General features: G+C 53.8%; 3 protein-coding genes across 7 annotated transcripts; 1 reads left to right on the forward strand and 2 right to left on the reverse strand.

Moving 5' to 3' along the window:
• Positions 1 to 608: 608 nt before the first annotated feature.
• TNFRSF14 (TNF receptor superfamily member 14) lies at positions 609 to 22,505 on the reverse strand. Of its 3 annotated transcripts, XM_053576986.1 has the most exons (10): positions 22,358 to 22,505; positions 18,459 to 18,561; positions 7,444 to 7,594; positions 6,116 to 6,224; positions 5,476 to 5,601; positions 3,888 to 4,037; positions 3,256 to 3,346; positions 2,445 to 2,596; positions 1,355 to 1,368; positions 609 to 1,131 (listed from the first exon to the last, which is right to left on the reverse strand). In XM_053576986.1, exons 3-10 carry the CDS (start codon positions 7,516 to 7,518, stop codon positions 1,006 to 1,008), a joined length of 843 nt encoding a protein of 280 aa, XP_053432961.1. In that variant the 5' UTR covers positions 7,519 to 7,594; positions 18,459 to 18,561; positions 22,358 to 22,505; the 3' UTR covers positions 609 to 1,005. The 3 variants fall into 3 exon arrangements, with proteins under 3 accessions (XP_053432961.1, XP_053432962.1, XP_053432960.1); XM_053576987.1 differs by lacking the exon at positions 22,358 to 22,505 and having other exon boundaries at positions 609 to 1,128; XM_053576985.1 differs by lacking the exons at positions 18,459 to 18,561; positions 22,358 to 22,505 and adding an exon at positions 8,085 to 8,234.
• A 465-nt stretch (positions 22,506 to 22,970) lies between these two features.
• On the forward strand, positions 22,971 to 25,836 carry PRXL2B (peroxiredoxin like 2B). 3 transcript variants are annotated; one of them, XM_053576918.1, is made up of 7 exons: positions 23,007 to 23,202; positions 23,430 to 23,634; positions 24,038 to 24,089; positions 24,627 to 24,690; positions 24,791 to 24,866; positions 25,137 to 25,231; positions 25,681 to 25,836. In XM_053576918.1, the coding sequence occupies exons 1-7, from the start codon at positions 23,140 to 23,142 to the stop codon at positions 25,705 to 25,707; spliced, it is 582 nt and encodes a 193-aa protein (XP_053432893.1). In that variant the 5' UTR covers positions 23,007 to 23,139; the 3' UTR covers positions 25,708 to 25,836. The 3 variants fall into 3 exon arrangements, with proteins under 3 accessions (XP_053432891.1, XP_053432893.1, XP_053432892.1); XM_053576917.1 differs by having other exon boundaries at positions 23,012 to 23,202; positions 25,137 to 25,258; XM_053576916.1 differs by lacking the exons at positions 24,038 to 24,089; positions 24,627 to 24,690; positions 24,791 to 24,866; positions 25,137 to 25,231; positions 25,681 to 25,836 and having other exon boundaries at positions 22,971 to 23,202; positions 23,430 to 24,028.
• Positions 25,837 to 25,926: 90 nt separating this feature from the next.
• Positions 25,927 to 58,295, reverse strand: MMEL1 (membrane metalloendopeptidase like 1). Its single transcript, XM_053576919.1, has 23 exons — positions 58,154 to 58,295; positions 43,868 to 43,945; positions 43,051 to 43,110; positions 41,911 to 42,072; positions 41,548 to 41,628; positions 39,280 to 39,375; positions 38,686 to 38,804; positions 38,031 to 38,096; positions 36,706 to 36,840; positions 36,483 to 36,572; positions 32,159 to 32,295; positions 31,903 to 31,996; positions 31,404 to 31,532; positions 30,879 to 30,977; positions 30,321 to 30,404; positions 29,806 to 29,909; positions 29,395 to 29,453; positions 28,826 to 28,945; positions 27,902 to 28,035; positions 27,748 to 27,813; positions 27,223 to 27,318; positions 26,916 to 26,992; positions 25,927 to 26,845 (listed from the first exon to the last, which is right to left on the reverse strand). Exons 1-23 carry the CDS (start codon positions 58,272 to 58,274, stop codon positions 26,746 to 26,748), a joined length of 2,307 nt encoding a protein of 768 aa, XP_053432894.1. The 5' UTR covers positions 58,275 to 58,295; the 3' UTR covers positions 25,927 to 26,745.
• Between the last annotated feature and the right edge of the window lie 7,436 nt (positions 58,296 to 65,731).

The following is a 65,731-nucleotide window of genomic DNA, read 5'->3' on the forward strand; positions in this document are numbered from 1 at the left end:
AGCCTGCAAAACAGAATTCACACTCAAAAAACAAATAAAATCATGCTTAAAATAAATAAAACACACAGAAAAAGAGAGGAAATAAAAACTAACCCATGTAACTTCCCACAGCATCTGGACTGTGAGGCCTGAAGCCGAGGGGGCCAGTGACCGCACAGCAGGCCCTGGCTAGTTGGTGGGATTCTGACAAGGGCAGTGGTGCTGAGGCGACCTTCTGTGCCTGCTAGGATGGAGGGAGGAGCTGGTGCTGCTTGGGAAGGGGCTTGGTGGCAGAGAGGGGCAGACAGAGGGTGCGGGGGCATATGCTGGGTGAAGGTGCCTCACTCTCCAGCAGTGCCGCTGCGCATGCACAGCTGTGTCTCCCTGTCCCTGCACCTGTGACACAGATGTGCAAGTGTGTGTTCCTACCCATCTGTGGTGAAGTCCATGGTGAAATCCTAGAAGCAGCGGCACCCGTAAGGATGGCGCCCCTGGCTGTGATCACTGCTCAGATAAGAACGATCAGGAGACAAAGTGTGGTGAGGGGCAGACATTTACCCATCTCCAAGGGCCTCCCAAGTCACCCTCTTTCATGATAAGCAGCAGAAAGGAGCTGAGCACAAATGCCATTTAGAAAAGCCCTTGAAACAGGGTATTCATTTATTATCACGCCAACCCAGTCAAGTCCCCGTGAGGGGTGAGGTAGTGCCCACAGCCGCCTCCAGAGGGGCCAGTGTAGCCTCTGCAGGATCCAGAAGGGCAGCCCCTTGGGTGGGCAGCGTGCTGGGCTGGCTGGCATGTGTCTCTGCAAGAGGGTCCCCGTCTGACTAGGTGGGGACCCTCTTGCAGAGGTGGGGTGTGTCACACACACACATACACACCCCGCCCTAGGCATTGGCTCCATCTCTCCTGCTGCAGGCTGGAAGATGAAGCCAAGCCAGGGCAGGAGCCACGAGGTGGGGGCCACCAGGCTCCCCAGCTCCTGCAGTCTCGTAAGCTGGATGCTCTAGTCCCGGAGCCCGTGGGTCACAGCTTTGGGTCCCTTTCTGTGAACATGGATGTTGTCTCCTCCACGGCCACTGTGGTGACATCCGGAATGGCAAGAGGGGCATCCATGACCATGTTCTCACCTCCCACATCTGGTGCCCTCTGCTGTGGGCGAATGCAGCGTGAAGACCCAACCTTCTGGCGCTCCTGCCACAGCCTCAGGTTTCTGCTCTTGGTGTGAGAAGCCGGGCTGCCTCCTGAGTGAGCTCGCCATGTGCTAAGCACTCAGGCTCCTCTGAGAACTGGAACCCCCACCCCCACCCCAGCAGCACCGACTCCAGTGGGAAGTGGAGGGAGTGGATGAGGATCAAGACCTGCACAGACTCACCTTGACGATCTTACCTGCAAAGTGGAGACACACGTGTCAGGGCAAGGGCCACAGCAAGGGGGTGCCACCCACACATGCCTGGCTTCTCCCCTGGGACCCTCCCTGAGAGACTGACCTTCCTGAGACAAAGTGGAACCAGGTCAGGTGAGGAGACTTAGGGACACCCCATCCTCTTCCCCAGCTGCCATGCCCCGAGTGCATAACTAACTTTAACCTTCCTCCAGGGAGAGGGGTAAATGCTTCACAGAGGAGGGATGCCCAGGGAGCAGGTGCCCAGACTGAGGTTGAGGCAGAAGACTGGGCCAGCCCCTGGCCTATGTCACTGCCTGAGACCAAAAGCTTCCAGCACTCAGAGGGCCTAGTGGGAGGACACAGGTGGAGAGTGTGGTGACCTTCCCCTTGAGGGCTTCTGTGCTTAGAGCCTGCTCCCTTGGGGGGCTGTGCTTGGGGCTCCCAGAGCCAGAGCTGGGTCTACACCTGGGACCCAGATACCAGGGGGTATGGCACAGCCATGGTGCCCAGAGCAGGGTGGTTAAGTGGACACAGGAGTGAAGGAATGAGTGACCTGAGGCTTCTTGGTGGGGACACGGCCTTGTCCACTGCAGGTAGCTGTCGACCCTGATCTTGGTAGCACAGATGCCCTGGACTGCCCTGCCCCCAGAGGGTGGCCCCCAGGTTCCTCAGTAGGGGCCCTACCTTCTCTTTACCCCCCAGGAAGGCCACCTGACATCTGGCTCTGAGCACAGCAGGAAGGCCAACCCCTAGGTGGGCAGCAGAGCTAAGAGAGGGCCCCCTCTCCAGGTTTGGAGGGACAGGACTGTGGAAAGGCTTGGACAGGCATCTTACAAGGGTATATGTGAAACTTAGTAAATGTAGAATATAAATGTCTTAACACAATAACTAAGAAAATGTCAGGAAATATGTTAACCAGTGTGATGAAAATGTGTCAAATGGTCTATAAAACCAGTGTATGGTGTCTCATGATCGCATTAATGTACACAGCTATGATTTAATAATAATAAAAAAAGAAAGGCTTGGACAGGAGACTGCTCGAGACATCAGCCTGGAAGGAGAAGATAGAATTGCTTACCGCAGAGCTTTCTTCTCTTGCAGATCCAGAAGACAAAAAATACACCAAGGAGAATAGAAATGATAGTCACAATAGGTTTGATCGCGGAGGAGCAGGTGGCATCTGAGCTGCTGGTCCCAGGTTCTTTTTCCGTCATAAACCAGCCACTGCACCTGCCAGAGAGCAGCCAAGGAGTGTGGGTGCTGCAGGTGCCATGACAGACCCAGTGCTCAGGTGGAACTCGGAGGGTTCCTAGCTGGCAGGGGGCCCAGGGAGACTGGGCTGATTGGCAGATGGAGACAGGATAGCAGCAGGGAGATAGGACAGAGGGGAAGGCCACCAGGGGCCCAGAGATCCCAGGCGGGAAGGGCCTGCCTAGAGCAGAGGACAGAGGGAGAGCCAGGTCAGGGCCAGAGCTGGGGACAGAGGACCAGGAAGGCAGAGCGGGACGGAGGGCCCTGTGCACCCTCGCCGGGGCAGCCACCTGTGGCCCACCCTAGGGGCTGTAAGGTCTAAGGTCAGGGGTCCTTACTTTGGGAACTGCACCCGACAGCCACGCCTAGTCCCCAAAGCTCAGGGAGCCCTCCATATCCCTGACACCCAGGGATGCCTCACACCCCAGGGACAGGGCTTTGGCAGCAGCAGCCTTCTGGGGCTAATGTGCATTATCTGTGGGACACAGGCTTCCTCCCACCCCAGCTCTTCTGGGTGCTGGCACCTGCCTGTGGTGCCACCCTGGGGGGTGGAGGGGCAGCAGGAACTTGCGCTGAGGGAGGGCGGTCATCTCTCATGGGAACAACACAGAGGCCCTGCCCACCCTGTGGTCACCTACTCAGTCCAGGGCTGACATTCCTCTAGGTTCCCGCTGGGCGAGAAGGTCCCTGCAGGGCAGTCCTGGCACACTGTGTCCTGCCTCTCGGTGCCTGAGAAATGGAGAGGGATGGGCAGAGGGGACCCTGGGGACCAGGCCCAGAGGGAGCTGGGCTTCCCCTGGGCAGGGGCTGGGATCTGTCTCTTTGTGACCTCCAGACCTGCCTGCTGTGCTGGTTGGTAGTAGGGCCTGGGGGAGGGGCTGAGGGAGGCTCTGGGAGGTGGGGTCTGAGCCATCCTGGACATCAAGAGGCTGGGACTTTGAGTCCACCAGTCTCATTGTGCACCATTGCACAGATGCCATAGAGGAAGGCAGCCTGGCCAGACACCGAGCATTCACTCATTTCAAACTCTGGGTGAGCAGTGGCATTGACATAAGCCATTCCACAAGCCTGAGGACTTGGAGGCCCAGCCCACTGGTGGAGCGAGCTGGGGTCCCTCCCTGCCCCAGCCTCCCTCCATGGCCTGTGTGTTTTGCTGCCAGAGGGCAGGGCTGGGGTGGTTGGGCTGACCCTGGAGGAGGGGACCTGAGATCAGGCAGGAAGGGCACTGGGTCTGGGGACTCGGGGTGGACTGTCACCCCTGCTGGCTTACCTCTCTCTTGCACCCTCTGGCCAGGGTGGCACAGGGTGTGGGGCCGGCAGGCAGCACAGTGGTCACCATCCTCGCAGAAGTGGCCTTGGCTGCAGCCACAGAGGGTGTTTCCTTTCCTGGTGCAGTTGAGCCTGGTGACCAGGCCCATGGCTGGGCCCCAAGAGAAGGGGCTGAGCACAGGTGCCAGAGCTGCTGTGGGCAGTGGTGAGGCCCTGCCTGGGAAAGGCCCAGCACCCATAGCTCTGGGGCTCCCGCCTGGGACCCAGCCCAGCCAAGGTCTGGTTTGCCTCAGTTTCCAGGCCCCAGACTCTGCTCCCAAGGACCCTACACCCCCACTCAGACAAACAAGGTACCCAGAGTTACCAGACCCAGGGGCCTGAGTCCTAGAGGGCTCCAAGGACAGTAGCAGCAGATAGGATAAGGGCTGCAGTGGTCCCAGGAGGGGCTCTGCTCAACTGGCCCAGAAGCACACTGAGAAACCAGTGGCAGCTCTGGGGGTGTGGGGGCAGGTCCTAGCCCTAGGCCTGCCGGCCCCTGGACGCCCACCCCTCAGACAGGCTTCCCATCTGTGTGAGCCGGACTGCTCAGAGGGCAGTGACCACTGCAGCAAGAGCCTGCACCCAGCTCTGGGCCCCTCCCAGGGCTGCCTCACTTGCCATCAGTGCCCTGCGCCCTGAGCCCAATTAGATAGATGCTTTCTCAGGGGGGACAGGTTGAGGAATGAGCCCCAGTCCTATCCTACATGAACCCCCAAAGGTCTCAGCCTCCTTCTTGTCTCTGGCCTTCCTCCTCAGCCCACCTCCCTTCAGGTGCTGGCCTAGGTGTGTCCCCCAGCCCTGTCCTGCCTGCCCTTCCATGGTCACGTTCTATGACTAGCCCCAGCCTGGGATATCTGAGGATGGGCACAGGTGGGGCTGCAGGCCTGGGCCTGATTCTGTCTGAGATGGACCCACTTCCTCGCAGTCCCCATAACTCCCCATCAGGAATCTGCAGAATGGGAGGAGGAGAGGCTTGGATGAGGGAGGTGCCTGACCCTGCTGCTGGGCCACTTTCTGGGTCTCAGCCTCTCCATCAGCAAAACGGGTGGGTGGTCCTCTGCCCTGCCTTCTCGTGGGGACCTGACCATGCCTGAGACCATGTCTGGAGAGACAGCTCTTCTGGCAGCAGAGCCCGGCTAGGCTGGGCACTCTCAAGGCCACTGCCCCTTTCTGTCTGCCCAGACCCAGGTGGACACCAGCCTTCAGATGACCCCTTCTCCTGGGGTCACATGGGGAGCCCATGTGGAGGAGAAAGGGGTGAGGAGTACAATGGGGGAGCAGCTAGTCCCTGTGCTTGCTGAAGGACACCCAGCACCGTCCAAGAACCCACTTTACAGGTGGGGAAAATGAGGCAGGGAGAAGTCAGGTCATCCATCCATGTCACCTGGCTGGAAGAGCCCAAGGATGAAGGTCAATGGCCAGGTGCTGAGCTCAAGAAGGCCCAGGTGACAAATGACAGGCGGAGACAGAGGCCTGGGCTCCCTGAGGACCCCTGCACAGAGCCCCATGGAGATGAGCACCAGACACTCAGCTAGGGTCAGCACTCATACCTGGGTCACACACGCGGCATGGAAGACACTCGCTCAGGCCGTTGTAGTGGGCAGTGTAGGTCCTCGGGGGACAGGGTACACACACAGTGCCCGTCAGCTCTCCGCAGGCCTCTCTTACGTGATAACCTACAACCCAGGGTGTCACACTTCTCAGGAATGCAGAGGCCCATACTGGAGGCCACCCACCCCTCCCCTGCCTCTGCCCCACCAGCCACGGGCACTTAGGGGGCTCGTGGGCTGTTCCTCTGGGGTGAGTTGCCCCTGGCTCTTCCACAGTGGCCTGCTTTGGATGCGGCGGACAGGTCTGGAGGAGTGTGGGGCTCCTGAGGCACCCAGGTCTGGCTGAGGTGCATGGCTGGCCCTCCTTGAGTAGCACAACTGTGAGGGTCCTCTGGAGCTGCCCTGAGGGTCCCCCGGAGCTTCCCTGGGCAATTGTACTTTCACTGCTTGTGCCCCTGGTTCAGGGTTTCATACCACCCATGGTGGTGGGGACAGAGAACAGAGGGGTCTCCAGGGCAGGGAGGGGACAAGAGCGTCTGCCCAGTGATAGAGGCTGGCAAGCTCCACTGGCAAGCTCAGTGTCTGTGCTGTGTGGACCAGCTCCTTCTGTGGAGCTGGCCCCTCAGAAGGCTGCACCTACCTGGGCTGCACTTGGGGCAACATTCGTTGCCCACTGGGTATTCCTCCTCTTTGCAAGAGGGCAGGGCCAGGGCACAGTGGAGGGCTTCCAGGAAGAGGAGATTCAGCATCTGAGGGGTCAGGACAGGTGTTGGCAGGAGGAGCTGCCCTGGATGACCTCTGTTGGCTCTGCCCAGACATGGCCCCCAGGTGTCAGCCTCCCCTCTGTGCAATGGGGAAGCCCCAGCCCTGTGGCCGGCAGTGGCCTGGGAGGGATGACACAGGTGTACCCCAGACCAGGCTCAAGGAATGACCTTGGACAACGCTTGGAGTCTGGGTGGGGTGAGGACCACCCCTCCTCCAGCCTTGATGCTCCTGTCAGGAACAGTGAGACCCTAAGAATGGGCCCTCAGCTCTTGCCAGGGACCCCACCTCCCACTCCCAGGGAGTCCTGAGTTCCCCTGAACTAACAACCTGCCAGCTCCCTGCTGGTCTGGCTGGCAGCCCTGGCCCCTGAGGCCCAGGCAGGGGAGACAGGCTAGCCAAGAGCCCCACAGGTGAGTGTGGTCTTGCTGGGACCTGGTTCCAGGGTGGACTACCCAGCAGTGGTCCCCAGTCCATGCAGTATGGACACTGAGCTTGATAGCAGGTGAGATTGGCTGCCTGCTCCAGGGCCACCCAGAGACATGTCCTAGCCCAGGGCCCTCCAAGTGCCACCTGGCCCCAGAATCCTGCCATATGTGGGGCTGCCAGCTACCCTGAAATGGGGTGAGGAGGGATGTGGCACAGGAAAGTGAGCCCCAATGCTGCAGCCATATGAGGTCCAAGTGTGTCCTTGGCTATTTGCAAGAAAGAATTCATGAGCAAGCCACAGAAGGAAATGAGAACAAGATTTATTGAGAAAGAGAAAGTGGAGCTCAGACGGCAGAGCCAAGCTCTCCCCCAGAAGAGAGGCACCCTCCTTGGTCCTGTCACCCTCCTACTTAAGCAACAGGATAGAAAGTGGCGGAATGTCTGTCCCCTTGGAGCCCTGCTCCCTCCACTGTTTGGGATCTGACGGCTGGACTGTGCCCCGCCTCCCTCCTGTCTTGATCATGGCGACTTAGAAACTTTGTTCTGAGAGACTTCCTGATTCAGGCTGTGCCTAAGTCACAACTGCCAGCTGCCATCTCAGGTGGGGCTGTGGCTCTCCTTCTGCCCATCCCCAACCTTGATGAGGACAGTGGTGGGGCGGGGAGGGACCCGGTCAGCTGAGAGGCTGGGCTGGCAGGAGCTCAGGGAGGGAGGCTGGTGTACGGGGCGGGGGGTGGGGGGGAAGGGTGGCACAGAAAGCCAGAGGCAGGGGCTCACCAGCCACAAGACGGCAGCTTTGGGTGCTGGTCTCCAGGAGGACGTCGCCCAGCCGCGAGGTTTTGTGTCTCTCATGAGGATGCCTTAGTCCCTGGCTGTCTGTTCAGGACCCCGGCCAGTTACACTTGATGCCATGGCCATCCACCTTCAGCTGAAGAGAAAGTGAAAGAGAACCGGGCAGGGAGTGAGGCGTCTGAGAGGAAAAGCGCCGCTGCTGGCTGAGCGCCTGTAGCTCAGTGAGTAGGACGCCAGCGGGTTCAAGCCTGGACCCGGGGCTGCTAAACAACAACAACTCACTCCAACCAAAAAATAGCTGGGCATTGTGGGTGGGTTGTGTGTGGGCGTCTGTAGTCCCAGCTACTTGGGAGGCTGAGGCAAGAGAATCACTTAAGCCCAAGAGTTTGAGGTTGCTGTGAGCTGTGACGCCACAGCACTCTACAAAGAGTGACGAAGTGAAACTCTGTCTCAAAAAAAAAAAAAAAAGAAGCTCTTCTTTTCTTCTGCCTCTGTCCCACTCTCCACACACACAGGGAGGGGCTGACATGTTTGCTGAAGAAAAGTGTCCCTGGTGGGTGTCCCAGCTTCCCCAGAATTGGGTAAAGAAAGGGTCCCTGTCCTTCCTGTTTGCTGTCCCAGCTTACCAGGAATTGAGTGAAGTTCCTTCCCTTCCAAAGGAAAGTCGCCTCCTCACCCGGATGGGGACTCAGAAAGTAGCACCCTGGCTCAGGCCCACAGCCCAGCCTTCCGGGGCCTCTTCCTCGCTGGGCTTTCCCATACCACAGCCCTCCCCTGAGAACAGTGGCTAGCTCTCCTGGGGTGGGGGACAACCACATGCCTGGTGTCCTCAGATAGGCATGGGGTGTTCATGGGAGGAGCCCCAAGCCCCTGCAGTCCTGGGAGGGCCTCCGGTGAGCCACCCCGTGGCACTTCTCTCCCAACACTTCCTATCCCATTTGTGGCTTGAGTACCAGCTGACCTCCCTTCTCCCTGGTCCAGATCAGGCTGCCTTGCCAGATCAGACATGGCCCCCATGTACTTGTCCTGTACTGGGCAGGTCTGGATCAGGCCCCAGGATAGCACTCTGGCCATGTCCAGGAGCCTCCCCTCCAGTGGGCCTGCCTGCTGGACTCTCAGCCCAGGCCTGACCCAGAGACCCTCCTAGTCCTGACTTTGAACCACAGTCCTTCTCCAGAGTCTGGCCCCTGCCCCTACCAGCCCCAACAGGACTCAGTAGCCTCTGCTGGACATGGTGGTGGGCATCCTGCCAACTCTGGTCTGTAGGAGAAGAGCAACCACTCACAGGAAGCTGCAGCAGGGCCTAGAAGACAGTGACCCCCCAATAGGAAGTCCCAGCCCCTTGGACTCAACCAGAGCTGGCCCATATATCCAGCAGGATTGTCCCCTGGCAGGGGTCACTGTGGGTAGCAATGGTGACAGCCACTAATGTGGCCATGGTCCCTGCCTCATTGCATTCCAGGGGATGCCCTAGGGAAGGGACAAGGCAGGGGTGAAGTTACATAGGTTGGGGTGAATGGTGCTATCCTGTCAGGCCAAAGTGTCCCCAATTCCAGAGGGAGGTCCACTGCTGGCCACCATCCCTGGGAAGATGAGCTCAGTGCCCCAGACCACAGTGTTTTGAGGTGGGAGGTTCCAGGTGGCACCCAAGGGCATGGGAGTCCTGTGAGATGCCGGCCAGCACAGCCTCTGCCCCAGGGCCGCAGGCATGCTGCCTGCCCTATGCCCCCATCATGAACGTCCCCCGTCCACAGATAGGCATGGGGATTTCCAAGGAAGAGAAAGGGGTCTCTCCTACACACTCACCCTGCTTGCTGTGCCCTGGGGAGTGCTGCAGAAACCCCACAGTTCACAGTTGCCTGAGAAGGCAGGAGTTCCAGGATGCAGGGACACCACCTCCCACCCACACCCCACTGCGTCCAGCCCAAGGACACCCTCAGGTGGAGGCAGAGGATTCTGATAAGGAGTGGCTCTTGGACCTGGTGCAGCCCCTTGCTACCCCATGCCTGGCTCCCAGCCCACCACACCCCACAGACAACTCCTTAGGGTCAGCTCATCTACCCCACCCTGGCAAGTGTGGAAACTGACGCATGGCCAGTCCCACACTTACCCATTGGGGTCAGTGAGCCTCAGCCCCGCTGGGGAGATCCCCCCTCACTACACCCACTCATCAAACCCCGAGGTTTGGGGGACCTGGGCCCCATGCAGGGCTCTCGGCTCTTGGGTGCCAGGCCTCAGGGCCTGAAGGGAGCCCGTCTACCCTGCCGAGGATGCTGGTTGTGTTCCGTCCACATCTTCACAAGGCCTTCTCTGAGGGGAACTTAATCCTTGTTTAATCTTAATCTTACTTAATCCTCCTGCCCACCCTGTTCCCACGACTGGTGCCCTCTGACCTCTCCCTCTTATCTTTCCCGCTGTGGTCTGGCCCCAGCTTTTGTCTCCACTGCCACAGGAATGTTCATGGGCTCCTGCCCAGCACCCAGATGCTCCCTCTCAAAGTCGTCCACACGTCCAGTTAAAGTTTCTGCATCCATCACTTCCAGGCCATGCTCAGGGCACCAGGGCACCAGCACCATTCACCCCCTGGCTGTCACCTACTGGGGGTCACTCTCCTTTCAATGGGGCACCTGGGATCAGCAGGGGGAGGGCAGGAGTTGGGACCCCCCCCAGACCCACTCTAGTCTGAGGCTCCTTGAGAGCCCACTGTTCCCTGATGAGTGGAGCTTCTCCTTCCTATGCCCCATGATCTGCCCTGACAGGGTTCTGCTGTCCCAGCCAGGCCCTGAACCCAGAGACACAGGAGCAACCCTGGCTGGTGCCCAGCTCACCACTTCCAGGGCCAGGGGAAGACCAGGCAGGGCCTTTGGAGGGCATTCTCACGCACCTTCCCCAGTGCAGATGGAGACCGAGGCTGACACTGTGTCACAACACAAAACTCAGACCCTCATGCTGAGGCTGCCCCCAGCCGGCCCTATAGTGGCAGAAGAGCTCCAGGACGCAGGCTCCCCCAGAGTTCAGCCACCATCACCCAGCTGTTCTCAAAAGGCCCTCCATGCATTGCTGCCTGGGTCCACACTGTGGCAGGGCTGTAGCTGCCTCCCTGGCAGGACAGTCTCCAGGAAACTCCCTGATAATGGCATTTCCCCCTTCTCTTCCCAGGGAGTGTCTGGCATTGAGGGTGGGACAGGCCACGAGAACCCAAGTGCTGGAGCCTGGATCTGGAGGGAGAGGGTGGGGTTCTGAGGCCCCCCAGGGGCTCCCCATTGATGCTCCCTCCTCCAAGGTGAGCCTCAGCTCCCTGCTTTGTACTAGCGTGGCTGGGCCGTGGGCTCAGAGGAGAAGGATCTTGCCTTCCTGGCTCATGGTCCACCGAGGAAACCATGCCTAAAAGCCAGATTTGTGCTGAGGTCTTTCAGAGTGGGGAGGATGTGCCACACGAGGCTCTGGAAGATGAATAGAAGTCTGTGGGGGACAAGGTGGGAGGAGCATTCTCTGAGAAAGCACATGGGCTGAGCCTTACGGCACAGCAAGAGGCACTTGCAGCCCCCTCCAGAGAGGGCGAGGGCAGCAGGGAACATGTCTGCACGTGTCCTCCGCCACTAGGGAGGTGGAGACACCAGTGTGTCCTGTGCAGAGCAGACTGTGCAGCCCACAGGCAGGAGGGTCAGCGAGTACACAGAAGCTTGCTGAGGAGGCTCCTGGAGTCACCAGGTGAAGGCAGTGCAGAGACGGATGGAGGGGCCCGAGAACCAGTTCAGGAAGCAAAGGGGTTCTGCAAGACTCGGTCTCCACTCCGTGGTGGGGGTGAGGGCAGCTCCAGCCTGGGACAGGGAAGGCTGGATGGTCAAGGAGGGCCAGGGCCAGCTCAGAGCAACGTGGGACTTCCCAGAGGGTAGGTGTCTGCTGCAAAGCCCAGCCTGCCCCTTAGAGCAGCACATGGGTGAGGCACTTGCCCAGGCCCAACCATCCCTCCCAGCTCCAGGCCAGGTCATTGGCTGCCATCCTAGACATCTCCGAGGTGTTGTACCCTCTGAGTACCCTGTGGCCCAGTTTTCCCTCCCTCCTCGTCCTCTGGCCATCTCCTTGCCCTACCCCCCACACGGGTGCCCTCCTGGCTTCCCTGTCTCCATCTAATCCCCCTCTGTCTGTCCCAGCCACACCCCCAACCTTCAAGGTGCTTCCTCCACACTCATGGACATCCCAGTCCATGAGTGTCCCACTCACCCTCCTCTGGGCCTGCAGTGACTAAAATGCTCCACCACTCGGGGCTCAGCCCCGACACCCCCACCCTCCTGCACCCTCTAGAGAAACCTCAGGTCAGTGCCCTCCCAGCCCGTGGGACCATCAATAAACCTCCTTCTAGATGAGGAAACCAAGGCAGACGACACGACCCTAGGAGGAGAAAATGGGGTTGGCCCTAATAACTGGGTGCAGGCTCTGGGCAGCCACTCCACATGGCTCCAGGTGCAGCTCTGGGAGAGGTGGTCTTGCAAGCCAGGAGAGAGCCACACACCTCTGCACCCTGGAAGCCTCTAGAGCATTGGAGGCCTCTGGGCTCCAAGTGAGGTTGGCACAGCCGGGGGACCACCTGCCCAGAGGGGAGAAGAGTGTCCGTGTGGACATGGTAGAACAGGGAAGCAGAGAAAACAGCTGAGTGGGTGAAAGACAGGCCAAGGGGGGGAAGGGAGATGAGGGCAGGAGAAGAAGGTTCCGAGGAGGAGCAGTTGGGAGGATCAGGGGACCAAGGGAAGAGGACAGCAGGGACGCTTTGTCTGAGGGAACACGCAGGTCTGTGTCACAATGAGCCTTGTGGATCCTCACCCTTGGGTCCAGGCACACGCCCTTCTCTGGGTGCGGGACACACGTGTACAGTGTCCACAGTGGCCTTTACAGGAAGACAGTGTAGGAAACAACCTAGGTGTCCCTCAAAAGGGAACTGGTCGCTTCTGCCTCTGGCCATGATGGAGCTGCACAGCCTGGACTTACCCTCCTGCCAGAAATGGGAGAAACTGGAACACTTTCAGAGCTTGAGCAATGGGGAAGCGTGATCCCCAGGAGAGGGGACACACGGTCACTGACCATCACCCCAGCTGTCCATCAGACCTGCTCCCCTGGGGAACAGGAAAGCCTGCAGCTGGAAAAGACCCTGCCAGGGCCCCCAGCAGGGACCCCTGGGCAGAGGCCCCCAGATAGGCCTGGTAGGGGGAGGGGCAGACTCTAGGGTCTCTGCCCCCCAGTAGGTAGGGGGAGCCCTTGGGACAGTTGGGTTTCACCCCGAGTCCAGGGCCCCTTGGGCCCTGGATTCTGCCACATGTATGAAACACCTATGTGTGCTAGGTGGGAGGGCAGTGGGATGGCTGTTGGGGTGTGGGGCCCAGGAAGGAGGATGGTGCTAATAGGTGGGGAAACCTGAGTGAAGGACGTTCTGGGTCGCAGGTGCTGCTCGTACCTCCCGGGGGCACAAAGGAACAGTGGCACACCCGGTGGCCACAGCTATTCTGGTCACCACAGGAGAGTCCCTCTGTCTATGGAAAGAGAAAGGCTCTGGCTCCATGCCCTGTGAACCCTGTGGTTAGGTGGCAAATGTCACTCTGAGGACCTGGGCCAGACTGGGTGCTGCCCCAGATAGATGACTTCCTGTCTGGGCTCAGCCTCCAGGGACCTGAGGAAAGACCCGCCATGTCTGGGTGGTCTGAGGTCTGTCCCCACTGGGGGAGCCCAGTGCTCTATGTGGCCTCTGGTGGCAGCTGGGAAGGTGCTAGAACAACTAGGCAGGGCTGGGCCCTACATGTAGGACCTAAAACTCTAAAACCCTCAGAGAAAAGCATCTGAGAAAACCTCCCTAACATGTATTCATCAGCAATTTCTTGAATATGACAAGAAATTATACACAAAATAAACCACATGCATAAAAACCTAAAATTCAATAAATGGGACTTCATAAAAATGAAAACTTATATGCAATAAGGAAGGCAATGAACAGAAAGAGGAACTTCTCACAGAATGGGAGAAAGTATATCGGAAAAAGGGTAATATCGAGACTGTATAAAAAATTCTGGGGTGGCGCCTGTGGCTCAGTGAGTAGGGCGCCGGCCCTATATACCAAGGGTGGCGGGTTCAAACCCAGCCTGGGCTGAACTGCAACCAAAAAAATAGTCGGGTTTTGTGGCGGGCGCCTGTAGTCCCAGCTGCTCTGGAGGCTGAGGCAAGAGAATCGCGGAAGCCTAAGAGCTAGAGGTTGCTGTGAGTCCTGTGACATCATGGCACTCTTACCGAGGCAGTAAGGTGAGACTCTGTCTCTACCAAAAAAAAAAAACAACATTCTGGACGAGGCATGGTAGTTCACACCTGTGATCCCAGCACTCATGGAGGCCAAGGTAGGAGGATTGCTTCAGCTTGGAAGTTGGAGACCAGCCTGAGCAAGAGGGAGACCCCATCTCTACTAAAAAATATAGAAAAATTATCCAGGTATTATTTCATGGACCTGTAGTCCCAGCTACTCGGGAGACGGAAACATGACAATCACTTGAACCCAGGACTTTGAGGCTGCTGTGAGCTGTGATGATGTCACAGGACTCTGTCTCCTCCCTCCCCCCGAAATCATTACAAGTCAACAGCAGAAGCAGCAAACATCTCAATTAAAAAGTGGAAAAGGACTGCAGTGGATATTTCTGCAGAACAGATGCAGGGACTGCAGTAGACATTTCTGCAGAACTGATATGAAAGGGCAGTGATGCTCAGCTGTACTGATTATTACTAAGGAAACACAAACAAACAATGGTTCACTACCTCACACCCAGTGTGCTGGCTATTATAAAACCTCCCCACAAAATAGAGGGTAGTGTTGATGGGAAAGAAGCCACACTCTGTAAAATAATCTAAAGAGGCTTATTCTGAGCCAAATTTGAAAAATAGGACCCAGAGCTATACCCAAGAAGCCTTGAGCATGAGGACTCACTGTGGTGGGGTTATAGTTTGTTTTCATACATTTCAGGGACATAGGAATTACAGGTGAGTTCATAAATCTATACATGGAAGGCATACATTGGTTTGGTCCGAAAAGGTGGGACATCTCAATGCAGAGGCCCATAGGTTATAGTGGGTTTAAAGCTTCTTTGGCTGACAATTGGCCAAAAGAGTTAGCCTCTGTCTAATAGACCAGGAGTCAGAAAATAAGAATACTGAGTTAGGGCGGAGCCCGTGGCTCAGTCGGTAAGGCGCCGGCCCCATATACCGAGGGTGGCGGGTTCAAACCCGGCCCCGGCTGAACTGCAAACAAAAAATAGCTGGGCGTTGTGGCGGTGCCAGTAGTCCCAGCTACTCGGGAGGCTGAGGCAAGAGAATCCCCTAAGCCGAGGAGTTGGAGGTTGCTGTGAGCTGTGTGATGCCATGGCGCTCTACCGAGGGCCATAAAGTGAGACTCTGTCTCTACAAAAAAAAGAATACTGAGTTAAGGGATTGTTTTTTTTTTTTTTTGAGACAAGAGTCTCATTATGTTGCCCTTGGTAGAGTCCTGTGGTGTCACAGCTCACAGCAACCCCAACCTTTTGGGTTTAAGTGATTCTCCTGCTTCAGCCTCCTAAGTAGCTGGGATTACAGGAGCCCTCCGCAATGCCAGGCTATTTTTTGTTGCAGTTGTCATTGTTGTTTAGCTGGCCTGGGCTGGGTTCGAACCTGCCAGGCTCGGTGCATGTGGCCAGCGCCGTAACCACTGTGCTATGGTGCCGAGCCTGAGTTAAGGAATTGCGAATCAGAGACAAACTAAGGACATATACCCAGACCCAAGTGTTTGTCATGTATACTGAGAACCTGCAGGTGTGTCTTAGGCCTGTTAAAGAGTCACAGAGGACATCTCTAAGGAGAGAAGGGGACCTGATGAGGCAGGTCTGATCTCCTTTCTCATGGCCAGCAACTCAGTTTCAGGGAATCCCCTTGGCCAAGGCAGGTGTAGTCAGTCAGCTGCTGGAGGGTGGAGTAGGGGGAGAGCCTTAAGATTTTATTTCGGTTCACATTAGTAAGCCTCAATGAGGATTTGGAGAAATCGGAGCTCTTATGCATTGTTGTGGGAATATAAGATGGTGCAGCTGTTATGGACAGCAATGTGCCAATTCCTTGAAAAACTAAAGATAGAATTATCCTAGGACCCAGCAACTGCATGCCTGGATTTATATCTCAATTAGCTGAAAGCAGAGGGTGGCTCAGGCCTGTAGTCCCCACACTGCTGGAGGTGCAAGTGGGAAGCTCACTTGAGGCTGGGAGTTCAACAACTGAAAATGGATCGTTGAACACCTTTGCACACCCCTGGTCACCACAGTGTTATTCACAATTGTCCAGAAATGGGGCAACCCCGTCTATGGACAGCTGAATGGATGAGCACGCTGGGGACAGAAAGACAATGGAATATTACTCAGCTGTAAGAGGAAAGTGATGTCGACACATGTACAGCATAAGTGGACTCTGAGGGCTTTGTGCTACGTGAAATAAACCCATTGTAAAAAGAGAAAAATTGCCACTATCCCACTTACACCAGGTCCCTGGAGCAGGCAAGTTCATAGAGACAGAAATTAGAATGGGGGATGCCAAGGGAGGTGGGGAGTTAGTGTTTAAAGGAGACAGAATTTGTGTCTGGGGTGATGAAACAGTTGCTACAGTGATGGGTGCAGCAACGTGAGTGTCTTTTTATTTTATTTTTTTTAAGTAGTGTATTTTCTTTTTATTTATTTTTTATTTTTTGCAGTTTTTGGCCAGGGTCGGGTTTGAACCTGCCACCTCTGGCAAATGGGACCAGCGCCCTACTCCTTGAGCCACAGGTGCCGCCCCAACATGAGTGTCTTAATGTCACTGGACCCTGCACTTAAAAATGCTTAAAATAGTAAATTGTATGTTATGTATATTCTACAATTTAGAAAATTTAAAAAGCACAAAAGAAAACAATTAACGACATCCAAACTCTGTATGTGATGAGTCCTGTTGAATTTGGAGAACCCCCCCTGCACCCTGCAGAGCTGGGGGCACCTCCGCTGTCTTTCTGCTCCCCTTGGTGGAGACACTGTGGCACAGGGATGTCTCCAGCACGAACCAGTCACACTGCTCTGAAGTTCGCATGGTAATAGGTCTGCAGGTCAGCAAGCAGGTGAGGGCGCTGTTGGGTAGTTAGTTAGGAATGGCTCTCCAAGGGAGGGAGACAAGGCAGGGTCCGCAGGCCCCAACTCCTGCTTACCTTAATTCTGTCCCAAATGATTGCTCACACCTGGGGAGGAGGGCGCACCCTACCCATCTACCAATCAGAACGCAGCTGACAGCTGCAGAAGGCTGCAGAGGACTCTCTAGCACCGGGTACAGTACAGCCTTAAAGGTGACCTAGGACAGCCTTAAGACCCATGATCATGGGGTGGGTCTCCACAGCGGGCTCTCAGAGAGGCTCATGGTCAACACAAGTGGTGAGACTGTGGTTCCAAGGTGACTGTGAACCAGGAGGCAGGCCTGACCCAGGCGGAATGGAAGAGAACCTCGGCCATGCCCTGAGCCTCTTGGCTGGCTTGCCCTGGCGATGGGACCGTTCACTGTCTCTGGCGAACGTGTCTTGCTCCGTAAACCTGTATCTTTCCCTCACTCCGTTACCTTCCTTTCTCTTCCTCAGTAAACATTCCATGCTTGCCTTCTTTTGGGGTATCTAGTTATTTTTTGACCAAGAGCACCCTGACATTTTAGGAGACAGCTGCCTCGAAACCCAACAACATGAGTTTGATTTTTTTGATATTCTTTACAATCATCTTGAGCCCCTGACTCCATCCTGCTTAGAGGAAACCTGACCTGAGACAGCTGGGGGTGGTGCCAGGCAGCCACCCCCAGGCATGACACAAGCACCACTGATGGCTCACAAGGCAATGAGGCAGGTCCAGGATGGCAGATTCCAACCAGAAGCAAAACAGCACCAGCTAACTCATCTCCTGAGCTAGATGGCAGACTCAGGGGCACAGGTGTGCTCAGGTGGGACCTGCACAGGCCCTGAATGTCTCCTCCCCGGGGTCTGTAGCAGCCTCTAGTCCTGGGGCACTGCAGATGGCAGGGGGAGGGGGAGCAGGGAGTGAAGCCAGCGTGAGTCCAATGGCTGATGGTCTCAGGGACCCTGTCCTCTAGTGAGTGTAGGGACAGGGGTGCATTGTATTATTTATTTTTTTTTTATTTTTGAGACAGAGCCTTAAGCTGTCACCCTGGGTAGAACGTCGTGGCATCACAGCTCACAGCAATCTCCAACTCCTGGGCTCAAGCTATTCTCCTGCCTCCGCCTCCCAAGTCGCTGGGACTATAGGCACCTGCCACAATGCCAGGCTATTTTTTGGTTGCAGCCATCATTGTTGTTTGGCGGGCCCAGTCTGGATTCAAACCCACCAGCTCAGGTGTATGTGGCTGGCGCCTTAGCCACTTGAGCCACAGGTGCCGAGCCAGGGGGTGCATTCTAAATATCTGGTGAGATACAGGGGGTATCCTAAACTCACTTCAATAGACACTGAGCAGGGATTGGGAAACTAAGGCAACAGTTCCACTCAGTAAAAGTGTCATCCAGTAGGATGACAGGAAATTGGTCACGTTACTCTTCTTGGTGTGTGTAGGGTGGAACTTGGGGAAAGACAGCTGCCCTTTGGAGTCAGCCCACTTTATTGGAGTCCCTGAGGCTTGCTTCTAATGGTGGACGCAGCAGGCCTCACTGGAGGGGTATGGGCAGGACGGCAGGGGCTGCTGGGAACAGAGCAGGTCCCTTGGCATCCTTGGGCTGCAGTGGGGTTGTGGCTCCTGCTTCCTAGATGTGAGTAGAAGTTGCTCTGAATGGCTGAGGACAGAGTGGGCAGTCCATATTGGTCGCCACCAGGTTTGAGTTTGCAGATGAAGAAATAGGCTCAGGCAAGGTAGGTGATCACCCAATGTCACCCTGTTAGGAGGTACCAGACCCAGCTCCTGCAGGAGCCCTCAGAGTCTCCCACTCCTTGACAATCACCTACCTTCCTGCTCCCACACGTTTCTGTGTCCTTCGGAGACCTTGCCGATGTCCACAGGGCCAGTGCAAGAGCAGACGTGTAGTCATGAGAAGGGGTAGGATGGTGTCTGAAGAAAACAGAACTGCAGATGTCAAGATACCAGTCCATTAACAAATATTTTAAAATAACCGTGGTTGAAGTGTGACTGAAAACAGGGGGGGGCAATACGAAGGGACTTACAGATGCAGCATTTCACAGCTCATCAGAACTTACCAGGGAGAATCACAAAAACATCCTGACACTGCAGATGACCCTCATTAGATGGATTTACGGCAGATAGACAGTGAAGGGGAGACAGGTTGACAGAAAACATTCCAACAGGCACAGAAATAGTTATGGGCAGAAAACAGAACCACAGCAGAGAGTAGGATACTCCACAGCACTTGGCAAGACATAAGCCTGTGGCTCAGTGAGCAGGGTGCCGGTCCCATATATGGAGGGTGGTGGGTTCAAATCCAGCCCCGGCCAAACTGCAACAAAAAAATTGCCGGCGTCGTGGCAGGTGCCTGTAACCCCAGCTACTCGGGAGGCTGAGGCAAGAGAATCGCCTAAACCTAGGAGTTGGAGGTTGCTGTGAGCTCTGATGCCATGGCACTCTACCAAGGGTGATAAAGTAAGACTCTGTCTCAAAAAAAAAGAAAAAAAAACCCAAAAAACAAAACACCTAATCTGTGTGTAATTGGCTTCTCAGAATAAAAAGGTGGAAGAGAATGAGGCACCATTTTAAGATAATGGTAAAATTTTTCTCCAAACTGATGGAAGACACCAACCCACAGATTGGACAAGCTCCACAGAACTTCTGTGGCTGGCCGTCACGTCCCTCAGAGCTGATTACCTGCCTTGTCCCCAGATCCGTATGCTGGAACCTAATACTTAATGTGATGGGATTAGGAGGTGAGGTCTCTGGGAGGTAATTAGGTCGTGAGGGTGAAGCCCTCATTAATGAGGTTACTGTTCTGATTAAAAAAAGCCTCAGAGCAGCGTTTTTCAACCCTTTTCATCTCATGAGCCACTTGAACTAGTCAAATTTCCCTGGCACAAGTAAATTATGTTGCTCAAAAAAAAAAAAAAAAAAAAAAGAATAAAAAATATACTTACTGTGCTTTGAACTTTTTTTGAAAATAATTTAATTAATGATCTTTAAACGTTTTCCTGGCATAGCTAAGATCCTCTCAGGATACAGCAGGTGAAAATCACTGCTCCAGAGAGACGCTCACCCCTTCCACTGTGTGAGTTGCTGTCTGTGAATTGGGAGGTGGTCCTCTCCAGACACTGGATCTGCTAGTACCTTAATCTTGAATTTCCCAGCCTTCAGAGCTGGGAGAAACAACTTTCTGTTGTGTATGAGCCACCCCGTCTATAATACCTTCTTCTAGTCACTTGAACAGACTGAGACACCCTCCCACCTTCAGCAATGACAGAGTGGACAAGCCACATGAAACTATTTTCACATATTTGGTACCAGGCAGCCCAGAACAGTGACGCTTGTGAAAGCAGTGTGAGGACTCCTTGGCCTCTAGTATTTGTAGTGGCCCCCTTAAGAAGGCAGACATCCACGGGTCTGGGGCGCCTCGGTGTCTTGTAGGGTGTGCCAAGAAGGAGGGCCCTGAGCATCCTTCACCAGGGCTATTCCTCAGGGTTGTCCTTGTCTAAAGAACCCTGAGGGGACAAACAGTGGACGCCCACTGTCAGGGTTCCTCCGCAGCAGTGAGAAGCCACAGTGTGTGCCCCACCCACTCAGGCCCACCTGCATGGCCTCTGTGCACCTTGGAGGCCAACAGAACGAGATCCAACAGGCAGGTGCTCTCACGGCCTGCCACGCCACGAGTCATAAGTCCTTTGTCTCTGGCCCAGGAATCTCATGTCCTCTGTCAGAGTCTGAGCCACAGTAATAGACCAGCTTGTGTAAAACCCAGACCTAACACCACTCTGAGGAGTAAACATGCTTCCCTGCCCTGCTGACATCCACCGCGACCATGTCAGGGGCTGAAAGTGCCAGGCATGGTTTCTGCTTTTCCTCATGCTATCAGAATGGCAAGTTCCAGAGCTACGGCTGTCTCAGCTTGGACCCAGAATGAGACCAGACGAGCAAAGCCAGGCCACAGCTAACATGAAACACAAGTAGGGGCTGAGGCTTGGGGATTGTTTGTCATCACAGCACAACCTAGCAAAAGCTGACAACCACGGCTGACGTATGAAAGTTTATAAGCAGATGAAAGGAGCTTAATCCACTTAAGACATTTGAACATTTCTGCATGCATGTTATACTTGAGTAAAAGGTAAATATAGCTATTTACTTTTATGTGTGCCGTACATGGACAGCATGTGAAGCTGAGAAGATGCCACCCCAAAATATGTTGGTCTGCCACATGGACTAGAGGTACTTAAAAAAAATAGTAGTTACAGGGCAGCATCTGTGGTTCAAAGGAGTAGGGCGCCGGCCCCATATGCCGGAGGTGGTGGGTTCAAACCCAGCCCCGGCCAAAAACTGCAAAAAGAAATAGTAGGTACAAGAAGATCATTCTGACCTCCTTCCTGCTTCTTTTTTTTTTTTTGTAGAGACAGAGTCTCACTTTATTGCCCTTGATAGAGTGCCGTGGCCTCACACAGCTCACAGCAACCTCCAACTCCTGGGCTTAGGCGATTCTCTTGCCTCAGCCTCCCAAGTAGCTGGGATTACAGGCACCTGCCACAACGCCCGGCTATTTTTTGGTTGCAGTTTGGCCGGGGCCGGGTTTGAACCCACCACCCTCGGCATATGGGGCCGGCGCCCTACCCGCTGAGCCACAGGCGCCGCCCTCCTGCTTCTTTTTAAAAAATTTTTAGACAGTCTCACTCTGTGGCCCTGGGGAGAGTGCTGTGGCATCATCATAGCTCACAGCAACCTCAAGCTCTTGGGCTTGAGTGAGCTCCTGCCTCAGCCTCCTAAGTAGCTGGGACTACAGGCGCCACAACACGGGGCTAGTTTTTTCCGTTTTTAGTTGAGACGGGGTCTTGTTCTTGCTCAGGCTGGTCTAGAACTCCTGGGCTCAAGTGATCCACCTGCCTCGGCCTAACAAAGTGCTGGGCTTACAGGCGTGAGCCACCCTGTACCACACCTTCCTGCTTCTTAAAAGTGGAAGATGAAATTTCCATGTGAAAAGACACCCTCCCTAGACTAGAAAGATCCTTAGCCCCAATCATGAGACATTAAGCCTGAGTTCTCAATGGGCCTTGTTAAAACAACTTTTATCTGTTTAGCCTCCTCACATGACTTACAGGCTTCATCACTCCTTAATATTCTTTGTCCAATCCAGCACATAGGCAGCTGGCTCTAATTGCTGCCATGGACTGCCATTTCCTCGTGAGGGCTCCCGCGCCACGCAACACTTGCATTGAATAAATCCGTACACTTTTTTCCTGTTGATCTGTCTTACACTGATTTAATTCTGGCTCCCAGCGGGGACTCCAAGAGGTTGGAGATGGGGCTTTGCTGCCCCTGCACACAGACAGGTGAGCATACACACCTGTCCTGCTACGGTTTTAGGGTTTCTCCGCTCCCGGGTCCGCCTGCCCACTGCTTCCCGGGAGGCTGGGGGCGAGACACTGGACAGGCGCCCTTGACCTCACTCTCCGGCTAGCGGGGTGTCTCTGACGTTGGCTCCCAAGGAACCCCCTCCGCAGGCCCCGCTGTGCCTCCGGGGCTGCACTCCCAGGTTCTTCAAAGGCGCAACACCCGCAACGCGGGGGGCCATTTCCATCGCCCCTCTGCTGCCCGCCCCCCTTTGCTCCTCTTGCCCTCTGCCGGGGAAATGACTTCCCTCTCCTGCCTGGACCCTCAGTCACTCCCGCGCCCTCCTCCCGGCCGAGGGAGCGGCACGCACTGCGTCCTTGGGGTGTCGCAGGACCTTTCCGTGAGGGGCCCGCCCTCCGAGTCCAGCGCGGTATCTCGCGGCTTGGTGAAGGGCAGGCAAGGAAACGTGCATCCCGTTTACCTCCTCTGGGTTACCTCACCCCATAGTTCGCAGGGTAAAAGCTTATACGCGACCGGCACGAAATGAACAGAACTGTGTGGTTAAAGACCACGTGGATGTGCAACCGACACAGCTGAGTTCGCGCGGGGCCACAGGGCAAAGCCAAGCCCTGGCGCTCACCTACAGTTGGGAACCCGCCCGGCCTGTGGCCTCGCAGCCCCTACTTCCCGCCAGACTTGTCCCCACTCTGGACGCCGCCAGAACCCTCAAGAAGTCTCTGCTCTATCTAGCCCCGCCCCGCCCCTCCCCTCCCCTCCCGGAGCCCGGCTCCGAGCCCCGCCTGGCGCCCGGTCGCTCCACAGTCCAGTGCCCGCGTACCTGCTCCCCGTTCCGCGCCACTCTGCGCAGGCGCACTGCCTCCTGCGCCATTGGTTGCCTGGCTTCTGCATAATACAAATAAGTGGCCTGTTTCGTCCCGGCCTCAGGCGTGGGACCCGCCTCTTGGGGCGGGTCAGGGACAAGGCGCCCCCGTACGGTGGAGGGGGGAGGCTTATGGCGAGAAGGGCCTAGGCCCGGGGGCGGGTCTGGCGGCCATCTGGGGCGGGGCCTGGAGAGGGGCGGGGCTCGGGCGCAGTGGAGCGCGGAGCCGGAGCCGGGAGCCGGGAACCAGGAGCTGGGAACCGTGAGCTGCTATGAGCGCCGTGGACCTTAGCCGCGTGGGCGCCTGTGTCCTGAAGCATGCGGTAACCGGGGAGGTGAGGCCACGAGGGCGCAGCGTGGTCGGTGGGCGCGCCCCTGACATCTGTCTTGGAGCCCTCCCTTGCAGCTCCATCCCGGGCCGAGGCTGGGGTCCTGGGCGGAAGGCTCGGGTGGGCGGTGCTGGCTGCGGGGTCCGGGCGAGCGGAGCACGGGTTGGGGTGGTGTTGGGGGTGCCGGGAGCTGGCGGGGTCGACCCCGACCTCCTGACACGGCTGCCTGGCAGGCCGTGGAACTGCGGAGCCTGTGGCGGGAGCGGGCGTGCGTAGTGGCTGGCCTGCGGCGCTTCGGCTGCGTGGTGTGTCGCTGGATCGCCCGAGACCTAAGCAGCCTCAGGGCGCTCCTGGACCAGCATGGCGTGCGCCTGGTGGGCGTGGGGCCCGAGACCCTGGGCCTGCAGGAATTCCTGGACGGAGGCTACTTCACGGGAGGTGCCCCCACTCCCCCATCGTCCATCCCTACTGTCTGGGAGACCCTTCCCCAAATTCAGAGCATGCAGCATCCCCCTTTGTCCAGCCCTGTAACTTCTCTGTGTGGCCTTGATGTGCTCATAGGCCCTCATCTCTTCCCTGCTTCCCTGTCCCCCAGTTGGCAGCCATTGTGTGCCCTGCAAAGCCCCTGGGCCCAGTGGCAGAGGCTGGGCAAGTTCTGTCCCTCCCATCCCACCTGTTACCTTTGGATCTCAGCCCCTTTTCTGAACAGGGATTCAGTCCTGCTCTCCTTTGCCAGCCCTGGGTGGGTGAGCTGGGCAGCTGGATGCAGGAGGGTGAGCCTGGGTGGCAGGTGGGGTTAGGGCCAAGGCCAGGGCACACACCTGTGGCTTCTTCTTTCCAGAGCTTTACCTGGATGAGAGCAAGCAGGTCTATAAGGAGCTCGGCTTCAAGCGGTGAGTGTGTGTCGGCACCCACGGGGGTGGCATGGGGCCGAGGGGTAGAGTCTACAGAGCTGGCAGAGGAGCCCAGGGCGCACCTGTTCCTGCATTCCTCCTCTCCCTGCCGCCTCTGCTCTGCTGTTCACTCAGGCCTGCCCAGGCAGGTCAGTTTTGGCTGCCTAGACAGCTCCGGCCAGCTTTCTGCTAGGTTCTCCCTGTGGTGTCGGGTGTCTGTAATGAGGCTTCTCAGGACCCACTCTACCAGCAGGGCTGGAGCCTGGTGCCATAGCAGGGGCAATGCCAGCCTTCTGGTGCCTGTGCTGCAGGCTCCCTCCCGAGACAGATCCTCAGGTACACGCAATCTGGGGCACTGTCATCTTCCCTGCACCCTAGACCCCAGGGCCTAGTCTGCTGGTTCCTCATCTGGCTGTCCCAAGTCATCTCTGAGCCCCCGTGACTGGTCAGTGCATCTGGTCAAGACGGGGTTGGGGGGGTAGATGTTGGGATTTAGGCTTTGGCAGAGTCTGGTCCTGTGAGCCAATGTCTTCCCAGGTACAACAGCCTGAGTATCCTGCCGGCTGCCCTTGGGAAGCCTGTGCGTGATGTGGCTGCCAAGGTCTGTGATGGTCAAGGTGGAACAGGCTAGGGGAGGTGGGAGGGAGGCACCTGGGGCCTTTCCTCTAAGACTGACCTAGGTCCTGCCCCACTCCTTCCAGGCTAAGGCAGTTGGCATCCAGGGCAACCTGTCTGGGGACCTGCTGCAGAGTGGAGGGCTGCTGGTGGTCAGCAAAGGTGGGTCCAGAAGGCCTGAGCCAGAGCCTGTGGGGGGAGGGGGAATGCCTTTCTGAACTTGGTGACTGCACCTTGGCCCGCTCTTTGGCTTGTCAATCTCAACATGGCTCCTCCTCTGCAGCATGGGCCAGCCCTGAGAAGTGCCATGGCTGGGCTGAGGATTGGGGCAGAACAGCTCACTCTATAACTGTGTGGGGTCATGACCTCATCACATGCCTGCAAGGGGCAGGCAGCCTCCTAGGGGTCCTGACCACCTGCCTGCTGCTGCAGGTGGTGACAAAGTGCTGCTGCATTTCATCCAGAAGTCCCCAGGTGACTATGTCCCCCAGGAGAGCATCCTGCAAGCCTTGGGCATCTCTATGGAGGTGTGTGCCAGTGAGCCACCACCTCAGGTGAGCTCATTAGCCACCCCTCCCCCACTCCCCTGGGATGAGCACTTGTGTGGCAGGAGCTGAGCTAGAGCTTCTTGGGCTTTCTGTCACTTGAACTCGGAGAGGAACATGCTGAGAGGGGCTAAGGACAGGGTGGCCAGGTAGGCAGGCACAGCAGGGCCCTCCCAAGCAGATGGTCACTACATAGGGTACTGTGGGGGTAGAGAAAGGCCTGTCCTCTCAGCCTCAGGAGGGCTGGGGTTTATCCAAGGAAGCCCTGTCGTACTGGTGGTTGACTTCCTATTCCCCAAATGGAGGGGAGTGACCAATGGGCCAGGCCATCTCCAGTGTCCACCATGCCCCTCCTCTATTTGGGTAGGTGGCCCAGCTCCTCTTGGCCCCTGGCGAGTGGGGCCAGCCTGGTGACCTTGTTGTCTCTGCAGTGTGACAAGGAGGTATGTGGAAGGTGACGCCCCAACATATGCTGCCTTGGGTGTGCCAGGAGTTGGATTCCAAGAATCATCTGGAGCCCCTGGGCCAGGCCCTGATCTTGCCTGACCTTGGCAGCAGCAAGCCATTAAAACTACAGTTCCTGGGTAGTGTGTTTCTTCACTGGCTCTGAGTCCTGAGTCCCCTTCAGCTCCGGCCTCACTGTCTGTTGGATTCCTCAGGCTGGTGGGGCACTGTGAGTCCCACGATGTCATCTTCCCACTATGAAAGTTTCTGTCCCTCTGGGGGGACTGATGGTACGTGGGATACTGTAACCTCACTTCCCTGGCACTTCCAAGGCCACATGCCCAGCCCAACTGACAGCCTGGCAGGTTCTGAGGACCACCTTTGTGCCTCACCAGCTTCCCTCAGCCACCCCAGATGATCACAGTGGGCTCCCTGATGGTCTCTTGCTTCCCTCCCACCCCTGCCCTGCCCGCCTGCTGCTCCAGACCTTCCTCCTCTGCCTAGTTCCTTAAAAGCCCACAGCAGGTGGGATCTCCTTTGGCAGACAACCAGCTGTGGCTCCCCTGGGCCCACCTCTTAAACTCAGTCCCCTCCATCTGAATGTGTGGTCCCTGAAGTCAGGCATTTGGGGTATCCTGGTCACTGCTGGGTCCAGCACTAGGACCCTGGGAGTTCCCAGCTGCCACTTTCCCCACTGGGCCCTGGTTTTGCAGAGGCCCCTACCACCTGATTAGTGCCCTCCCTGCCCACAGACAAGGCTCCCACTTCTTTGAAGCGTTTACTTAGTTCAGTCAGAAGCTCTGGGCATTTGAGAGCAGTGCTTTGGAGAGTGGCTGGAAGACAGCTGATGGTGTCTACTGGGCTGCGATGGGGGCGCAAAGCCTGCGGTGGGCGCGGAGGGGCGCCGCGCTGGACATCACCATCCCGGGAGTCAGGTGGCAGTTGTGCTCCAGGCCGGGCGCAGGCGCTCGCGGATCCCGGTGGCACTGTCTCCTCGCAGGCGCCTCCGGGCGGCAGGTGGGCAAGGGCCTCGCAGCGCGGCTAGTCCTTGGCTACCAGATGCGGCATCGCCCTTTGGGGTGCATGGGGCTGCCGGGGGTACACTGGAAGGCTTGCGAGAAGGCGGCCAGGTTCTGCAGCGAGCCCAGAACCCTGGCGACAGGTGGGTGGTGAGACGCAGCGTGCGTGGGGGGCTACAGGGCGCAGGGGCGGGCGTACTTGCCTGTACTTCAGGGGGCTGTGCACGTCAGTCTTGATGGACTGGAGGGCAAACTCTGGCCGGTAGGACCCGCACCACACCTATGGGAGGTGAGGGGCAGTGGAGGGGGTGCCTCTTCTCCGCCCACATCTGCAGCAGCTCTCACTGCTCCTCCCCATCTCCCCCCCCCATCTTTGTCCTTCAGTAAGCCTTCCTGTGGTTGGGGTCTGCAGGGCTGCCCTTCATGGCCCCAGGGCCCCCACCCACCACAGGTATGGGCCTTCTGGAGGTGTTGGTGATGGTGGGTGGGGCTGAGCACTGTGGCTGCTACCTGGGCATAGTTGATGAAGAAGAGCTGGTCATTGGTCAGATCCAGTCCAGGCAGCTGCTGGTCGTTGCCACTTTTGGTCATCCACTTCATGTATGCCTGTGGCACCGAGTGGGAGCTGGGCCTGGGCCTGCTCTGCCAGGGCTCCAGAGTCCTCAGCTGTCCCTGCAGTGGGGGGTCCTGCTTCTGCAGCCTAGGTCCCCTTGGTGCACTCCCACATGAGTGCTCACCACCTTAATTACTCAGGGGCTCTCTGAACACCTACATTGGAGGGCTCTGTGGGGATCCCTTGCCGGCAGCCTAGCACACAGCACCCCAGAAGGAGCTACTGATGCTCAGTACTCATGGCCATGTGTGCAGTGGGTATGCAAAGTCTCAGTTTCACCTGGAGGCAGCAAGCTAGGGCGGGCACAGCTGGGCAGAGGTGCTCTCCCACTGCTGCCCACCCACTTGGATGGAGAGGGTTCCCAGGACACAGCCTTGGCCAAGATGCTCCCCACTCTTCCCTGGGGCCCTGCTTGGACCCACCTTGTAGGCCTGCCTCACCCCTCCGTTGTCAGCAATGTTTTCCCCAAGGGTGCTGAGTCCGTTCACCTGTGCACAGGAAACAGGAGGGGAGCAGGGCAGCCTGGGCTGAGGCTGTGAACTCCCAGGGCAGCCATGGTACCCAATGCATGCTCACATTCTGATGGTCTGCCAGGTCCCAAGAGTAGTTGCCATACTGGTAGATCATGCACTCTGACTGCTCCCGGAAGTGCTGGGTGGAGAAGTTACTCCACCAATCCATCATGTTGCCATTCTTGTCAAAGTTTCGGCCTGGGAAAGGGCAAGAATGAGGCTGCCCACCTGCCCCTGCACCCCAGGCCCTCCGGCACATGGCAGATGGTAGCCCAGCATCCATCCTCTCCCACCTCTCCTCTAGTACCCAGAAGCAAGAGCTCACAGTCCAGAGCAGGGACTGTGCTTGGGGTACTCAGCACCTATAGAAGGTGGGCTTCAGTGGTTTTCCATGCCTCCTCTGAAGTTAAGGCCTGGGGTCTTGTGCCCTGGGGGGGTCTCTGAGGCACCATAGTTTAAGGACTCCTGTGACATCTAAAGTCTCTAAACCCTAGGTGGGGGGCTCACATGGCCTCTGAGGACATGTGGCTGCCCAGGGAAGGTCCTAATGACTGAGACATAGGGTCCCTGTGCCTGGTGGCAGGATGGTCCTTCTTGGTGTTGAGGACTGGCATGTGGGGTCAGCACATCCCTGGGCTGGGGGATGCTGGCTGGCTATGCTGGGAAAGATCCAGAGCTGGGGTTGGACCAGGCCAGCACCTTAAGCTTAATAGGCATGCTGGGCAGTGGCACTGACTTTGTTTCACAGGTCAAGGGACGGGGAAGTGGCCAGTCACCAGGCAGAGTCAGATCATGGTACAGCCCTTGTGTCCACCCCTCTATGTCTAGAGCCGGTGTCCAGGACAGGAACCCAGCCTGGCATTCAAGACCTGCCCTGCCCCCGCAGCTCCCTGGGACCCTGGCCTCAGCTCTTCACTTAAACCACAAAGGGGTTGAGTGGATGGGCCCCTGCCCACTGCTGCCGAATGGGAACAGGGTGGCCCCTCACCATTGTCATCAAAGCCGTGTGTGATCTCGTGTCCAATCACCATCCCGATGCCCCCAAAGTTCAAGGCCTGTGGCTGATCCTTGCTGAAGAAGGGGGGCTGGAGGATCCCGGCAGGGAACACTGTCCCCAAAAGGGGGTGAAGATTAAGCTGTGAGTGGGCACATCTCCTGCATGCCAAGTTGGGGGTGAGCACCTCCAGGGGTCCTGTCACTAAACCCCACAGCCTGGGAGGGCCTGGGGTGCAGGGGAAGGCCCCCCAGTTTACAGATGAGACTGAGGCTCCAAGGCCAGGAGGGCAGGGTCAGTGCATAGCAGACCCTGGAGGCATGCCCAGCTTCTTTCCAGCATTTTGTGCCACCTTTAGGAAAAGGGTCTTTGCCATCTCCTAACCCCCTCCTGACCTGCTCATAGACAGTGGAGTGAACCTTTCCTGGGGGAAACAAGGGGTGAGGTGGACGAGCACAGGCTGGGGTGGCCCCAGGAAAAGGCATGGGCAGGAGGTTGCAAGTTGCCCCTTCCTCAGGCACTGAAGGGCATGGGTGCAGGTGGGAAGCGCGTGGTGAACGTACCGATCTGGTTTCGGTTCGGGGAGTAGAAGGCGTTGACCACTGCAGCCCCAATGATCCATCTGTGATAAACCAGCCTGTCACTTGCAGCCCACATCTCCTGAGACCCTCTCTCTAGGTCCTCCCTACCCCAACTGACCAGAGCCTTCCCCAAAGAGGCCCATTTCAGTGACCATGCCCAAAGCAGTGTCTCAGACCAATCCCAAGATCAGGTTCCTCTCTGGGAGGGGCAGCTCAGGCCCCTGAGAGCAAAGGGTGCAGGGATCACTTTGAAAGAGGGCTGACAGCCCTTCCTAGATGGCTGTGGGCCCACCTTGGCCGAGCATCCAGATACCCCTGCCCAGCAGCTAGCCACTGCATGTTGAGCTGTCCACGCCCTGGGACCCTACGTGCCACACCAGCTAGGCCACTCACAGATTCTGGTCCACCTTTTCTCGAAGCTTCTTTAGGCTCCGCTGGGCACCTGCCCTGAGGTTCTGCAGACTATTCTCGAAGTACAGGTCCTCTGAGAAATTCAGCTACAGGACAGGGGCAGTCATTGGCAGCACTTGGGCTGGGTCCAGAGGTGGGCAACGGGAGAGGTCACGATGGCTGAGGGAAGAGCTCAAGGCTTTCCAGGCAGCTTGGCATATGCCTAGCAAGCTCTGGGTGTAGGTGGAGTGGGGGGAAGTGGGCAGCCCCGGCTCTGAGCATGTCCCTAGACCCTCAAGGCCTAAGTTTCCCCATCTGTAAATTGAGGGTAATGCCGGAGCCACCCAGGGCATGGCAAGATGGCTGAGTTAGCCACTGGGAGGGTAGTATGGTGCTGGTGCTTGGCACAGAGCAGCCCTCCCGGGTAATCAAGGGCCCCTTGTCCACAGGGGGCTATGTGGGGACAGGCCAGGTCAGGGACAAACAGGGGGCTGAGCCAGGGGTGAGGTGGGGCGCACATTGGAATACTCCTCATCCAGGTGCTTGTTCTGCGCCTCCAGGATGTAGTCTGGGTAGCCGATCTGCTCCCGGATGTTAATGGCCTGAGGAGAGGAGGACCTGTGGGTGTCTGCCCACCTGGGAGGCCCTGAGCGCCCTGGCTCCACTCTCCTTGCCCTGTGGGTAAGGGTCTGAGGGACTTGGCACAGCCCCGCCTGGCAGCCTGTGAAGAGGTTTAATGGGGACTGAATGTGGAGGGGGGAGGCTCAGCCTGTCTGCCTGAGATCCTGACAGCCAGGGATCTGGGGGGCTGGCAAGGGGCCAAGAGGCTACACTTGGCTGCTGTTTGTCACCCTGATCCAGAGGGACTTCTGGTGGGTTCTGGCTCTTGCTCCCCAGGCTGCCCCTGCTAGTGCCTGGGAGCGACTGGGGATTTCTGGGCTTGGCTTCTGTTTCTGTCGTTGCCCCCACCCACCTCTTCACACCTTTCAAGTGGGTGTGATGTTATCTGTCCTGGGCTGCCCTCTCCTGCTTGGGGCCATGCAGCTGGCTGCCCAGGCCCTGCCTGGCTGGCTCACCTTCTCCTGGGCCTTCTTCTTGGACTCCTCATCCATCCAGTTCAGCTCATCCAGCGTCTCCACAAACACTGTCCGCACCTCATCAATGAGCTTTCTGACCTGGTGGAGCAGGCATGGCCCTGGCACCCAGTCTCACCCGGAAGACAGATGACGAACATTTGAGGTCTTTCTGGGATGAGCTCAGGGTGCCCTCGGCTGTGGGCCTCTCTGGACAAGATGTGGGTAGGGGTTCTTCCCTCTGGGCCTTAGATCCTGCCCCTGGACTCCACATGTACAGCCTGAACCTTCACCAGGTGACCCTGCAGGGTTCGGGAGTGGGGCCCTCTGGATGGCTGAGGGTTCCCCCGGCCTCTCATCTGGCGCCCCCAGGCACCCTTGAGCAGACACCTGCTGCCCTGTGGAATGGGAGTCACAGTGCAGAGGGTACTGCGGGTGCTCCCCACCGCCCACGGCCAGTGTCCATGCGAAGCCTGTGCCAGGCAAGCTACCCTAGGGTGGGCAGGGCACAAGGGGCTCTTCACCCACCATGTTCTTGCTGTCTCCAGGGAACGCCTCCTTGACATAGAGGGAGCCCACGGCGCTCTCCATGTTGCCGTTGACATAGCTGACGCACTCCCGCCAGCGTGCCTCCTCCTTGGTGGTGCCGTACAGGGCCTGGCGAGTTAGTCTGTTCACTCATCCACCTCATGCAGTGACACCTGCTTCTCCCAGGCCTGTTCTGACCACACCCACCCGCCCTCTGCCTCAGGGTGCCTGGGGCCAGTGGGGACACAGGGTGATCTCATGGGTGTGGGGGCCAGATGTGGAGGGCTCCCACCCAGACCGAAGTTGGGCCTTTATGCTAGGGAGTGGGGGTTCTTCCTCTGCCCAGTCCTTGTCGCCTTGACTTGGTTGTCTGGGTGGACTCTGCCCTCAAGGAGCCCACCCCCATGGCAGGGACAGGGCTGGCATCATAAACTGAAGGGAGGGATAACAGATCCTGCTCTGGGCAGTGCGGGAGCCTCCTCTGCAGGACCCCCCTCACCTTGCGGTAGCTCATTCGCGCGTCCTTGAACCTCTGGCTCAGGCTGCTGATGCGATCCAGCACCAGACGCCAGACCAGGTAGTTCTGCAGGGTCCTGGAGGCACAAAGCAAGAGAGGGGGTATTGGCTTGGGGCCCTTGGACAGCAGGTGCTACTCTGGAGAGTTCTGGCTGCTGCCCTCTCAGGGCCCTCCCTCCTCAGGGTAAATTCTTAAAGGGGAGGAGGAGAGAGCAGGGACAAAGGTGTGGAGGCCCCACCTGGATGTGTATGTGTCGATGATGTTTTCAAGATTCTGTAGGTAGGGGATCCCGTAGACTACCACCTCCTCATTTGGCAGCAGCTTGATTTTAACCGAGGACAACACAGTTTGTATGAAGAGCGTCCAGTTAAATCCCTGGGGAAAGAGGGAGTGGGGAGAAAGGGGAAAAAAACAGAGAGGTAGACACAATTCTTAGGCATCTAGAAAACCCAGCCCCTACTGAGGAATATTTGAGGATTAAGAGAAAAGGTGCAGATAATCAGAATTGGGGGAAAGGTGGTGACTTTACTACAGAGACTACAAGTGGTCTGCCAGCGTATAAGACATCAGACCAATATATTTGAAAACTTAAGTATAATGGGGAAATTCCCGAAAAACACAACTTAGCAAAAAATGACAAAAGGAGAGACAGAAATTACAAACAGTCTTATAAAGAAAATAGACTGGATCTTTAATATGAAAGATTCCCACAAAGAAATTTCCAGGCTCATCTGGCTTTACCTGATGGATTCCATCTGATATTTAAGGAAAATAAACTGTCAATCTTACTAAACTCTCCAGAGAAGAGAAAATTATAAAATGCTTTTCAGTTTAATTTTTGAGGCCAAGAATGACCTCAACACCAAGATCAGGATAAGAACAAGCCAGTATAATTTATGTCATAGATAACGAAAATTCTAAGCAGAATATTAAGCAAATAGAATTCAGCCCTACTTGTAGAAAGTGGTGATATCCCACACCTAAATGAGATGTCTTCAAGGTGTAACATTTGAAAATAAAATCCGTATCATTCACATGATAATGAAATAAAGGAGGAAAATGACATAATCTCAATAGTTGCAGAAAAGGCAGTTAATAAAACTTGCCATCTATTAGGAAACCAAAAATTACTAAGTAAAGTTCTATAATCTGGTAAATGGAATCCTTGAAACTGCAGCAGCAGCAGCAATAACAAAAAACTCCAGAGCAAATGAAATTTAATGGTAAAACGCAAGCTCTTCTTCTGACTTCAGGGAAGAAACAGGTGTCCATCATCCTGACTAAAGCATTCACCTGAAAGGCCTGGCCAGTGCAATGAGGCAAAAAACGTAAAATCAATACAGATCGAAAGAGAAAAAACACTTATTTTTCACTGATGCCATGGTTTTATGTGTATAAAATCTGAAAGGATCTACGGATAAACTAGGAGAGCTAGTAAGTGATTGTGTAGCTTTGCTGTATGCAAAGTTAGTATTTCTGTATATTAAAAGAATAAGAGGATAAATTACAAAATGATACTACTTATAATACAAAACAAATACCCCCTCTCTTGCCTTGTGCCTCCAGGACCCTGCAGAACAATGAACAAAAACTATAAAACTTGTTGAGAGAAATTAAAGAAAATTATACATAAATGGAAGCACTGAGCAAGTTCATGGTTTGGAAGACTCAACACTGTAAAGATGGCAAGTCTTCCCCAGATGAATATGGAGGTTCAAAGCAGTCTCCCCCATCAAATCCCAGTAGGGGTGTGTGTGTGTGTGACAAATTGGCAAGGTGATTTATTTATTTATTTATTTTTGTAGAGACAGAGTCTCACTTTATTGCCCTCGGTAGAGTGCCATGGCATCACACAGCTCACAGCAACCTCCAACTCCTGGGCTTAAGCGATTCTCTTGCCTCAGCCTCCCGAGTAGCAGGGACTATAGGCGCCCGCCACAACGCCCAGCTATTTTTTGGTTGCAGTTCAGCCGGGGCCGGGTTTGAACCCACCACCCTTGGTATATGGGGCCGGCGCCTTACCGACTGAGCCACAGGCGCCACCCTGGCGAGGTGATTTAAATTTTATATGAAAATGCAAAGAACTGAGAATAGCCAACACAATCTTGAGGAACAAACATGTCACCAAGATTTAGTACAGAGCTTTGGATAAGGACCAGTGGGACACATCAGCAGACACACACACAAAGACACATGATTTATGACAAAGATGGTGCCCAGACCAGTGGCTCAACAAGAATTCTGCTCAATGAATAGGGCTGGGGGACCTGAAATCCACAAAAAAAGAAACGAAACCTTGCCATGTCTCACCATGTGTGACTCAACAATGTTGGGAGTAGACAAAGACTTCTTAAACAGAACGCAAAGGACACCGACCAGGAAGAAAAGATTGTTTTGTCATTAGATGGTTAATCAGACCGTGTCAAATAAAAAAGCCAGCCACCCAGTGGGGAGGATGTCTGTACAAAGAGGTCCTCTTTGGTTCTGTCCAAAGAGGCACAACCGACGTATACAAACAACTCTGAAACCAGTAAGAAAGAGGCGGACAGCATGACAGAACAAATGGGCAAGAGACTGGACAGACATTTCATAGAATGGGACAATCGCTGGCCAAGCAAAATGGAACAGCACCAACCTCTTCAGTCTGTGGGGACAAACGGGACCCAGAAGCAGCCCAGTACACACCCACCAAAGTGGCTAAGAGGCAGAAACCAGACACTGCCAGCGCCGGCGAGGGAGTGTCACACTCAGTGCTGTGAGTGCAAGTCCGTGCACTTTGGGAAAGAAGAATGTTGAGGGCACCTGTCACAGCCCGGCATGTGCAGTCCTACGATCTGACAGTTTCCTGGGCACATACCCAGCGGTAGTGCACCCCCGTGCCTGCCAACCACATGCGTGAGCACTGCAACAGTCCTCAAGATAGGCCCAAAGACAGTCGGGTCGGGGCATAAATTGTTGCAAGTCCCTGCAGTTGGATGCTATTCAGCAGCCAAGATGTGCGGAGGGTCCCAGGCCTGCAGCAGGGGGAGTCTTGTCCATAAAATACAGAAGGGGAGTAGGGGGTCAGAGCCAGCATGCGGCTGCTTTGGGGAGGAGGGCCGAGGCGGGGGTGTCTGGCATGTCAGTAGCGATGGAGTCTTCATCTCAGGAATGGCTGTAGGGACGTGTTCACTTTGGGGCAATTTCAGACCTCGTGAAAGTGTTGTAAGCCACACCCCCCCCAAAAACCTGGCTTCCTGGGACACTCCTCTGAACCTGCTCCCGTTCAGTCTGTGTGGCGACTTCAGGCCATCTGACTTCTCTTACTTCCCATATTCAGTCCATCTGCAAACCCTTCCAAATGACCTGAACCACCAACCCCCTCACCCCTCTCACTCCCTCCCACTGTGGCTGCTGCCACTGCTGCCCTTGCCTGGTCTTGCAGGCACCTGCCCTGTCCTCTGTAGCCCGTTTCGTCCACAGCCAGATCCTATTAAGCGGAATCAAGTCATGTCCTGTCACGCCCCAAACCCTTCTAGGGCAGAGTCTGAGCCTTCTCAGTGGTCAGTCCTCCGGTCACCTCCTTTCTCTCCTTTCCAGCGCCCAGTGGCCTGCTGTGTTCTGATGGCTGGGAACCCCTGCCTGGCCCTTGGCACTGCTTTCTCTTCACTTCCCACCAGCTTCCCCGTGGGGCCATCTGCTGCTCCATCTCACCTCCTCTCTTGCTTCTGGACACAGTCTAAATGTCACTGTCCCTTTCCTGTCCCTGTCTACACTGGAACACACACTCCTTGTGTCTGCTGAGAGTGGGTGTGTGTCCTGCTGGGACACCTGGGGACTAACAATGAGCAGGCGACCACAAAGCCTTCTGAAGCACCAGACACCCTGGGGCGGGAGGGGACTCTCCCAGAACTCCCCTGTCTTATCATTGGCAAGAGCTATGGCTCTAGACCAGCGGTTCTCAACCTGTGGGTCACGATCCACAGGAACTATATTAAAGGGCCGTGTCATTAGGAAGGCTGAGAACCACTGCTCTAGACATTCAGTGACAATTTCTGCTCTCTGGCTTGGGCGTCCTCCATGGCTAGCTATGGGCAGAGCTGCACCCTTGCCCCTCCTGGGAAGGTGGGGCTGCCAGGCAGGATCCCAGGCTTCTCTCCAGCCCCCACCCTAAAGTGTAAGGAGTGTCCTGGGGATGAAGGGCCTGAGAGTCTGGCTGTGGGGCACCCTCAGACTCAGGCAGACCTGGGAGGCAGAGCCGTGCGGGGCTCTAAGTGGGACTCAGCAGCACCTCTGGGCCTCAGTTTCCTGCTCAGAAAACTGGGGTAACCATAGCACGTTACAGAAGGGGTGACTCTGTTGGCCCCACTGTCCTGGTGAGATTAGTAACGGTGCCCACCTCGTTCTCACAGTGTCCTGGTTTAGGTGAGCAAATATATGGCCCTCTGTTCTGCCATGGGGAGTATTTCTGAGCTCGAATGAGAGGTCAGGTGCCTTGTTAGCATTCCCCTGCTCCCATGTCCCCTGTGGAGTCTGAGCCCACCCCAGGCTGGCCTCCTGTTGGACAGGCCTATGGGCCTCACCTTCAGGCCAAACCTCCTCTGGAGCTCTGCCAGTTCCATCTTGTGGTATAGGGCAGTGACGTCATGCCTGTCCTCCTGGGGCACCGTGGCCTGCACCGAGGACCTGCGATCACAGTGCGCAGGCGGCAGGCGCAGCCCCAGGACCCAGGGCCCTGCTTTCCTGCCTCACCCCGCTGTCCCACCCTGGGCTCTCCCAGCTCTCCCGCCCCAGGCCCCGCCTCACATTGGCCAGGTTCATCTCCAGCTCCAACACCTTGGCCATGTCCTTGAGCACTAGGTGGCTGTTCTTGGGGAGTTTCATGTCCTTGCGCAGCATTGTGGCCACTGCCACCATGAAGTGCAGGTAGGCCTCCCGTACCTGGGCCAGGACGCAGGCTGGAGCCAGGCGGCCAAGCACACGGCAGCCCCCAGGGAGCTTTCTGAGGGGTGGGGGTGGTGGACACAGAGCAGCCCCCAGGGTGCTCCTCTGGCTGAGCTTGGCCAGTAGGCTCAGGTCACGTGGGGCACTGAAGGGTGGTTGTTCAGTCATTGGAGCCCACCCAGCTCAGGCTCCCCATGGATGCCTGTGCTGTGGGCAGGGCCTGCTTCCCTGAACTCTGTATGGAGCTGAATGCCAGGCCATGCCAGGCAACAACAGGTCCCCTGCCAACACAGGTGGGAGACCCACCCTGCAGGGCTGCTAGGAACAAAGCCACATGTGGGTGGGAAGGTCTGGCCGGAAGCAGATACTTGGTGGAGGTCAGGGCTATTGTGCCAGGCCTAACCTAGGTCTCCCTAGCCAGGCTCTGCTCCGCCTGAGGTCAAGAATTGAACCCCGAGGATGGGTGTATCTTGGGGACGGGACCACCTTGCTCATGCCTGATCCTGGTGGGGGAGAGGGGGGCTTATTGTGGGTGGGAACCTCAGGGGCTGCCTCCTCTCCAGTGCTTGGCATCGAGCAGGCCAGTACCCTGGCCAGTCTTGGCCCACAGCTACCTGCCCTGACCCTGGCTTCAGTCCTCCTCTGAGTCAGGCCCCTTGCCTGGCTCTCCCAGGCCCTGGCCTCAGGACACCACTCCTTTCTCTGGCCACACTTGCCCTTCCTCCTTCAGAGCGCGGCCCCTCTCACTTTTGCCCATGGGTCAGTCACACCTGGAGCCTTTGCACACCCCCTAGCCCTGATGTGGCCTCAGAGTCCACCCCCACCGTGCACTCTCTGGCTCCTTCGCCCCCTCCTCTCTTGACAGACTCCCTGTGGTAGTAGCTGGGCTTGGGCGCTGCCCATGTCCAGACTGCTATTCTGGTTCTACACTGCTGACAGGGATGACAGTGTCTGCCCTTCAGGGCTGTGGCTCAGTTTATCCCCAGCCTGGCTCAGGGTGTTGAGGGAGGCCCCCTATGATGGTGCTAAGTGACAGGTGGCATCTGTGTCCCCAGCCTGCAGTGCCCTGATGGACCACGCAGGTGCTCCCAATACCAGCTGTGGGCAGAGGGGAGAGGGGGGCTTCAGGTGGGTCTAAGATGGCAGGAGGAGCCGGGTCCAGCACCGGTGCCTGAGTCCCCACTCACCTTCTGGTTGTTGCCCCCACTGAAGTAGTACTCCCGAGACGGCATGCCCAGCGTGGGCTGGTCTATCTGGAAACACAGAGGTGTGACCGTGGGCAAGGACTGGGGGTCCCCACATCCTGGCTGGGGTGGCAGCAGCCACATCTTCCAAGACTGTACCCCATGGAACACTGCCCCCAGAAGGGACACTGAGTGTGTGCTGGATGGGGACTCAGGCCCTGCTGAGTGTTGGGGGCCGGGAGGGCTGATGGGGGATACAGGGGATACAGGTCACTGTGGGGCCTTGAGGTGCCCTTCCCCCAAATGTGCGATGCACATTTTCCATAAGTGTTGCCTTTGTCCTCCAGCCTATAGCTGGTGTTGGCCCTCTGAGGTCAGGCTTCTTTCCCTGGTGCCAAAGGCCTTGCTGACCTGAACACAGGCCCCACCATGCAGCTGGGGCGGCCAGAAGGCCCAATAGAAACCCCATCAGTAGCAGCCTGTCCCCACACACAGGCATGGATATGGGCCGGGACCCCAGCCCTGGGCACAACTGCAGGGGTCCCACCCCTGTTGGCTCCTGCCCTGGCCCATCCCCCACTGCACTATGAGAGCCCACTAGAGCCCCCAGCCAGGAGTGGGGACCTGGCCTACCCCGGCCCCCCGGCGCAGCTCATACGTAGATGATGTGGCGGCTGGAGTTCTGGTCATCATTCCAGACGAAGAGGTCGATGAGGATGCGCCTGTTGAACTGTGTGTTCATCAGCGCCAACTGCCGCTCCAGCTCCCACCTGAGGCCTGGGGAGTCAGCGCCCCAGGCTGGGAGACCAGGTGGGCCCTGGGAGTCCCGGCCCGGCCTCTTGTCACACAGCGAATCTGTCTCCTAAGCCTGGGGACCCCGCCCAGCCCAGGATGGTGTGTGCTGTCTGTGGGAGTTCAGGGGGTGGGGGCTGTTTCAGAGCCCTGAGCACTGGCGCTGTGAGCCATCGCTGCCCTGGGTTGGGGGGCCAGAGTGCAGACAGGTGAGACGAGATCAGAGCTGGGAGCCCAGGGCCAGCCCACAGGGGTGCCCATCACAGCCAGCACCGGCTCCCTAGCACAAGGTCTAGGCTCCTGGGTCCCTGAAATTGGCTCTGGTGGGGTTGGGTCTCTTGGGGCCCACCAAGAGCAGCCAGCCAAAGGGCTCCCCTGAAAGTTCTTGGCCCCCGAGAAGCTCCAGGCCCAGAGTCTGCCTCCATCTGTCTTTGAGGCTGCCACAAGGCCTTGGCCTTACCTAGAGTCTCATTCCACTTGTCCATGGCCACTGGCCAGCCTCCCACCATTTGCAAGATGTTCAGCAGGGGCTGAGAGTCTCGCTTCTCTATCAAACCTGACAAGGGACATGGGTGGTCACTGCCCCAGACTCCTGGGGCTCATGTGCTCTCTCTGGCCACAGCCTCAGTGCCTTGGTAACTCTGTGGCACAGGAGACTGGATGTGCATGAAAGGGGATCCTGGAGGGTTCATGAAAGTGCAGAAGCCCCCAGGACAATTAGGATGGTGGGAAGGAGGCAACAGAGCCTGGATTGGGCCAGCAGGTGAGCCTAACATGTGGAATTGTGGCCAGCAAGGGGACGGCCCTTGGATGTGGGGGGATTTCATGTCCAGCAGCAGGGCAGACTAAGATGGAATATGCAACAGAACTTCTGATGGGAAACTTAGGAGAACTTCTGTCACAAATTAAGTGAAGGTGGGAATGCAGAGAGGATTACTGCAGAAATAAATGGAGACCACCACGTGAGTGGTGGAGGCTTCAGGGTTTGCCAAGCTAGGGAGGTGGGAGCAAGGGAGGGGGCACCTTCATTGGGTCACCAGCATTTGGCAGATCAATGGCAGGCGTGGCAGTGACAGAGCTTCCTGGTAGGAACGGGGAGGCCCCCAGGGAGCCCTGGTTGGAAGTTTGAACCAGCACTGCCACCTCTGGGATGGTCTAGGGTGTGTTTAGCTTTTTGCTTAGTCTTAGGTTGGAAGCAGCGACAAAAATTAGACAGGCAACTGTCAGTTATGAGCCAAGCCTTGGCTATCTGGGGCCGGTGTTATAAGGATGGCCAGTGTCACAGGCAGGCCAGCATCTCAGGCATGGCTGACTGACATCTGGGCTGCTTACTGTGGATGGGGTGGGGTCCCAGCCTGGCTGCTGTGGGCTGTGAGTCGGGGTTCTCTGCTAGAGGTGGCCTGGCCTTTGCCCTTTTGTATGTTCAGCCTGTTAGGCCAAAGAGTAAGTAATGGTGGGAACACAGTGGATGCTGTCCCCTGTGGGTGCTGGCCAGACTGGGAGAAGGGCAGACAAGCTCAATGAGCCCAAGCAGGGGTGTCATGGGGACATCTCCATGATGCTGGGATCCCAATGAGTCCCACAGTCAGGTCTGCTTAGGACAATCCCCACCCTCTAGGAGACCCCCAGGTAAACAGCTGGCCTTGAACCCTGGCACTACCCAGAACAGCCATAACCGCAGGCTGGGTTTTAAATCTCCAAGTAGGTTTAAGGGGCTCTGGACCAGGGATGCCTCACACATGGAAATCCTTTTAATAAGACTGAAAACACTAAAAATCTGCCCTCTAACACACACATTCACAATATACACATGAACACACAACAAACACACATACATATAGTCGTGCGCATGTGTGCACATATACTCATATATACCTACACTCACGATACACATATATACACATACACATAGGTACACACATATGCACACATATACACATATGCCCACACATACACATGCACACATGGACACACATACAAATAATACACATGAACACATACATATACATGCAATACACATGCATAATACATACACATATATGCACACATACAGGCACACCTACACATGCCCCACACATGCACATGTACACACACATACACATGTACACACACATCACACATACACGTGCACACACATGCACACATACACATGTATACACATATGCACACATGCACACACACATATGCACACATGCACACATACACATGCACACACACTCACACATACACATGTATACACATATGCACACACATGCACACACACGCACACACACACATACACACGCACACACACATACACATGTACACACATATGCACACATACACGTGCACACACATGCACACATACACATGTATACACATATGCACACATGCACACATACACATGTATACACATATGCACACACATGCACACACACTCACACATACACATGTACACACATATGCACACATACATGTGCACACACATGCACACATACATGTGCACACACATGCACACGTATGCGTATAACACATACAGGCAGGCCCCTACTGTCTTCCTGCTGCATGCAAAGTGGTCTGTGCTGGGGAGGAGGTGTCAGCAAGCTCGTAGGGCACTGTGCAGTAAGTGATGAGCAGGAAGCCTGGACCCAGTGACTGGGAGGGGGTGCCATGGGGCTCTGGGGCTCAACTGGGCTCTGGCAGGGGCAGCTTCCACCTGCCTCAGCCCTTCCTGGGGCCCCACACTCACTCTCATTCATGCAGGAGCGGTACAGCATCTTGGCCTTCTCCACGGCTGGCCGTTCCTTGACAGTGGAATTCTCCAGCACCGCTGTGGGCAGAGGAGAAGGTTGGACAGAGGCCTGAGGTGGCCATGGGGCAGGGGTCCAGGTCAGAGGTCCCCCCACCCTAGCAGCACTCAGCCCAGTTGTGGGGCTCCCCTGGGGGGGAATCCCTCTCCTCCACACCCACAGAGACCGAGGGGCACTCAGCAGGGCAGGGCCCGGCCATCCCTAGCTCCCGGCCATCCCTAGCTCCCGGCCACACTGCCACCCTCGAGTGGGGCAGGCACCAGCCTCACCCCACTGCACCCTGAGGCTGTGGCTGCTTCCACCTTTGAGGACGACCTCCAGCTCGTCTCGAAGGATGTCAAAGACGCTGTATCTGGAGTTGGTCTCGGGGATCACGTGGCGCCGCAGCCAGCCTCCACATGCGTACTGGTAGAAGTCATTACACGGTTCCTGAGACGCGTCCATATTCTGCAGGATCCTGGCGGCTGCTTGTCCCCAGGGCATGGAGAAGGAAGAGGAGAGATAGGGATGTGACAGCCCCAAAGCCTGGGACAGCCTAAGAGACAGTCTTGTCCCCTGGAGCTACGTCCCCGGGGAGAGTTAACTGCCCCCTCTGAGCTCCAGTGAAGCTGGAAGCAGGGGGAGTCACCCAATCTGGATGCAGCTGTTGGGGCTCCCACTTACTAACCATGTGGACTTGAACCATGGCCTCTCCAAGCCTCACTCTCTAATCCAGTTACAGGGACTTGGACAGAAACTCACAGGAAGTGCTTAGCTGGTGACCTGCCCCTGTAGCCCCTTCCTCATCAGTGAGCTTGGACCTTGGGAGCAGGGCTGGCGCTTACCCACCATTGTGTTGTGTTTTCTGTTAGAGGAGATGGCTTTGCTCCAGGAACCCAGAGTGTGCAAGGGATGGGAAGGAGGTTCCAGCTGTACACTCTCAGTGGGGTGATTGTGTTGTATTCTCCACCAGGATCCCTGCCAGGACCCTCCCTCCTATGCCACTCCTGAGGCTGGGGACCTCACAGCAGTATGACCACGAGCCTACTAGACCCCAACCTGGGCAGGAAAACCACGTTTCTGAGTTTCTCCACTAGTGTGCCTTCACACTATTTCCACATTTTTGTCACCTTCAAATAGCGGTATATGGCTTCCAATTTTAAGACAAATTCCTGGGAGAAAACTTTAAGAGAGCAGGGGGTCTGTTCATTTGAACTTTCTGTAAATGCAGACACAAGCCCCTGGGGTCCTCAATTCGATCACTGCAGAGGCTGAGGACGACAGTAGGTATGAAACCAGAGTAGAATGTGAGTTCCCCTCACCTCACTGCCACTTCAGCCCACTCAGCACCACAGCTATGCCATGGAGTTGGTCCCTTGGCCTTGGGTAGGGCCTGTGATGCATCTGCTGGAAGTCTCCAGCCCCTGGGCAGGTGTGTGGATGGCACGTGGGAGGGGGCTTACCTGCCATTACGCAGCCAGGTGTGGTGCAGACTTCCTTCGTCACCTGGGGCTCTGGGGCGGCTGTGGGAAAGGAGTGGTGTAAACGTGTGGAGAGACTGGGTGGTGGGCAGGGTCCCCAGCTGGGGTGGGTGGGTCAGACATCAAATCCCACCCCCTGCCACCAAAGTCAGTTTAGTCCAAGTCCTCCCAAGTGGCTTAACCCTGCAATGGCCTGGGAGCCCCTTTGCTCCCTCCGCCTTCATTGACCCCACAGCTGTCCTGCCTCCAAGGGCCAAAGCTGGACATTCTGCTTTCTTGCCCCTACCAGCAGCTCTCACCTACTGCCCAGGCCAGAGGGACCTGATGTGCTGCCCCTCTCTGCGTGCCCTGCCCCCAGCCTGCTGTGCTGCTCCTCTTTGCACATCCTGCCCCCAGCCTGCTGCGCTGCCCCTCTCTGCGTGCCCTGCCCCAGCCTGCTGTGCTGCCCCTCTCTGAGTGCCCTGCCCCAGCCTGCTGCGCTGCCCCTCTCTGCGCACCCTGCCCCCAGCCTGCGCCTTCCCCTGCTCTAGTTGGTTGTTTCCAATATGGCCACTGTGAGGCTGGGGTGAGCTTTTCACAGTGCCCAGCAATCATCCTGCATCCAGCAAGTGCTCATGGTCAGCGTCCCTGCCCCTGTCCTTTCTTCCCCACGCCCCTCCTGTGGCACATAAGGGGCATGTGGTGCAACCTGCCCTGGCTACAGGGCCCCGCCCCTCTGTGGAGGCCCCTGCCCCACAGGAGGTCCAGTCTCTGAGCCTACTCCTGTGGGGGTGTGTTTGGTTGGGAAGGCAAAGGCTACCTCGGACTTTTCTTTTTACAATGATCTTCTCTTCCTTTGAGAAGCACAGCGGGCTAGCCACGGGTGGTAGCTGCTTCCCTGGGGAGAAACACAGTGCTCAGCTTCAGCCTCCAGTGCTGGTTCCCTGGGGTGTGTGGAGACTTGCCTGAGAAAGCACTGGCATTTTCCTACAGTACTGGGGTGTTGCATCCCCCACCTTATAGTGAGGGCTGGTCACCAGGGGGCAAAATGCAGGAGGCAGCAGCACTTATCTCAGGGTTCCTCTCCATGTCTGTGCTTGGCCTGAGTGGGAGGAGCAGCCCTGCCCCCAATTCTACCCCCACCACGCCAGGCTATTCCCATCTGCCAGGGTTTAGGGAGCACTTGAGGTGGGACCTTCCCCCATCTTCTTCCCCCACATCCTCTTCCACCCCAGGATCTTCCTGAACACCGGTCAGACCCACACACAGTGGGCTGCTTCAGAGGGCGTTTGAGCTCCAGCCAGGGGTGACCAGGAGGAGAAGGGATTCTGCTTCTGATCAGGATGCAGAAGATGGAAATAAACCACAGCTGTCACCCTAACAAGGAGATCAAACTGGAGAAACCACAACATGATGGCTTACAGAAACCCACCAGAGAGCTGAGGATGTAAAGAAACATGAACAAACCAAATTTCAGAAAGGGACAGCCCTTCTCAGGGTAGGAGAGAACTGTGGCTGCTTCCATCTCTGGAGCTAGGCCAGAGAGGGGACAGATCTGCCATGCAGGCTACGTGGGGGCCACGTGCACCTGTGTGGTGCAAGAGATCAGGATTCTGGGAAGGCCCAGTCACAGAGTCTGCACCTGTGCCCATTTTTCCTCATGGGGCCTTCACTGAGTGCATGTTGGTGGTAAAAGGAAAACTGAGAAATCTGAATGAAGTATGGATTTAGTTAATAGTAATATATCAATATTGGTTCCTTATTTGTGACAAATGTATCATGCTAATACAAGATGTTAATAATAGGGGAGACCAGGTGTGGGGTATATAGGATCTCACTGTACTACCTTTGTAATACTTCTTTAAATCTAAAATTGTTCTAAAATTTTAAAATATTGCTTTGTGAAACCTGAACAGAGGATCTGGGACAACATTAAACGGCTTAACACATATATTCCAGCAGGTGTAATATATCCCAAGCAGGGTAAATACAAAGAAAACCACATCTAGCGGCATCACAGTCAAACTATGATTACACTCAGGTAACAATAAGAACAACGGCAGACTTCTCACCAGAAGATATGGGCCAAAGATGACGATGGAATGGGCTCTTTACATGCTTCAGAGAAATACAGTAACAACTGTTAGCTTAGAATTCTATACCCAGCAAAAATATATTTCAAACATGAAGAGAGACCTTGAGACAGAAGCCAAGAGAGTGTGTATCCACCAGGCACACGTTGCCACAAATGTTCACATGTCTTCACTCAGAACCAGTTGGAAGCCCAGATTGGTGGGAAGGAAGGATGAGCCCCAGAAGGGGAAGACAGAATGAATAAAGAGTTATGGGAGTCCCAGACAATGCATTGGATTTCTTTGTTTGCAGTCTAGCCAGACATATCCAGAACAAATTTCTAAAACCGACGAGTGGCGGGGTGGGGGTGGGGGTCCTTCCTCATGTCCTACCTCTGCAGAGTTCCCAACAGAGGCTGCCATGACCTTTTTGTTGGAAGAAATGTCCTCAGGTAGATTTATCAGATGGTACAGTTTAAGAGCTACCTGAAGATACAATGGGCTCTGGAGGCAACATTTCCAAAACTGAATTAGATGAGGTAGGTGTTCCCCCTCCCACATCACCCTTTAACGTATAGCATCTCATTTTATCATCACAAGAAGTCTGTGAGCCTCAGCTTTTCCACTTTTTTTTTTTTTTTTGTAGAGACAGAGTTTCACTTTATTACCCTCGGTAGAGTGCCGTGGCATCACACAGCTCACAGCAATGCTTTTCCACTTTTTTGTCAAGAAAACTGATGGGGAGGTGGGCTAGTATGCTCATGGTTGCATCCCTAGCAGGTGACGGATTTTACTTCTATACCCACATTGTCTTTCGAAATATTGTTCTTCTGAGTAAGAGAGAAAGCAAAACAGCAAGCCCCCCCCCTTATTTTTTGCAGTTTTTTGGCAGGGGCTGGGTTTGAACCCACCACCTCTGGCATATGGGGCCAGTGCCCTACCCCTTTGGGCCACAGGTGCCGCCCAGCAAGACCCTTTTGACACACATCTGACTAGGAGGGAAGTCTTACTCTCATGCTAAAACGTGATCAGCTGGAAGCAAAGTAAATCCTCCTCATAATTCCAGAAAAGAGTCACTTTCCTTGTGACCTCTGAGTCACCCAAATGACATATTACCTGTTCTTTTATGTTTGCTTGCACAAGTTCTGTAATATGCCAATTATTTTTACATGGATTCTAAACATTTAAACATTTTTTGGACATTTTCTCTGCAAATTTTGTTTTCCTAATTTCTTGAATTGAATAAATAATTTATGTTCACTCTCTTTCTCTCTTCTCTCCATCCCTCCCTTCCTCATTCTTTATCTCTCTTGCCAAAGGACTTTGTTGGGTGGAAAAAAATCTATCGTCCCCCTGAGAACATACAGTCCCAGGCTGGTTGCCATGTGGGTGCAGGGCGTGAGTTACATAACTGTGTGGCCAAGGGAGCTTCATGCTGAGGAATCAATTAAAGAAGTTCCAGGCTGGTGGTATCCCAAGGTACCTGGAGAGAAACACACGTATTCTCCAGAGGGAATTTTCTCAGCCCCAGTGACGCAGTATTCCTACAGACAACGCCCATCTAAGTACAGATTCATGTTTACAAAAAGAAGAATCTTCCATGGGGGAGAGACAAGAAACAGCAAAACTAGAACTCCAAGGATTTCAGATTCTAGAATCATCTTCTCGGAATGTGTGAAAGTGGCCTCACTGGCCACACGTCTTGACTCTTCTGTGTCCATGCCCACATAACTGCTTAGCTGTTCTCAGTAAAAGACAGGGGACATTCTCCCATCTTTTGACATGGGTTTCCCGTGTAACTTGTGTTGGCTGACAGAATAAGGTGGGAATGACAACGTCCCAGTTATGAGCCTAGGCCTTAAGAGGTCTTGTACGTTTTCATTTGCACTCTGGAACTTCTGCTCCTGCCAGGAGAGGAATATGTCCAGACTTGCTTGCTGGTCCTGGCAAGAGGATGGAGTTCACATGGAGCAGAGATTCCTTAACTGAGCCAGACCTAGATCAGTTGACCCCAGCCAAACTACAGATACACGTCACCACAACTTTGTTTTAGACCACTGAGTTTGGGTTGATTTTTTAGGCATCAACAGCTACAGAAAACAATTTAAATATGTTTGATTTTTTTTTTTTTAGACAGTCTTACATTGTCACCCTTAATAGAGTACCATAGCATCATAGGTTACAACAATCTCAAACTCTTGGCTCAAGTGATCCTCCTGCCTCAGCCTCCTGAGTAGCTGGGGCTAGAAGTGCCCACCACAATGCCTGGCTATTTTTAGAGATCGGGTCTCACTCTTGCTCTGGCTGGTCTCAAACTCCTGAGCTTAAGCAATCCACCCACCTTGGCCTCCCAGAGTGCTGGGGTTATAGGCGTGAGTCACTGTGCCTGGCCTTGCAAATATGTTTGAAAAATTTAAAAAATTAAAGAATTAAAAAAAAGGAACATTAAAAAGGAATCAGTTTGAAAAAGAATCAATTATGAATTCTAGAAATAAAAACATGTAGTTGTTGAGATTTAAAAACAATATTGACAACAAACCCACAATGGATGAGTTATACAGCAGATACAACAGAGCTGAAGAGAGAGTTAGTGAATTGGATGTTGTTCTAAAGAATTTACTCAGAATGCAGGACAAAGGAAGGAGATGGAAATATAGAAGAAAAGACATGAAGGCATGGAAGAGAGAGCGAGAAAAATGGAGTAAATATATAATCAGAATTTTAGAAGGTGAACAGAGATGATATGAGAGATAAAATATCTAGAAAACAATGGCTAAAATTCTCCCAAACTAATAAATGTTATTAGAGCTCAGATTCAGGAATTGCAACAAATTCAAAGCAGCATAAATTAAAAGCATTTTTTTTTAAAGCATTTTTTTTTTTTTTGCAGTTTTTGGCCAGGGTGGGGTTTGAACCTGCCACCTCCAGTATATGGGGCCAGAGCCCTACTCCTTTGAGCCACAGGTGCCACCCTCAAAGCATTTTGTATGTAGACATCTCATAGTAAAATTTAGAATACCAATGACAAAGGGAAGACAACTCAGAGGGGAAAGATGGTCCACTCTACACAAGAATGACAGTTAAGTTGGTAGATTTCTGAACAGTAGCAACTGAAGTCAGAAGAAACCATGAAACTAAGCCTTCAAGATATTTCGAGTAAATAAGCCGAGATTCATGTAACTGATGAAATTATCACTGAAGAATAAATACTAAATAAAGTTATTTTTACATAAACAAAAACTATGAGTTTGCTGCTAATAGACTATTTTAAATCAGGTCCCTCCCCAACTTGATGGTTCACAAGAAAGGCCTGTCATGTGGGTGACAGTATAGTTTTGGAGGTCTTACCATACGAGATTCCTGTGCCCACTTAGTTTGGAGCTTGTTATGGGCCGAATGTTTGTGTTTACTCCAAATTCATATGTTGAAGCCATAACCCCTCATGTGACTATCTTTGGAGAAAAGGCCTGTGAGGAGGTGATAAAGGTTAAATGAGGTCATATGGGTGGGTCCCTAATCTGGTGGGCTGCTGCCCTTATAAGAGAGGAAGAGTTCTTCACTGTGTGAGGACACAGCAAGAAGGCGGCCTTCTGCAAGATACTGAATTAGCTGGCAACTTGACTTTGGGCTTCACAACCTCCAGAGCTGTGAGAAATTAAAGTTTTGTTTTTTAAGCTACCTAGCTATGGCATTTTACTACAGCAGCCTGAGCAGACTGAGGCAGGGCCCAAGCCTGTATGTTTAACGTTTGTCCCAGGTTATTCTGATTATTAGACACGTTTGGTAAACACTGTTGTAAAGCAGCACTTTCCAAACTTTAATGTGCAGGTGAATCACCTGAGGCTCTTCCTAAATACAAACACTGATCCAGTAGGTCTTGGCTAGGCCTTGGGTTTTTGAATTTTCAATAAGCTCCTTTGAGTAGGAGGTTCCAAAGTATGTATTTCAGAAAGAAGAGAAATTATTCTTAAGAACTGCCTGTGATGAAGAATGATGAGCAAAGGGATTGATTAGGACATAGGAAAATCTAAGTTGACACTGACTGTATTAATTAATCAATTAATCAATCAATTAATTAATTAATAATGTTGCCTATGTGTAGTATGCAAAAATAGGATAGAGACCAAAAATCTAACAGCAATAACATGTGAACAGAGTAGGGGTGGTGGTACAAAGAGTTAAACGATTGTATTGTCTGGAAGAAAGGATGGAGATATTGAATAGCCTAATCCTTTATTAAGGTTAAATGTACACGTAAAAATTCAAGGTAGACTATTTCTGCTTTTTGTTTCAGACATTAAAAGGTACAGTAGAATATCATTCCTTTCCTAACAACAAGAAAAAGTCAGATAACTTTTCTGGAGCACCTTCAAAAACAGAGGTCACAAGGCAGAGATTCTCAACCTGTGGGTCACGACCCTTTTGTAACAATGAAAATACATCCTGCATATCAGATGTTTACATTATGATTCATAACAGTAGCAAAATCACAGTTATGAAGTAGCAATGAAAATAATTTTATGGTTGGAGGTCACCAACATGAGGAACTGTATTAAAGGGTCACGGCATTAGAAGGCATTAGGAAGGCTGAGAACCACTGCTCTAAGGAATGAGGGGATACAGTATTTGTTTCATCTTTGACGGGACATGGGAGTTAGAGATGTTCCAAATAAGTGGGTAAGAGGACATCAGCTAAAAAGTTTTAACAAATTCTTAACAGGCCAAGCACCGGCTATCACATTAGTTTGAAATAGCTGAGAACCTCATCAGGGGGATTTTAAACTCCAAGTTCTTTGCACAGGCCTTCACCAGTTGCTTCTGAAAGATTGTGGAAGGTCTCAGGATGCCAGAGAGAGCCTCCCTTGGTGACATGGGGACTCAGGAGGTGACCTGCATTGGTTGAGGCACAGGCAAGAAACTATTCCTGCCTGGACCGTTTTCCAGTAGGGAGCAAAAGCTTTAAACCACTGAAGAAGGTAGCAACCTCTCTCTCTCCCAAGGACCAGGCAAAATCCACTGTTCTTCAGGAGGGTTAGTACCCCGTTTCCCCGAAAATAAGACATCCTCCGAAAATAAGACCTACTTACAGGAAAGATAAGACGTCCCCTGAAAATAAGACCTAGCGCATCTTTGGGAGCACACCTTAAAATAAGACACTGTCTTATTTTCGGGGAAACAGGGTAGTAAAAATCCTATGCTTGTGGATGAAAGACAGAAGACCCTGTGGGCCCAGGATTCTAGACTAACATCAGGCAGAGGCCTGTCATCATGAGAGGAGAGGTGGCAAAAACAGGCCCAGGGCAAAGTTTGGTTGATATGAAGTTGGGGCAAGGAACTCCACCCCAATCCCCAGGCACACCAGGCCTGCCTAACCCTGGCACCAGGCCAAGGACACCAGAGAGCCCTCCACTCCCCACATCCAACACAAGCCCGGAACTGACTGCAAAAGCAATCCACCACCAGGGGAAGGACAAGAACGTAGAGAGACCCCTCTGTGTCATAGGCACCTGGGAACTGCTGACGGCTGAGGCTGGAGCGGGAAAAATGTGGAGACCTCTGGCACCTGGTAATAGTAAGTGCAGGTAAATAAAGTTGTAATTGTAAATAAATTGTCTTGCTTATTTGTAAAAAAAAAAAAGCAATAGAAATTAGATTAGTAGTTGCCAGGAGCTGAGGGGAAGAAGGAATTCTTTTGAGGTAACGAAACTATTCTGAAATTTGGCTCAGTGCCAGTAGCACAGTGGTTACAGTGCCAGCGACATACACCGAGGGTGGCGGGTTTGAACCCGGCCCAGGTCAACTAAACAACACATGCTTGCACAACTTTGTGAATATATTAGAAACCACTTAATTGCATACTTTAAAAGAGTGAATTTATGGCATGTAAATCATGCCTTTAAAATTATTTTTAAAAGCATAATCTATGTCAAAAAAAAGCATAATCTATGTCATTCAATACTGAGAAATTATTAAGCACCTACCATGTACTAGGCACTATCAGAATTGGGTAATAAGAAAAATGAATACAGTGTGGCCCTCACTCTTAAACCAATCTGTTACTGAAAGCAAGCATATCAAAAGATAATTGTAATATAGCCTGATTGGGCTGGATGATATAGTATTTGGATAAAGTAGCGAGGTAAAGGAGGCAATGTTTAACTCTCTCTGGCAGAATCATGATATGTTTCCTTGAAGAATAGAATTTGAAGCCTGGTCTCAAAGGATGAATAGTGGTCTGCCGGGGGTATCCAGGGAAAGAAATACATGACACCGTGACACCCAAAATGGATATGCAAATGCATGAAGGCCAAAACAAACACAAAACCAAATAAAGAAAAAACCAAAACCAAAACAAAACAAAAAAAAAGTAAGCGTAGGTAAGAGTAGCCCTCTGTTGGAGGAATTTGAAGTCTGTGGTGCACTGAGGGTTACAGTAGCAACAACAAAATCCCAGAGCAGCTAACTCCTGACTAGAAAAATTCAATCCCTCACACCAACAAACTTACAGAAGAAGAGGCATGTCTAATTCTTGGTGCAAATACTTTTTATCTCAGTCTCTACTCTTCTACACATGATATCCAGCACTCAGTAAAAATTTATGAGACACACCTGCATAAGAAAAATAATATATTGCCATAAGATAAAGTCACGAGGAGACATTGCTTGGATATTGGCACTGTCAGAGAAGGATTTTGAGATAACTATCAGTGGGCGGTGCCCATGGCTCTGTGGGTAGGACACCAGCCACAGACACCAAGGCAGGCAGGTTTGAACTTTGCCCAGGCCAGCTAAAACAACAATGACAACTGGAACAAAAGAATAGCTGGGTGTTGTGGCGGGCGCCTGTAGTCCCAGCTACTCAGGAGGGCTGAGGCAAGAGAATTGCTTAAGCCCAAGAGTTTGAGGTTGCTGTGAGCTGTGATGCCACGGCCCTCTACCAAGGGCAACTGAGTGAGACTCTGCCTCAAAAATAAATAAATAAATAAAAATTAAAAGATAACTATGAGTGATATGATAAAGGATCTACAGGAAAAGGTACATAACACCTCTTCAGAAAAGAAATGGAGACTATACCAAGGAGTCATATGAAAATATCAGAAATAAAAACACATTGTGAGAGGTGAAGAATTTTTTTTTAATTGACTGACAGATGTGCTGGACACAGTGGAGGAAAGAACGTGTGAACTTGAAGACTAAGTCAAACTGAATGTCAGATAGTAAGAGAGTGAACAAAAACTGAAGACAGTGACCAAATACTGAGGTTAATAGCAAGCCATGCAACATACATGCCTGGGGAGTACCCAAGAGAGAAGAGAAAGGAAAAAGAGGATATATTTGAAAAGACAATGGCTGTTTTCCAAAATTTGTGAAAGATAACAAAACCAAACAATGGCAGAGAGCTCCAAATAGCATATCAATATATTCACACACACACACCAAGGCTACACAATTGCCAAACTGCTGTAAACCAAAGATAAAAAAGGAAATTCATGAATACAGCTCGAATAAGAAGAAACATTACGTATGGAGAAGGATGAGGGTGAGGATTACAGCAGACCGCCTTTCAGAAATTATGCAAACCAGAAGGCAATGGAAATAAAAAAACTTGTCAACTTAGAATTTTATACCCTGAGAAAGTATCCTTCAAAAATGAATATGAGATGAAGACTTTTTCAGATGAACAGAAGTGGAGAAAATGCATTTCCAGCATATCTGAACTATCAGGAATGTTAAAATAAGTTCCCCAAAGAGCAAAAGGGAGGGCAGAGGGGAATTTGAATTAACACGATGGATCCACAAGAATAAAGAGCACTGGAAATGGTAGAAAAAACAAACAAGCCCAGGAATGCTTGCCCAGAGGTAGAATTCATAGAATTCTGGAAAGGTAATTATACATACATGCTTGAGTGAGCCCAAGCCATATTATCACACCTAGTAAGTACTTAATAATTGTTATGAAGAGCAAGAATTATGCTCTTTTGAAGATGTATGGACTCATTTGTTTCCAGAAATGAAAAGGATCTTAGAGATGTGATCTAATTTCCTCTTTTTATTTTTATTTTTGCAGTTTTTGGCCAGGGCCGGCTTTGAACCCACCACCTCCAGTATATAGGCCTGGCGCCCTACTCCTTGAGCCACAGGCACCGCCCTCTAATGTCCTCTTATTAAAGTTACCCAAGGTCAGACAGCAACAGGATAAAGTAAAAACTAAAAACAATTTCTAGTTTTAGGCTAGAAATTGTCAGACTCCTGGACTCAAGCTTGCAAACTTTTGCAGAAGAAAGACAGTAAATTGTAAAATTAAAAGCTGCTCACTTTACAAAAATTATTTTTGGAGGAAACATCGGACAGGTTAGAAAAATAATTTTAAAATTTAGAAACGTCCCTTGGTGTGTGCCACACCTTTTGGGGGCGAGACATGATTGTAAGAGGGACTTTACCTAACAAATGCAATCAGTATAACCTGGTTTCTTGTACCCTCAATGAATCCCCAACAATAAAAATAAAATATGAAAAAAAAAATCAGAAACATCATCTCAAAAAACCCAGAGTGATTAAAACAGCAACCACTTTTACTCAAGTTGTATTATGACTTTCCACAACTAACTACTATTTGTTTTATAAGCACAAGATTGATATTTGAGATGAGTAAAGGTAGTCTTTGCAACCAAAATAACTTTACAGATTAAAGAAGAAAACTTCAAAGTAGCTATTAATGATAAATTAAATAAGGACAAAAAATGAAATACAATTCATCATTCTTCACAGCTCAGCTATAAAAACTGCTTACAGAATAAAAATCTTGTAAATGATGACTATAGATTTAACTAAAGCTGGGAAATACCTTTGTTGGGAGGGTGGGGGCCTGGCTGGTTTATAAAGCTAAATCTGCCTTCCAGACAAGACATCAATAACAATAATAAAATCTGCCATTTTGTTACTAAATCTGGTCATGAATAGCATGATGGACATTTTTCTAAGTGTTATTGATACAGTAAATCGTTGAGCCCTCAAGTCAACCTTTAATGTATGATTAATATTATTTATGTTTTATATACAGGGAAATTGAGACATAGAAGTATTAAGAAAACCTTCCAGCAGGGTGTGGTGGCTCATGCCTGTAATCCTGGCACTCTGAGAGACTGAGGTGGGTGGATTGCTTGGAGCTCAGGAGTTGAGCTCCTCAGCAAGAGCAACACCCTGTCTCTACTAAAACAAACAAACAAAAAAAGCCAGGCATTATGGGGGGGGGTGCCTATAATTCCAAATACTCAGGAGGCTGAGGCAAAAGGATCACTCAAACCCAAAAGTTTGAGGTTACCGTGAGATGTGACACCATGGCACTCTGCCAGGGGCAACAAAGTAAGACTCTTTCTTAAAAAAAAAAAAAAGGAAAAAAGATAACCTTCCAAAGTCACACAGCTGGGCTTTGACTAGGGAGCCCGAGTGTTAACCATAATCTTAGCATGCCTCCCACGGATCTAAACTGCAGAACAACAAGAGAAGGTTCAAGGGAAAGTTTAGGCACATGAGGAGACACCCCAGTTCAGGGTTTGGCAATATTATCTGTAAAGGGCCAAGCAGTAAGTATTTTTGGCTTTGTGGGCCACATATAGACTTGGTCTCACCAATTCAGCTTTGCTGTTGCTGCAGGAGAACATGCAGAAACAATAGGTAAATAAATAAGCAGGTGTGTGCCAATAAAATTTTATTTACAAAAACAGGCAGTGAGCCAGATTAGCCCATGGGCCATAGTCTGCCAATCTCTGCATTAGGCAATGAACATCATTGCTTCTGAGGATGGGCATGGGACCGTTCCTCAGTATAATTTTTGTAAAAACATTTGGTTTTCTAAAAAAAAGATCTACAACTTTTAAAATAAATAATTTTTAATATGCCTTTTCTGCTAGCATTTTATTTATTTATTAAAAAAATTTTTTTAGAGACAGAGTCTCACTTTGTCACCCTGGGTAGAGTGCTGTGGCATCACAGCTCACAGCAACTTCAAACTTTTGGGCTCAAGCGATTTTCTTGCCTTAGCCTCCCGAGTAGCTGGGACTACAGGCACTTGCCACAACGCCCAGCTATTTTGAGAGATGGGATCTCACTCTAGCGCAGGCTGGTCTCGAACCCATGAGCTCAGGCGATCTGCCTGCCTTGGCCTCACAAAGTGCTAGGATTATAGGAGTGAGCTACTGTGCCCGGCCTAAAATAATAAATAATTAAAACAAAAAAATCTAAGATAACCACCAAAAGAATAAAAATACAGAGGGTGCCAAAAAATGTGTGTACATTTTAAGAAAGGAAAAAAAACTGTACTAAATTTGTAATACTCAATATATACTGATAGTGTTTGTTATCTTGTTTGTTGTATTTCGTATCTCTTGTAATTGCAGAAGTCAAACATGACGTGAGTATTACAATTTTAATACAGTTTTTTCCTTTCTTAAAATGTGTATATATATTTTTGGCACTCTCTCTTTTTTTTTTTTTTTTTTGCGGTTTTTGCCGGGGCTGGGTTTGAACCTGCCACCTCTGGTATATGGGGCCAGTACCCTACTCCTTTGAGCCACAGGCATCGCCCTTGGCACTGTCTTTATAAAACTTCCAAGCTAGTTGAGAGAAAAAGGAGCGAATAATAATAGAGCTCTCCTAAGAAATCAAGAAATGAGAAAAAAAGAAAGGATAAAAATCACACATACACACACAAACACAATGGAAAAAACATACATTTTAGCAATCTCAGTGATGCAAATAGACAAAATCCGTTAAAAGATAGACAAAACTGAAAATCCAGCTATAAGCTATTGCAAGAGACACGTGTAAAGCTAAAGGAACTAAAGTTTCAAAGAAAAAGAATGAAAAAATAGATTAAGCAAATGAATAGTTGATATTCACGTCAGACAAAAAGAATTTAAAACAGAAAAGCAGAAACACTTGTTAAGACAGAAAGGGTCACTACATATTTATATATAGTACAAGATACATTAATTTTATATGCGTATGTAAGTATACAGCTTTATTATATTTATGAAACTAATTTTATAATTTATATCTAAATTTGTATTCACATACTAATATAGCCTTGAGTAGGTAATTTAAAATGACATAACTATGAGAAGGAATAGATGACTCTTTAGAGCTAGATTTTTAACACCTACATTTTAATCATTGAAAGATCAAGAGAATAAAAAAAGCAAATCTTTAGAAGACTGATCGATTTGATGGGTATGTACATAGATTCTCATCTAGCAGTTAGTGACTGGGTGCACTCCACAAATACACGTGGATAATTTATAAAATTGACACGTATTATCTCTAAAGCAAGCCTCAGCAAATATCAAGGGATCACACAAATAATCACATAAACCATGGTTCCCAACAACAATGCAATTAAGTTGGAAATCAATAATTCAAAAAAAGTAACTAAAAACTCACGTACATCTGGAAAACTTTAAAAATGTCTTAACTCTTGAGTCAACGGGAAAGAAATCACAAGGGAAAGGGGAAAATACTTCAGAATCAACAATAAAAACAAGCCTGCATGTGTGGGTCACTACAAAAGTTTTGAGACAGGCTGTCCACTGTTAGGGTCCACTAATAAGGGTCACTTCCAAGAAACACGTGGGCAGCATCCTTTCTGAGTCACTTGCACAAGTTTCAACTTGCTCAGTTTATAGGTGCTGCAGGGAGGGCTTTGTTTCCCACACAGATTTTACATTTCTTGACTTTTGTGTACCTCAAAACTTTTGTAATGAGGAGTACAAAACCTTCTGCAAGCTCAGTCAGGGCTGAGGCCGAGGTTGGCTGTGGGAGGTAGCTAGCCCAGGACGCTGTGGCCCTGGAGGGGTCCAGGAGTGGGAGAGCTCAGTACTGGGAGGGCGAGTACATTCCTCTGGATCCAAAGCACCTCAAGGGCCACGAGGTAGGCTGTGCAGGGAGGGTCTCTCCTGTCTGGTGGGCTCAGGCCTTTTGGAGCTACCCAGGGGGGAGAAAGGGCCCTTTATATCCCACAGCTAGGGGGTTGTTGGGTCAGCCCTGCTTAACTGAGAGTCTCAAACCCAGGCGATTAATGCTCAGACAGCCCTGAACACAGTCTTCCCAGAATGACTGAGGAGACTGACTCTCACCCTTCTGTCCACAGCCCATGCAGTTGGCGGTGCCCATCCACCCTGCCAGGAGACCCCAGGGGAGCTGGGACAGGGACGTCTGCCACATCCCCAAAAGCAGCCTTGCCCTGTGACAGGGGGGTGGTCCCACTGCAATACAGATCCAGCCGCGAGTCCTGGCATCGGAGGCTGTGGTGCCTGCTGCTGAGAGCCAGGCCCGAGGTGAGAGCCTCTGTGCTAGGTGCTGTCCGCGGCGAGAGTGCCCCGACGTGCACACGCCCACCAGGGCTCAGAGGGACAGGGCTGTGCCCAGGGACAGGGGAGGGGCAGCTGGATGTGGACCAAGTCACCCCAAGCCTGAGCGGGGAGTAGTTCCGCCTCCTCCACATCGGCCTTAAGGTACAGAGGGAGGGAGGGGCGTAGGGGACGTGTTCCTGGGACAGCCCGGTTGCACCTTCATCTCGGTGGGACCCCAGCCTGGCCTCCTCCCGTCGTCCTCCCATGGAAGGTCCCGGTAACCGAGGCTCACGGTGACAGGGGAAGGAGGACCCTGGCATATCCTCGGGACAGGATGGCAGCGGCCAGGTGAGCTCAGCTCGGTGGAGGGCCCCGCGCAGCCACCCCCGGACCTCCAGGGGCTCTTGTCCCACTTGCCCGCGAGTGGGGCGGGGGCCTGGTCGGAGTAGGGGCGGGGCAGAGCCGCTGCAACAGCCGCGCGCCCGCTGGGCCCAGGCAGAGCTTTCTGGAAGGGACGCCGGTCCCTGCAAGTCAGCGTCCCTGATGGCCCCTGTGAGTGGGCAGCGTGGGCGGGAGCCCCCGCGCCCAGTGCAGACCCTTCTGCCGGCGTGACCAGGCTGCTGGAGCCAGGGCCGACCCGGGAGGAGCGAGCAGCGGGTGCGGTCTGGGTGCGGGGCCCTCACTCACCTCTGCTGGCGGCGTAGAGGACACCCAGGGCCGCCAGGGCGCCGGTCAGCAGCAGCAGCAGCACCATCCCCATCAGGAAGCATGGGCGCTTCTGGCCAGCCCGGCCCGCGCTCTCCGCCATCCCCACTGGGCTTTCCAGCTTCCCCACCAGCAGCTCTGCACAGGAGAGCGCAGGGCTGAGCGCCCAGGGCAGAGGCGAGTCTGTGGAGCTCCCGAAGCCCGCCCCAGGCTGGAAGGGCCGGAGCTGACGAGGAGCAGGCGCTGGGTGCTCTGGAGACACCCTGTCCCGGTCCCTCTCTCCAGGCCCACAACCCCCTGCTGGGCACCTGGGTCTCAGGGCTGTGGACACTACCCTTACTGGAGTCTTGGAGTGCCCTGAGGTCCCGTGTGTTGGGAGAAGGCCTGGCTGTCCAGGCGTGGTGACAGCCTCTTCCAGAGATTCACCTCTCTCCAAGCCCCCCTCTCTAGCAGGCCCCCTCCTAGACCCACCGGACTCAGTTTTCATGCTGTCCAGGGTCACCCACAGTGGCGCCTGCCTCAGTGCTGGTGCCCAGGGAGTCCTGGAGCTGTGGGCCTGGGTGCTGGGTCAGGAATGCTGTTGGGGTGGCTGCTGAGGCACCTTGCCCACTTTCCTGTTGGAGCCCCGTAGCTGGAGAGGGGAGAAACAGAAATGATTAGCACCCACACAAATAGTGACCATGTCAGCCTCAAGGCTGAGCCCTGGAGCCACTTGGTTGGTGTGCAGCTGTGTAGTCCCCTGCTCTGTGAGTCAGAAGGGAGCTGGGCAGGAAGGGCTGTGGACAGGGACTCTGAAGGCTCTGGGAGCTGTGTTTGCTCCTGTATGTATGTGAACACACACATGTATGAGTGTGAGCATGTGAATATGTTATGTGTGAGAGTGTGCACGTCAGTGTGCACAGAGGTGAGAGTATGTGGCTATGTGCATGTGTATAATGGGAGTGTGCATGTGTGTGGCTGTATGCCTCCGTGAGCATGCGTGTGGCTGCGTGTGCAGTGTGCTTCCGTGTGCATGCGTGTGGCTGCATGTGCAGTGTGCCTCTGTGTGTGTGTGGCTGCGTGTGCAGTGTGCTTCCGTGTTCATGCACTTGGCTGCATGTACAGTGTGTTTCCATGTGCATGTGTGTGGCTGCATGTGCAGTGTGCTTCCATGTGCATGCGTGTGGCTGCATGTGCAGTGTGCTTCCATGTGCGTGTGGCTGCATGTACAGTGTGCTTCCATGTGCATGCATGTGGCTGCATGTGCAGTGTGCTTCCATGTGCATGTGTGTGGCTGCATGTGCAGTGTGCTTCCATGTGCATGTGTGTGGCTGCGTGTGCAGTGTGCTTCCATGTGCATGCGTGTGGCTGCGTGTGCAGTGTGTTTCCATGTGCATGCGTGTGGCTGCATGTGCAGTGTGCTTCCATGTGCATGCATGTGGCTGCATGTGCAGTGTGCTTCCATGTCCATGCGTGTGGCTGCATGTACAGTGTGCTTCCATGTGCATGCGTGTGGCTGCATGTGCAGTGTGCTTCCATGTGCATGCGTGTGGCTGCATGTGCAGTGTGCTTCCATGTGCATGCGTGTGGCTGCATGTACAGTGTGCTTCCATGTGCATGCGTGTGGCTGCATGTACAGTGTGCTTCCATGTGCATGCGTGTGGCTGCATGTGCAGTGTGCTTCCATGTGCATGCGTGTGTGGCTGCATGTGCAGTGTGCTTCCATGTGCATGCGTGTGGCTGCGTGTGCAGTGTGCTTCCATGTGCATGCGTGTGGCTGCGTGTGCAGTGTGCTTCCATGTGCGTGTGGCTGCATGTACAGTGTGCTTCCGTGTGCATGCGTGTGGCTGCGTGCGCAGTGTGCTTCCGTGTGCATGCGTGTGGCTGCGTGTGCAGTGTGCTTCCGTGTGCATGCGTGTGGCTGCGTGTGCAGTGTGCTTCCGTGTGCATGCGTGTGGCTGCGTGTGCAGTGTGCTTCCGTGTGCATGCGTGTGGCTGCGTGTGCAGTGTGCTTCCGTGTGCATGTGTGTGGCTGCGTGTGCAGTGTGCTTCCGTGTGCATGTGTGTGGCTGCGTGTGCAGTGTGCTTCCGTGTGCATGTGTGTGGCTGCGTGTGCAGTGTGCCTCTGTCAGCATGTGTGTGGCTGCCTGTACAGTGTGCTTCCGTGTTCATGCACTTGGCTGCGTGTGCAGTGTGCTTCCTTGTGCATGCGTGTGGCTGCGTGTGCAGTGTGCTTCCGTGTGCATGTGTGTGGCTGCGTGTGCAGTGTGCTTCCATGTGCATGTGTGTGGCTGTATGTGCAGTGTGCTTCCATGTGCATGTGTGTGGCTGCATGTGCAGTGCTTTCATGTGCATGTATGTGGCTGCGTGTGCAGTGTGCTTCCATGTTCATGCACTTGGCTGTGTGTACAGTGTGCTTTCGTGTGCATGTGTGTGGCTGCGTGTGCAGTGTGCTTCCATGTGCATGTGTGTGGCTGCGTGTGCAGTGTGCTTCCATGTTCATGCACTTGGCTGTGTGTACAGTGTGCTTTCGTGTGCATGTGTGTGGCTGCATGTGCAGTGTGCTTCCGTGTTCATGCACTTGGCTGTGTGTACAGTGTGCTTCCATGTGCATGTGTGTGGCTGTATGTGCACATCCCTTGCTTGCACTTGGTGCCCTGCCCCGGGAAGGTACTAAGACCAAGTGGTGGGATTAGATGTTCTTACCCTCAGACTCCATGGGTTTTGCCTAAGTTCTGTCCAGGTCAGTCTGTGGCACGGCCATCTAGTCTCACAGTTTCTCCTGCCTCTGACCTCTGGCACCTGGACTTCACTCTGCCCCTCCTCTCTTCCCACCTCCATAGACGCTCCCCTCGGTCTCCTGGGCTCTGAGTTCACCCAGGGACCTCCTCTGTCCGTGGGGGGGGGTATCACACAGCCCGATCCTCCCTACCCCTCTGCTGGGTACATTCCTAACCCTGGTGTCAATGTGCTATCATAGCCTTCGCAGGTCCAGCAGCCTCTGCTATTTCCCTAGACAGTCCTGTCCTCCTGGTTGCTGAAGCCAAGCCTGGAGTCACCTCCATCCCTTGCTCCACTCCACAGTCTCACTGCAGCAGGGACCTTCTCCCACCTGCTGCTCCTGGTCTAGCTTGCTCCATGTTGTCAGAAGCCCCTAAGGCAGCGGTTCTCGACTGTATTAATGGGTTGTGGCATTAGGAAGGTTGAGAACTACTGCCCTAAGGGGTCTGTTTCCCACCTGAACCTGACCTCAGTGGCCAAGGGGTCCTTTAGCCAAGACCCACGGCCACATGGTGCATCTCTACTTCTACTGTCCCTGTGATAAGACCAGCTCCTCAGGGCCAAGGGCCCCTCCACTGGGGCTGCTGCACCTGGACCAGGGCCCCCGTGGATATGGGGTCAATGTCTGCTTTGTGAATGAACACATGAGGATGAATGAATAATACTGACCGAGCCTTTGTAGCTCAAGTTTCTATAACGTTACTTTGGTGAGGGTCCTGGAAAGAGGACTCTGGAGCTCTGTTAGATGGTGTTGTGCTGTGGCCTTACCGAAATGTGATGTGCCCACAGGCCCACACACAATAAACACCCCAAACTGAGCCGAGGGACCGGAGGGAGGGTGTGGAGCCCGGGGTGGCCAAGGCCCTGAGCTCCCTGGAGCTGCCCCAAGGCCTCTCCCAGTCCTTGTGGAGAGGGAGCTGCCCTGAGGGGGACTGCCTCCTTGGGGCACTGTGTACACCCACTGACACTTGCCCCACGTGAAGTGGCTGGGCACTGGGAGGGCCCCTCGCTCACCAGACCTCGCCTTTGATCTCTCAGAGCAGTTACCCACAGGCAGGTCCTTGAAGCCTGGGTCAGTATGGCCTAGAGTTGGGTGAGCAGCTGACTTGAGTGGGCTCCAGGATGGGGAGCAGTAGCTTGGCTTCTGCAGGCTGCCAGGCCTCCTTTGTGATGCAGGCGTGGGCTCCCTGGAGGCGGTGACTCCTGGGTTCTCAGGGAGTTCCATGAAGACTTGGTCGGGGGAGGGGCCGAGACCAGGCCCCAGACTCCTGCAAAAGGATGCCCCTTCCCAGGACCCTCTCCTCCCTCCCTTTCATCTCTCGGCCCCTCAGGTGGTGCCCACTCATCATGACGGTACCTGCCTGGCCCCAAATGTTACCTTGGGCTGTGGTGGCTGGCATGTCTGTGGACCCAGCTGCACTTTCCCCCTCTAGATGTGGGGCTGCCCCATTCCTGGGTTTTCCCTTTTCTGGGCGTGAGTGAGAGGTCTGGGGTCCTGGCCTAGTGCCTGCCAGCCAAGGGAAGGGAGTCTATGGAAGGAGGAGGCTGTGGACTCCCAGCCTTGTTCTGGTCCCAGCAGACCCAGGGCTCACAAACACGCACCGTCCCCATCCCAGGAGCCCAGCCAACCCCAGTGGGGGTCATCAATCATTGCTCTTAGGTGAGGTCAGGGGGACGCGGGCTCTCGGTGGTGGATGTGGGGCATGGAGTGTAGACGTCCAGCCTCAGCCTGGGCCGGGAGGCAGCTGTGTCAGCAGGAGGAGACTGGCCCTCCCCACACCAGACTGGGACTTGGGTGTATCCAAGGAAAGGTGGCCTTCATCCACGCTGCTATGAGAACTGTGCTGGGACTTGGCTGCTGGGCCTGCCCTTCCCCTGCCCCACGCTTTCAGGTCAGGCTGTCTGGCAGCTTGTCCCCTCAGCCTCTGCAGGGCAGGAGTGGGACTCTCCTGAGACACACCCTACTGGGAGAAGACAAGCAGGCCAGAGGAGGTTAGTGCTGTTTCTGATGGGGCTTCAGGAGTCAGGCCCTGTGTGTGCTGGGGAGGTAGGAGAAGGCCGGGCATTTGGACTGCCCAGTTCTCAGTCCTTAAGCCACCAGCCCAGCCCAGGAGCTGCAGCCTGTGTCCCTCACCTGTAAGAAGGGACTTTGGAGATTTGTCACAGCAGCAAGCGCGAGAACAGGTCAGGCACAAAGGTGTGGTCAGGCTTTACCTGGGAGAGGACCAGAGCACCAGTAAAGCTTGGTCACTTGAGCCAATCCGGGGGGTGGGGGACAGGTGACTGCTGTCACCGATACTATCAGTTTGTTTTGAGAGGCTGGGTCTTCTGTCTTTGGACTTTGCAGTTGCTACTTCCTCGATTTCCTCACTTACATAATTGACTTTGTAACTAACTGACAATTCTGCCTATTAAATTTGTGCTATCGAAATCACTAATGTGTTTCTGTCTCCAAGTGGACTGATTGTGCTAGCAGCTGTCTCAGAGACACCCTCCAAGGTGGGGTTTGGGGTCAGTTTGGTCATGTCCAGGGCTGAGGTCCTGGCCTCTGGGCAGGGGAGGCAGGTGGTCCATGGCATGCGGGGGTGTCACGATTAACTGGGTTGGCTGCGAGGCACCAACTGAGCCCAGGGCCGTGGGACCCGGAGCTGCCGTGGCTGGTGTAGCTGGAAGGATGACTGTGAGGCTGGTGGTGTCCTCTGAGCATCCAGCAGCATCAGCAGGAAGAGACAGGACAGTCAGGTCTTTAACCCTCATGCTCAAGCCACAGCTGGGAGATCAGGGCTGCCATAGAGTCCTGATGGAGCCTTGGCCTTCTGGATCCTTGGGGCTAACATTAGATTTGATTTTCGAGGCAGTGACTGCCATGTGGGCTGCACTCACAGGCCTGCTGAGCTGCTTGTGAGAAAGGCATCAGGTGGCAATGAGCTGGGTGCTAGCACCCTGAGTGGGGGCTGCCTGGGTGGGATAGGACGAAGCTGAGTGTTGTGAACCCCAAGTCCTCTGAGCCTTCCAGTGGACACAGCTTGTTCTCCGGTCTCAGGTTTTCCACTTGAAAAGCCTGTGGCAGCCTACCTGGACCAGAAGCCTAGAAAGGATGCTCATTCTGTTCAACCACCATGACCACCCCCTGTGGACCCCAGAAAATCAGCATGCTCCTGGGAAGGGAGCATCAAATACCAAGTCTGACCCAGGAGAAAAGGACGCATACACCAAACGCTTGCAAGAATTCATTGACAGGGCTTAGAAACTCCGAGCCTGGGGTATCAGACCCACTGGGCAGGGCTGGGCGGGGTTTGTGTGCTGGAGATGGAATTTAGGCTGTCAGCTCGCATCACCTTCCAGAAATGACTCTTTAACAGTTTACTCCCTAGAATGAAATTTGGACCTGATGTGGTGGCAACTAAAAGTTGAGCCATCAAGTCTCCTCAGTGAGAGTAGAGGCTGGGACCCAGGAAGGAGAGGGCTGCCCTTGGGGTGCATGCAAGCAGCTCAGCCTGCAGCTGAGCAGTGGGGAGGGCAGGCAGGGGCCACGGGTGGATCTGCAAGGAGCAGGAGCTGCTACACCAAGACCAGAGAAGCCCTGGAAAGTCCCTCCAGGCAGCTCTCCCAGGCTCCGGTGTGAACACATCCAGGGCTTCTTGGAATCTGGGTGTGTGCTCAGTCCTGTGGGAACTCCCATGGGCAAAGCCTGGGCTGGTCCCCAGTGGGGAGTGGACCCAGGAAAAATAGCCCCCACCCCCACTGCCCTCAGGGGCCAGTAGTCTGCTGTCAGGGTGCAGGTGGTGCAGGGGAACAGGTGTGTCTGTCCAGGCTGCTACAACAAAGCCACATTGCCCCGGTGGTGTATAAGCCACAGATCTGTTGCTCACAGTTCTGGAGGCTGGACAGCTAAGACCAAGGTACCAGTAGATGGCGCCATCTCACTGTGTCCTCACCTGGTGGAAGGGGCTAGGGCTCTCTGGAACCTTTGATGCGGGGCCAGTCTCAGTCATGAGGGCTCTAAAACCATCACTTTGGAGACTAGAACTTCAACACATGAATTTGAGAGACACATGTTCAGACAATAGCAAGGTGCCAGGCCAAGCATGGGCTGGTTGGGATACTTACCAGGTGAGCTGTGGGGCAGCAGGTGCAGGCCCTTGGAGGTGGGGGCGGGGGCACCAGCAGGTGGGAGGGTCTGGGGGGTCCTGCGGGAGCTTGGGAAGGGCTAGCCTTCTGCACAACCAGTGTGACAAGCTTCACTGTGACCTTTCATGGACAGATAGGGAAGGACACCCCAGGTGGGGGCGATAGCAGATGCAAAAGCGGGGAAGGGGGGGCGAGGGAGGGTGCCCTGAGTGGTGCCACCTCACTGCAACCCAGGCAGGGCCCTCCAGGCCAGTGCTCACCCCACTGCCTGGGCACTGACCTGCCCACCTGAGGCCCTTCTGTGACCCTGAACTGGCCCTACCCCTGGCTCCTGGGCTGTGGGCAAGTGTTGAGGACCTTGAAGGCACAGAAGGACACAGGGGTGGCAGGTGGACAGCAAAGGCATGGCCTGCTGAGGACTGTGTGTTGAGGCCTTGCAAGGGCAGTCTGAGTGGGGATGGTGAGGGGGAGAAACAGGACTGAAGCGTTGGCTCCCAGGGGCCCCAGGGCCCCTTACTTCCTTGGTCCTCACAGCAGGAGGACCCAAGCACAGCAGGTCCCAGGTGGCACTGGCCAAGACCAAAGTGACATGGTGGACTGAGGGCTCCCATGTGGAGATGAGGGAATGGGTGGGCCTTCACCTGCTGCCTGGGATAGTACCTGGGCCAC

This window comes from Nycticebus coucang, chromosome 22 (genome assembly GCF_027406575.1).
Source record: "Nycticebus coucang isolate mNycCou1 chromosome 22, mNycCou1.pri, whole genome shotgun sequence".
Taxonomy (NCBI): domain Eukaryota; kingdom Metazoa; phylum Chordata; class Mammalia; order Primates; family Lorisidae; genus Nycticebus; species Nycticebus coucang.

What these genes read in the sequence shown, in the direction of transcription:
- TNFRSF14 (XM_053576986.1), bottom strand. Translation starts at nt 7,518, where the DNA reads ATGAGAGACACAAAACCTCGCGGCTGGGCGACGTCCTCCTGGAGACCA. An exon ending in CCAGAGGGTGCAAGAGAGAG is followed by an intron (nt 3,347 to 3,887) that starts GTAAGCCAGCAG and finishes TCCATTTCTCAG; the next exon opens with GCACCGAGAGGCAGGACACA. An exon ending in GAATGTCAGCCCTGGACTGA is followed by an intron (nt 2,597 to 3,255) that starts GTAGGTGACCAC and finishes GCTCTCTGGCAG; the next exon opens with GTGCAGTGGCTGGTTTATGA.
- PRXL2B (XM_053576916.1), top strand. Translation starts at nt 23,140, where the DNA reads ATGAGCGCCGTGGACCTTAGCCGCGTGGGCGCCTGTGTCCTGAAGCAT. An exon ending in AGCATGCGGTAACCGGGGAG is followed by an intron (nt 23,203 to 23,429) that starts GTGAGGCCACGA and finishes GCTGCCTGGCAG; the next exon opens with GCCGTGGAACTGCGGAGCCT.
- MMEL1 (XM_053576919.1), bottom strand. Translation starts at nt 58,274, where the DNA reads ATGGCGGAGAGCGCGGGCCGGGCTGGCCAGAAGCGCCCATGCTTCCTG. An exon ending in CCTCTACGCCGCCAGCAGAG is followed by an intron (nt 43,946 to 58,153) that starts GTGAGTGAGGGC and finishes GTTTCTCCCCAG; the next exon opens with GGAAGCAGCTACCACCCGTG. An exon ending in CCAGCCGCCACATCATCTAC is followed by an intron (nt 38,097 to 38,685) that starts GTATGAGCTGCG and finishes CTGTGTTTCCAG; the next exon opens with ATAGACCAGCCCACGCTGGG.